The sequence below is a fragment of the Ochlerotatus camptorhynchus genome, unplaced genomic scaffold, assembly GCF_037179485.1.
Source record: "Ochlerotatus camptorhynchus isolate MF236.1 unplaced genomic scaffold, CSIRO-AGI_Acam_v1.1 ptg000002l, whole genome shotgun sequence".
NCBI classification, from domain to species: domain Eukaryota; kingdom Metazoa; phylum Arthropoda; class Insecta; order Diptera; family Culicidae; genus Ochlerotatus; species Ochlerotatus camptorhynchus.
The window spans coordinates 3,221,038-3,293,126 of NW_027040494.1; the positions used below are offsets into that span (position 1 = coordinate 3,221,038).

At 42.1% G+C, this 72,089-nt stretch overlaps 1 protein-coding gene across 1 annotated transcript; it reads right to left on the reverse strand.

Annotated features, from left to right (window-relative positions):
- Nucleotides 1-24,192: 24,192 nt before the first annotated feature.
- On the reverse strand, nt 24,193-32,157 carry LOC135697239 (protein quick-to-court-like). Its single transcript, XM_065216900.1, has 2 exons — nt 32,059-32,157; nt 24,193-24,774 (listed from the first exon to the last, which is right to left on the reverse strand). Exons 1-2 carry the CDS (start codon nt 32,155-32,157, stop codon nt 24,193-24,195), a joined length of 681 nt encoding a protein of 226 aa, XP_065072972.1.
- Between the last annotated feature and the right edge of the window lie 39,932 nt (nt 32,158-72,089).

The window sequence follows — 72,089 nt, forward strand, 5'->3', positions numbered from 1 at the left end:
TCTTTGTCGACTATACTGGGGTGTAATTCAAAAGATATGTTTGGTGAAATAGTGTTAGACTTTAAAAGCTTGTAACTTTGTCATTTATGTATGAAAATAAAATCCAAATACGCCAATCGATAGGATATTACTTTACAAATCTGTTGAGATAAACATTTTATCAAATTTTTCACAAAAACATTGGAAAAATATACAAATGATAAATGAATCTCTGTTTTCACGAAATAAACGATTTTCCCTAACCCAGTCGTCATAATCTAGAACCATTTGGTTGTACATCGCCGTTCTGCTTGAACCTGAAAATATATAAACAGTGCTGCTGTCATGCCTCTGCTCATCATGAGCTCACTCTTTGCTCGACTGTTGAGCTGTTTAGTTTGTTTTCTTTTTCGCTCGAGTTCTCGCTTCGATTCGGTTTGTGCTGTCGCGTTGCGCCGTGGAAGCGTCGTCACCTTCGCGCGTTCTGGCAAGTTTACTGCAACTTGCCAACACGAAACAAATGGTGCGTAAACGTACCAATGATTCAGCAGCGGGCCCTTCAAAGAAGGTGGTAATCCAGCACAGCGCGTCGCAGGATGACGTCGGAAAACGGGTACTGCAAGCCAACCAGTTTGCGGTGCTCCCTGAAGAAAATGGCGATGGTGACGTCGTTCCCATCGCTGCAAGAGAGCGGAAAATTTTCACGCCGGAGAAGGATGTTGCCAAGCTGCGTGCCGAACTGGGAAAACACAAGCTGCTGCCTCGCTTCAAGCTTTGCAGCATCGGCACCAAAATCATGTGCTCGAGCCTGGAGGAGTACAATCAAACAGGATGTTTCCTAAAGGAAAACAACGTTGACTTCTTCACGCACGATCTGCCATCGAGCAAGCCACTGAAGCTGGTATTGCGTGGATTACCGTCGTTCGAGGCGGCTGTGGTTAAATCCGAGCTGGAGCGGCTTGGGCTCAAACCTGAGGCGGTGTTCCAACCACAACACCAGCTTCCGTGACCAGTTGTTCCTGGTGCACTTCACGAAGAGATCCACCAGTCTAGCGGCTCTGAGATCCAAAATCCGGGGCCTGTTTCAGGTCATCATCAGTTGGGATCATTACAAATCCCAACATCGTGATGTAACGCAGTGTATGAACTGCCTCTCCTACGGCCATGGCACCAAAAACTGCCATATGAAGACTATCTGCGGCAAGTGTGCTGGAACTCACTCGACTGCGTCCTGTGAGCAAGATGATGACATCGAGCCAACGTGTGTCAACTGCGGTGGAAACCACCAAGCCTCCAATCGCGGATGTCCCAAGCGAGTGGAGTTCATCAATATCCGTCGGAAGGCTACGATCAATAATCAGCCCGGTCGCCTCCGTAATCATCGTTCGCCTCCTGCACGCACGGAAGTCCAGTACCCAGCTCTCCAGCCCCGTCGACATGTTCCGAACTTAGTCCCACTTCCGCTCAACAACCAACAAGTCAAGCATGTGAGTATTCCTAACAATCGAACAGTCCAGCATCGTCTCGCTGCTGCTGCTGCCCAACCAATGCCAGGTCCCTCCACCGCCCCTGGTTTATCATACGCTGGTGCTGTCTCATCGACGATTCTCCGTTCACCTCGGAGGAACTTGTGACGCTCGTGGCCGAGGTCATCATCATCTTGCGCACCTGCAAGACTCGATCTGAACAGCTACATGCTGCCCTGTCCCTTGTCACTAAGTATGGACCGTGAAGCCATCAATATCGTAAATTGGAACGCTTGCTCCTTTAAGAGCAAAAACATCGAGTTTGTTGAGTTTCTCAATGAACGAAACATCGACATTGCCATCATAACTGAAACCCACCTGAAGCCTGAAACAAACGTCTACCTTCCCGATTTCCGGCTCGTGAGGCTAGATCGAACCAACTCTGGAGGAGGAGGAGTGGCTATTGCACTAAGGAGAAACATCTGCTGTCGACTGATGCCCAGCTTTCAGCTGAAGATCATCGAAGCCGTAGGGGTGGAAGTTTCTACTCCTATCGGCCCCATCACCATCGTCGCGGCTTACTGCCCCAAACAAGTCAACATCAGGGACGGATCAGCAGCAGATCTGCGACGAGATATTATCAAGCTAACACGACGACGGGAAAACTTAATCATCGCTGGCGACCTGAACGCCAAACATCAAGCTTGGGGCAACAATCGGCGCAATCAAAACGGCACCATCCTGAACAACGACCTGCAGGAAGCGCAGTACAACATCTTGAGTCCGAAAACTCCCACCCGGTTGAGTCGGTCCGGTGTTCACGCTACCATCGATATCTTCATCAGCAACATGGGCAACAACATCGCTCAACCTATCACCTATCAGGAACTCAGCTCTGACCACTACCCGGTGGTGACTGAGGTGGGATCCTCCGTAAATCGATTTGAAGCTTTCCGGCGCAACTATCATCGTGTTGACTGGGATCAGTTCCAACATTGCGTCGACACCGCTGTAGACTACGATGTCCAACCGGAATCGTCCGAAGATGTTGACCGGTGTCTGCGCTCCATCGATCAAGCAATTTCCCGGGCCAGGGAGCTACATGTGCCAGTATCCAGACAGGTGAGTAATACTCTGAACCTTGACAGGCCTACTAAAGACCTCATTAGACTCCGCAACACGATTCGTATGCAGTACCAGCGTACTGGGCTGCCTAACCTGAAGACCAATTGCAACCGTTTGAACAAAATCATCCAAGCCAGGATGGTGGATCTCAGAAATATCGATTTTGCAAACAAGATTCGCTCTCTCCCAGATTGTGCTAAGCCATTCTGGAAAATGGCAAAGATTTTGAAAAATAAGCCGAGGCCCATTCCTCCCCTTTCCTCTCCTAACCAAAATTCGGACCCATCTTTACTAATAACCCCATTTGAAAAGGCCAATGCTCTTGGACAACACTTTGTAAATTCACATAACCTTGGCCACGCCATGGTGAGTCCCCACGAGCCTGCAGTATTACAGGCAATGTCTAGAGTCGCTGCCACCCCCGTAGTTGTCCCTGACGAAAATAGAATATCGGCTGATGAGGTGATAGCAGCGATTAAATCAACAAAGAACATGAAGGCCGCTGGTGTCGATGGAGTGGTCAACCTCGAGCTGAAAAATTTGAGTTTTGACTTCTTCAAGCATCTTGCGGTGGTCTTCAACAAGTGTTTAATGCTTGGCTACTTCCCTGCATGCTGGAAGTTAGCCAAAGTTATTCCAATTCACAAACCTGGCAAAGACCCTACCAGTGCCAAAAGCTATCGCCCCATCAACCTCTTGTCATCCATCTCGAAGCTATTCGAAAAACTGATACTCAGCCGTCTGCTGGTGTTTTCAAATGATAATAACATCTTTCTCAAAGAACAATTCGGATTTAGGAAAGGCCACTCTACCATCCACCAACTCGCACGGGTTAGTAACATCATCAAGCGGAACAAGTCCGTTTCCAATACATCTGCCATGGCATTGTTGGACGTCGAGAAGGCGTTCGACAATGTCTGGCATGATGGCCTAGTGTACAAGCTGCATCGATACAACTTCCCGATCTTCCTCGTGAAGATCATCAAAAACTACTTGTTGGGCAGATCATTCCAGGTCTTCTTGAACAATTCTCCTTCTGATACGTTCAACGCTGATGCTGGGGTTCCCCAGGGTAGCCTCCTTGGTCCTATCCTCTTTAACATCTTCACGTCAGATGTTCCTCCCCTTCCGGGTGGTGGTATTTTGTCAATGTTTGCGGATGACACTGCCATCATCTATAAGGGTCGAGTGATCCGTGCTCTGACAAGAAAACTCCAATCAGGCCTGGATGTTCTGTCCGACTATTTTAAAAGCTGGAAGATTTGTATCAATGCAGCTAAAACACAGACCATCCTGTTTCCACACTCCAATTCACCCCGGCTTGTTCCGTCTGCTAACTTAAAAGTCCACCTTGATAACACTCCCATTGAATGGTCGAGTGAAGTCGTCTACCTTGGTCTCACCCTTGACAGCAAGTTGCTATTCCGGACCCATGTGGACAAAACATCCACCAAGTGCAACATCTTGATTAGGTCGCTCTACCCACTTATCAACAGGAAGTCCACCCTTTCCCTTAAAAACAAGCTTGCCATCCACAAGCAAATCATCCTCCCCACCATTGAGTACGGAACGCCAATCTGGGAGAGTTGTGCTATGTGCCATCACCTCAAACTCCAAAGGATCCAGAACAAGATCCTTAGGATGATCCTAAACAGTCCTCCACGGACCCGCAATTCTGAGGTCCACCGCCTGGCTGGCCTTCAGCATCTCGAAGAGCGACGAACGGTCTCCATGGAAAGGTTCAGAGACACCTGTCTGAGATCAGATCATCAGATCATACGTGATCTGGCACGTTAGGTTAAGTTAGAGTCGTAGTTAGGTAGGTTATCAAATTTTTCAATTAAAACAAAACACACTCCCAATGGGGTATTCTGCTAACTAGATGAAATACGCAAATAGTAAATTATCCAATTATCCAAATATCCAATGAACAAAGATGACGAGCCAGATAGGCTAATCAATTAACCTGTAAAATCAATGTATAAATCATAATGTTATACATTACCCAGATCTCCAGTCCTCTGAAACTGGCGTCTACGAAGATTTTCTCAACCGTATCAGTAATTGGGTGTGGGAATCAATAGCAACAAACTTACCCCTCACAGGAACTTGTCGAACGCATGTCTCGTCATCCTCGGATATGGCTTGTTGGAGTCCTTCCAACGCCCGGTTGATGTCATCTACAGTGTCGAGCAGTGGATTTTTATCGATGTTGCTGTCCACCATTCGTCCGTACTGCACCCAGTTGACATGGTGGTAGTCTTTACGCAGGCAGCTTCTAGCAGGAACCACGTTGACACCGACTTCAGTCACCACCGGTTGGTGGTCGGAGCTGAGATCGTTGTGTGCCTCTGGCTTGGATAGTCCAATGTTTGACAGGAAAAAGTCCTGCGTGGAGGGATTTCCCGCCGGAGAGATGAAAGTTGGTTCGTCCGGAGATTGCACAGCGTACAGTCCATGTCCTGGTAGTTCCGCCAAGCTTCATGGCGGGCGTTAAGGTCGCCCCCAACGATGAATCGGGAGCTAGTACGGGTGATGGCGGTCAGGTCCTTCTTGAATTGGATTCCTAATTCGTTGCTAGCGGTACACTGGCGTGGGCAGTAAACAATGATGAACCGGACGTTTCCAGTTGGCGATTCCACCTCCACACTAATGGCCTCGATGACAGAAGTGCGGATGTGGGGTAGAGTGCAAAACTTGATTCCCTTTCTGACGATGACCGCTACACCACCCTCCTTGGAGCTGGTGCGATCAAGCCGGATAATGTTGTGGTCAGGCAACCAGAATCTGTCACCGGATTTAAGGTGGGTCTCGGTTAGAAGAACCACGTCGATGCTATGCTTGCAGAGGAAGTCGGCAAGCTCAATCTGTTTTGCTCTTACAGAGCAAGCGTTCCAGGTAGCGATGGTTTAGACACCATACTGGATGATGAACCTACCGAGCACTTGGATCTGTTCGGGCTTATTGCGGCACTTAGGTAGAGCACCGGTTGACGAAAATGTCCATCAGTTCATCCGCTGAAAACAGATCGGGGTTGTTGTTTTGCGCTGGTGTTTGTCTCCAGAATCCAGGGGGGATGGAGAGCTATAACCAGCAGAATCACGAGAAGTTGCTTGAGCGGATTGCTCCCGCGAATTCGCTTGCCTATTCTGAGGAGCACGAAGAGGCGGGAAATCCTCCGTCCGAAATGCCGAGACTTTGTCCTTCTTGCGTCCTGGTTGGTTGTTAGTTGCTGCCTGTTTTCGGATGCGTTTGAAGTCCTCGCGTTTGGAGCACTTTCTGTCGGAACCTTGGTGAGCACCACCACAGTTGGCGCATTTTAACGCCACGGCTTCATCCGCAGGGCAGTCGGAAGTGGCGTGGTCTTGAGCGCAATTGCCGCAGCGTGGCTTTATGTTGCAGTTGCGGGTGCCGTGTCCAAAGTTCAGACACCGTTGGCACTGAGTCATATTGCGATGGCCGCCACGGTATGGCTCCCAGCGGACGATGATGCAATTGATGGAGCGGATGGCAATCGTTCTGCTTGAACCAGAAAAGATATAAAACACCGCTGCTGTCGTGCTTTTGCTCATTACCGCTTAGGACGGCGTGGCACTTGGTCCTGTAACAAGCAGGACCAAGTAAGCGGCTAAAAGTGGACGGCTTGATCACCTTTAACAATTAGGAATGAGCCTTGGGTCCAGTTTCACTAAACCGAAACGCGGAAAATTTATATGTGCCAAACCGGTTCATGAGTTGATGGGTCGATAGGTAGGGTCCAAGTGAGGGAGCTGCCTCCCTGGCGTCGGTAGCATTGGTGCTCAGCACGAAAAACAAATCAAAGAAAAAAAAACCATAACCGAAACATTGAAATACTTGAAAAATTTAAGATAATGTGTAATAGTCAAAAATGCATCACAAACATCAATTTTGCGTGGTTCTACGTCATACTGCGGTCGTGTATAGGACACAACCCTTTGATTTTTTTATCTTGGCTGGTGGTTAAACAGATGTTTATTGATTTTTCGCTAAAGTTTTGGACTTTATTGGAAGAACCTGTATGAAGTTAGATTTATTTGAGTAAACCGCTCGATTTCAACTTTTTACCAATTGGACAAATTTAAAAAAAAAAAAATATTGGGATATTAATGATCTTTTATATGACTTAAAATGAGAAAAATCTATTTTTTCAAGATATTAAGGTTTTTTAGGAAAAAAGCGTTTTTTTTTTCTCAAATAGCTCTTACTTTTAATAAACGCAATCAAATAATCCCAATACTGCACCAATGATTGAGAAATGTATGATGATTCAGAAACGTGCCTCTTTAAATTGGGCTTTTAAAGCTGTTTTTCAAAAAAATATGGACATCTGCACGCTCAATTTTGAGATACACTGTAAATAGTTTCATAGCTATTTGTCTGATAGAACTCAACGGACTGTTTTTAATTATTCTGTTTATAGTATCATGGAAAATAATCTTGGAATGCCCCAGAAATGTGTATTAGGGCCCCTCTGATTTAGTATGTATATTAATGACATGCGACTTCAGCAGGCCTGGGTTCAATCCCAGTCGGCGTCGCCGGGATGTTCTGAGGCATAACATATCTGATCACGCCTTCCTTCGGAAGGGAAGTAAAACCGTTGGTCCCCGGTTCATGAGTTGCTGGGTCGATAGGTAGGGTGCAGGTGTGGGAGCTGCCTCTCTGGCGTCGGTATCATTGGTGATCAGCACGGAAAACAAGATCGACGGAAAACAAATCAAGAACAAAAAACTATTGGTAGTAAAATACAGTTAAGGTTTGAGTCCACATTAATCCGGACACCTTCAAATCACTGTTACTTTTGAAATATTGTACGTCGGAGTGATTAATTTTGCTGAGGCATAGCTGGGAGTCATTGACGAAAAAGACTATGGTAGGTGTTTTCATTCCATGTTTAGTGTTCAAGATGGCGATGATTAAAAAACACGTGCTCGAGCGAATTTTGAAAGGACGTAAAGCAAATCCTGACTTGTTAATACGGGAACTTGCAAAAAAAATTGATTTACCAAAATCCACTGTTCACGGTGTGCTCAAATCATTTTCGAACCGTTTGACGGTCGAGAGGAAACCGAGAAGTGATAAAAACATTGGACGTACTGATCCTGTCATGAACCGAAAGGTGAAGGAAAACCCGAATCTCGCTGTTCGAACGGTGGCTCGTAAAATAAAAATATCCCCTGGTTTTGTCCAAAAATCAAAACAGCGTATGGGAAGTCGTAAAGTAAAGTAAAAAAAGCAAACTTGTGGACTCGACGTTTGTACTGCGAATATTTGACAAAGTTTTCATGTGTTGTTATGGACGATGAAATGTATGTCCAGGAGGATTTCATGCAGCGTCCAGGCCTAGCTTTCTATTCTGCTATGGCCAAAAATGCTACAGCTGAATCGAAATTTCCCAAAAAATACCTTATTTGGCAAGCAATTTACACATCTAAGCGAAAGAGTAAATCTATCGTCACTACAGGCACAATCAACAAATAGATTTACCAGAAAAAATGCCTGCAGAGGCCATTGCTACCCTTCATCAAAAGCCTCAAAGAAAACCCAAGTAACATTCCAAGTTTTATAGAGGTTTTATAGCATTCTACAAGTCTGAATCGTGGTCTACAGAACCCTCATAAAACCAAAATTGTTACTTGGGAACGCTTTGTTCTGACCCTATTTGACATCATGCCATTATGCTTAAACTGTGATGGAGTGGTACGAAGCAAATCAAGTGAATATTGTACCAAAAACCGATAATCCGCCAAATTTTCTAGAGATCCAGAGATTGGACGTAGAATCGAGAGATATTGGGCTCTGATGAAGCGGAATCTTTCTAGAAAGAAACAAGGAATCAAAGATATTAAACACTTCTAACAAATTTGGACAAAGATGGCCACCACGATATCTGAGGAGTCTGTACAAACTGAACTGGCATTCGAAGGTAATAACACTCTGACTTGCGATTGTAGAATAATGTATATTTCAGTTTCAGTTAGTTTTATTAATTAACCAATTGCGCAGATAGAATTCAATATTGTTTATGCTGAATCTTTCCCAAGTCCGATGTTGATATGTTGCTTCCTGTTGTTTACGAATCGACCCTATACCATGTGGCAAAAGTCACACGCAATCGATTATGCTTATTGTAAGTATGCTAAGCTATGCAAACAATCATTTCATTCATTGCGCCGTCTGTGTGCGTTGTTGATCGCCTTGCGCTTGACCTAGTAAACTTCTTATTGCATTTGGGATTTCTTAGGAATGTTTATTTGAGACCCGGTGGAAATGCTTTGAATACATTAATGTCATTTTGAGTTACAAGTTTGTTTTTCGTTTATGTTGCGCATCGACACTTTTAACGGAAATGATTGAGTCTTAATCAAACTGTTTTTCAGTTGGTTTGCGCATCCACCACAAAACCCTTATGGATAGAGTAAAGAACAAAGTTCGAAAATTTTATGCAAATACCTAATAACTATGTTTTGACTTCGTGAATTTTTAAATCATATCCCATGAATCTGAAATAAACAATTACAATTGAAATATAATGCAAAATTTGTATTTTATTTAAGTTTTGATGTGTCCGGATTATTGTGGATATAGTTCTTATTTAATTTTTTTTTCAAACAGAAATTGGATCATTTTTATGTCATACCACTTAAAATAATTTATAACATAAAACTTATTTTCTAGAAATTCTGCTATAAAATCATTAACACTTTGAAGGCAAAATTAATCTAATATTTTTTTTTTATTTTTTATTTTATGGAATATAAATAAAGATCACAGACTCTCTTGAAACCGAATAAGTTTTATAAAGAGAGAGAAGGATTAGTAATTTCCATTTAAGTCGACTACCTTCTTTGCTTATCCTTGACAGATACGCGTATTTCATCTACAATGTGCAGACTTCTACAGTGTCTTGAACTAATACTCGGAGGACATCACGATTTTACGAACCGTATCTACACCAGAAATTGGATGTTGCAGAGAGCCTCGAGATCAACAAATAACGGAATTCAACTAAACGGAACAGGGATCAAGGAAACGGACACACATGTTTTTTTCAAGTTACTAACTTGGACACATCAACGAGTAAGCAGCGGAGTACCTGCTCCTACAGGAAATTAAATTTTAGTTTACCTAGCTTCTAAGTGAAAATATACCTGTGTTAATATATATTCGGTAAAATGTGACGTTTTTCTTCAGTTGAGTATTAGTACAAGTCACTGACGAAGTCTGCACATTGTAGACGTAATACGTGTATCTGTCAAGAATAAGCAAATATGGTAGTGGAATTAAATAGAAATTTCTAATCCTCTTCTCTCTCTCTCTTTATACAGGTATTCCACTAAAACGCCCACATTTATCAGGATTTATAAGTTTTGTTTAAATGTTTACATTTATTGTGGGTGCATCTTTTTTGTGCCAGACACTGTACGAAGAAAAGGTAGGTTATTCAATCGATCAGAAGAAGAAAAATAAGCATCCAGAACAACTAAATTTAAAGCCTCTGGGTTCATTACACCAAACGAACCTGTCAAATGCAATAAGGTTTCGTAAAACAACATCTTCCATCAAGATATCGACAACAGCATGAATCGTTACTTCTCAAAATCCAATAAATCTCCAATTTGGCATCCTTATCCGACTCCAACAAGGCATTTACACACTGACTATTAGATAACTAGCAATTTGCTGCTAGAGAGAGAGCCAAGGGCTGACTAAACACTTGAAACTCTCAACCAATCGTTATTCGCATGCACGGGAATGAGGGATCAAATTCGCCCCTGCCTGTAATGCAGCGTATAATCCACCCCTTGGAGAGGGTTGTAAAACCAATATCGTCTCCAAGCTTGCTTTCTCAATTCGCATTACCCACCGCCTTTTGCCTCACACACTGTATCGTCGCCGTCAGGTAGGAAGTAGGAGACGGTGCTCGAATCGTCAGCGTCAATCCCGGTTTTGTCCTTCAGCATTAGACCATGATGCTCGGAAGCCCCTCGGCATGGCCCATAGAAGCAGGAACGCATCGTAATTGAGTTTTGGACATTTTAAAAGGGGGCAAATTCCTAGCCTATCCAGATTGGAAAGAAGGGCGATGGAGTGTGTTTCATGTGTATGCAAGAGTGGCACTGGGAAATATGTTGAGTAATCCCATGTTTTCGTTTCCTTCTATAGAGGCAGAGGCAGAGGCAAGTGACTGGTTTTCAGTCGAGGAAAGGCAGGAGGGCCAGTAGCTGTGTTGCAGAATGCCACATATTTTTCGCCTGAGGCTGTACCGTCTAGAGTTGCTCATGCGGAGCAAACATGGATCTATGTGTGTATGTTTTGGCAAAAAATACCACTGATGAAGACTGGGACCAAGGGGGACCAGAGAGTAGCCGGGAATCATCGACACTTGAATAAATAAGGATTTAATTGACAGTCGGTTGAGAGGGAATTTAAATGAGCGATATTTTAGCGAATGGCAAATTAATGGAGCTGGGTCAGATTTCGGTCCCCGGGGAGGGTATATCTGGAATGTTTGTTGAAATCGTCTGCTGCTCAAGTTCTACACATAGTCACCACCATTGTTATCACTGTGATGTAATAGTATATGAAAATTCCCGTAAGTCTTCCTGCATCTAAATTCATGCTCAGACAAGTACTTGAAATAAGTACTTTCACTTATCGAAAAGATAACTGCGAACATAACTACGACAGTGAAGAAAACTTTGTCCTAAACTATCGCCATATTGATAAAACTTTTACATCACTTCATCGGTGCCCTTTGCTGCTCCGGGAGACTCTTCTAGCGCTATTCATCCGGAACGATTTCCAACTTTCCATCCCACTACATACCAGGCTATGCCAATCTCCAAACTTCGTATGGGCTGGGAGGGGAAGTCAAGCACTTCAAAACCGGGAAGAAAATTAAATTGAATTGAAGGTGCTTCCGGTGCGATATATAGGTTGAACCCCCAGTTCTTCTCTTCGCTACAGGAGGATAGTATCGGAGAGAGTTTTTTTTACTGAATGGAAAATGGTTTCGTCACCGTCATGGGCTAAATGCCAAATCGGATGCATAAGTGCATGCAAGTCTTTCCAACACATTTGCACAGTGTATATTTCACATGGGAAGTTAATAATACAAAAGGTTTACTATAGTTTTAAAACGACAAGGCTATTCAATGCTCGCTAGCTGCCAGAGGTGGGCACAGCTAACGGAAAACTTAGCTTCGAAACCAGATATTCTCCATAGCTGATAGCCACTAAACGATAAAATGATGGCGAGATTATCGGAAGTTAAGCAAACCGCTAACAGATAACTTTTGATGTAGACTACGTCTTACGGGAAGGTACTGGGGGTAAATCTAAAATCTAAAATTGCAACCGTCATGAAAAGGTGTAAGGTTTTTGAACGCTTATAACTTTGTCAGTTGTAGTTGAAATTAAAATCCAAATACACCAGTCGATAGGAAATAACTCTCGTAAGTTGTTACAATAAACGCTTTTTCAATTTTTCATAAAAAAGCTGTTTTAAAAATGTACAAATAAAAAGTGATAGTTGTATCACTGTTTTCATGAAATAAACGTTCTCCCCAAACCCAGTCGTGATAATCGAGTACTATTTGCACATCGTGCTGCTTGAATCTGAAAAGTTATAAAACAGCGCTGCTAATGTGCCTCAGCTCAACATCAGATTCTCTGCTTGGACGTTAAGCAGTACAGTTCGGTCTTTCCTCGCTCTGTCGATTTGTTCGATTAACCTATAGTTTGTTACAAACGTTCGCAGATATACTGCACGTCGCGTCGTCAGAAGTGTCAGTCGCATCGCGTGATGGGAAGACAGCGCTCCCGGAGCAGACTTCGTGACCAAGCGGAGAAGAAGAACAGTGGTGAGGGTAGCTCGGTACCTACCTCAAATAGGTACGCTACTCTTCCCACCGATGTTGGGAATACCAACCCAGTCCCGGTGAAGCGGACGAAAAAGAGGAAGAAGAATCAAGGACAGTCCGATGGTACGAGCGGACGCGATGATGCTACCGCGATGAACGCCAGCGACATCGGTGATTTCGGCGACGCCGTCGAAACCGAGAATTCGGCCGGCCCGAGTGCGGCGAAAGTCAAGCTTCCTCCACTGTGTAGTAGGTATAAGTCTCATGTTAAATAAATAACTTAACAATATCAAAACATCTAAAATTCTCAGTGTATAACTTTCAGCTACAGTCTTTATTTCACTGGTAGCGAAATGCCGGATGATTGCTTTTCGGTTCCGTCGAAAAAGAGCGTAAAAGAAAAGAAAGATCGGGTGCATGATTGGAAAAGAATTGAGAAGCGGGACTCGTCGTTGCAACCATAGGGTAAACTCAGCGAAATCAAATACGAGAGAGGGAGAGAATTGGTTCGGATTGCTGGTGTACCAAAGATGAAGGTCCCAAGTAACAATCTAAATGCTTGGAAGATTTATTCTTATTTTATCATTGTTTTATCATAGCATCCCTTCCAGCCTGTGGTTGTATTACGGCTTTAAACCTTGTATTGAAAAAGCTTTTAGTGGATCCAATAAGCATTTCTTACATCTTGATTACAAGCGAAAATAGGAGCATCGCTTGGAATGATGACTTTTTGACAGGTGGTCATGGTTTTTGTTTTGTTTTGATTCGCTGTACCGAATAAAACCAGCAAGCTAGTTATATAGCTTAAATATAACTTAACGCTCTCAATTTGGACTACGAAATGCTAAGATACAACCATTAGGTTTATGTTATGCTATAGAATTCCAATCTAGGAGAATATGTTATATTGAGGTATTTTTAAGGAGTAGCAAGTTATAACGAAAAAAAATGTCGCCGTATGAACAAATTTCACACAGCATGAATAATTACGCTTTAATTGATAGGCAATAAAACACTTTCATACATCTATGTATAATTAAACAATATGTGACTGGTTATTGCTCAACAGTAGTAACAGTTTTGTACTAAATAGATAATCTTTGAATGACTCTTTAATGCATGGTGCTAATGCAGACAAATTAAAAATATCCCTATATTTTAGTATTCATATGGCGCACTAAATTTATGCTCCTATTTGGTATAATAATCACCATAAATATTGCACGGCATGCTGTGAAGCATATACAGATTGGTTTAAAATTATAATAAAGTCGTCTTATTTTCAATGTACAATAATATCAGCCATTATTACCAACTGACAAGGATCACGATTTCACATCAAACATCGAAAGAATAAAACCACAATAAAATATTTCTCAATATTAACTATCATCCAAAAAGCCCAACTTAAAACCTTCAAAGTTGTAAAAATGTTTTGCGTATCATGTTTTATCAACTTCTTCAGGAGCGATTTATGCGGTTGTAATATAGTTTTATGGTAGTCATTAGAAGGCTGTTAAAACTTTCTGAACTGGAGGAGGTTTTATGTTTTCATTTTTAACAATCACGTCTAGAGTGTGATAAAACTGACATAAATCCTATGCTCCTAAAGTAGTTCGCATATCAAGTTTTAATGACTGCATTAAAACTGGGCCAATTGGCCATGACATGGCTGTATTGCGGTTCTCAGGAGATTGTTAAAGCAATGTGGTCGTCAGTGAAGGTTTTATAATTTGGTTATATCAACTGCTATAAAACTTAAATAAAACAAAAATTGTTGCTTGGGATGGCAGTTGCCTCTACTCAGCTGGATATCCGATCGTGCCAGAGGCAACGAACGATGCCATTGAGCGGGAGAAAATCGATTCGGCTTTGTCGAGAGAATACATCAGATACCGATTGCTTACAATGGTTCACCGACATATAGAAAGAGAAAGAACTGGTAAACTGAGAGAACATATCGCCGAACGAGCAACGAAGAATGTTCCCTTCGACCAGTCAGATCTTTTGCTACCTCGCTTCTGCTCGCTACCTGCTCCTACGATGTCTCATTTTGAGATGGGACGAAAGCAAACGAGAGAGAGAGACGATTCGGTTTTGAGAGCATCGACTGAGGGTTGCTGCTGCGGAGACTGTAGCTCGTCAGAGATTCTGTTGGCTAAATTTAACGCAATCGCACGCGTTTTAAATTAGTGAAAAAAAGGAATTTTTCGGTACACAGCAATGGCTACGAAGCGTCACGACACACTGGTGGTGAAGCAAGTACCACTCAACACGCTGATTGGCGATCTCTCATCGCTGGGCGTTGCAGCTGAGTTTAAGCTCGGCAGGATCGGCACCAAGGTGATGCTCCGTTCGAAAGCGGAGTACGAGGTGGCCGTGAAATATCTGAAGGATTCCAAGGCGGAATTCTTCACGCACGACATCCCCGGTGAGAAGCCCTTCAAGGTAGTCATCAGGGGTCTACCAAACTTCGACCCCTAGATGGTCGTAGCTGAAATCAACCGGTAAAAGCTAGCCCCAATCGCTGTCTTCCGAATGACAAGGAGAGACGAAAACGTGAAGATGTACCCGGATTGTCTTTTCCTGGTGCACTTCCAGAAAGGGACGGTGACGCTCAATGCACTGCAAGCCATCCGATCGATCTACTCCATCATCGTTCGGTGGGAGCCATATCGTGACGTAACGCAGTGCTAGCGGTGCCTGAACTTTGGAGCCACGCTGTAGCAACTGCGCTCAAGAACACGCCACTTCCAACTGCCATGCGGATGGAGTCGTGGCGTTAAAATGCGCCAACTGTGGTGGTGCACATCAAGGTTCCGACGGACAGTGCTCCAAACGCGAGGACTTCAAACGCATCCGAAAGCAGGCGGCAACTAGCAACCAACCAGGATGCAAGAAGGACAAAGTCCCGGCATTTCGGACGGAGGATTTCCCGCCTCTTCGTGCTCCTCATCAAAGGCAAGAAAATTCACGGGTGCATCCCGCTCAAGCAACTTCCGGTTATTCTTCTGGCCAAATTTCTTCACCCCCCCCCCCCCCCCCGGATTCTGGAGACAACCAACAGCGCAAAACAACAACCCCGATCTATTCTCAGCAGATGAACTGGTGCAAATTTTCGTCAACGTGTCCGGTGCTCTTCGTAAGTGCCGCAATAAACCCGAACAGATCCAAGTGCTCGGTAAGTTCATCATCCAATATGGCGTCTAAGCCGCTAACTATCGTCACCTGGAATGCTTGCTCTGTAAGACGACTTCCAACTTCCTCCGCAAGCACAGCATCGACGTGGGCCTTCTAACCGAGACCCATCTAAAGTCCGGCGACAGCTTCTGGTTCCCTGACCACAACATTATTCGGCATGATTGCACCAGCTCCAAGGGGGGGGGGGGTGTTGTTGCGGTCGTCGTCAAGAAAGAAATAAAATACCACACTCTGTCCCATATCCGCACCTCTGTCATCGAGGCCCTTGGTGTGGAGGTAGAGTCGTCGACTGGATACGTCCAGTTCATCGCCGTTTACTGCCCTCGACAGTGTGCCGCCAGCAGTGAACTAGCCGCTAAATTTAAGAAGGACCTGTCCACCATCACCCATAGCGGTTCCCGCTTTGTAGTTGGAGGAGATCTAAACGCTCGCCATGAGGCCTTGCGGAACTACCAGCAGAACCAGAACGGTCGTCTGCTGTTCGACCACTCACAGCATGGGCTGTACTCCGTTTGGTTTTTAGATGAACCAACATTTATCTCAACGGCGGGCAACTTATCGACGCTAGACCTGTTCCTGACAAACCGGTAGTGGCTGAACTGGGCTGCAACGTGGCTCCTGCTTCAAGCCTGCGCAAGGACTACCATCGTGTAAACTGGGCCCAGTTTGGACGCGTGGTAGACTGGCACATCATCGACAACCCACCATAACCGTGGCTGACGAGGCGTGCGTCCAACGAGTTCCTGTGAGGGGTAAATTTATTACCATTGATTCTTAACCTCAACGTAATGCGATGCATGTCATTCTTATATGCGATGTTGACTTAAACTGTAGTAATTTACGATACTTACTGTACATTGTTATACGACTTCTGGTTGTCTGAGAAGAAACTCAGCTAAACACATTCCCACGTTTGGTAATTTGAGGTACACGTACGCGAAACAACGACGGAGGAAGAAGAGCGCTATTCATCCTCCCGGGCTCTAAGCAGTAGTCGTAGACGGGTATGGCCAACTCGTTCAATGGTCTCAGCTATATAGCAGTCCAATCAAGGTCATCGTAGTTCGTCAGCAAATTCCTACGGATTATCAGGTCAGGTGTATCGTCGTCGTCAATGGGGCGTTCGCGGAGGCCAGAAGGCGTCCATTCCAGGCAATTCTCAGTTTAGTTCAAAAATTCAGTTTAAAAAGCACCCGTTCATTTGTTTCATAGACTCATACACACATACACACGCATACTTAAGCAAGTGAAATCGTCCTGAAATACAAACTCGGTTAGTCAAGAAGCAGCACAAATCAACACCACAGCAGCGAAGAAAGAATCCAGCATTGAAACGAAACACCGAACGACATCAGCAGCAATGCTTACAACCGTAAATGGGTCAAGGTCGAACAACGGTCATCGAAGCAACAGCAGCAGGCAATATATCAATATCAGTGGCAGCAGTAAACAGAAGATGTTTGTCGGTCAACTTGGAGACCGACAGTGATAATTGTAAAAAGAAGAAAATACGCAAATGCTAAAGCATTCGCCACATTAGGTTTCTTGAAACGAAACACAAACGCATTCCAGGACATCTACGCGCTGAAATCACTATATACTGTGCTCTCGTCCGCAGTCTTCTAGAGTACGCTGTTGTTGTGTGGGCACCCTTTCACGCTATTCAAGCTAACAGAATCGAAGCCATTCAGCGAAACTTCGTAAGATACGCTTTACGTGTTCTGCCCTGGAACGATTCGGTAAATTTGCCGCCTTACGAAGAACGGTGCAGGTTGATTGACCTGGACACGTTGGCAGCAAGGAGGAAACTACTTCAGCGACTCTTCGTGTTTGGATTGCTTAACGGTGACGTGGATTGCAACTCTCTTGTGAGCCAAATCTACATCAATGCTCCTCAAAAAGTTCTACGTAGTTACACGCTTCTGTGGCAAGGACGGACAGGAACAAAGTCGCGCCAACGAAAAAGAAATTCGGATTGTAAAGGAGCTAAAAAGTAAAGCAGTATACTACGTGAAGGCAGACAAGGGAAACGCGGTCGTTATCATGGACAAGGATGATTACGATAATCAGATGACATCGAAGATTAACAACGGACCGTATAGACAGCTTACAGAACATAGTGAAACGCGTGGAGAAAGCACTGAAGGAGTGCAAATCGATATTAGGAGATGGAGCAGGTCGTTTACGGGAACCAAATGTTAGGAGAAGGCTTTTCTTCAGTGGCATGTTTCGGTTGAAAATAAATTTTACAACCATTCCGTTTGAATGGGTAATGACGAATGTTAACTTTATTTCAGTTTTGGTTTTATATCAGTTACATCGAATAACTTAAAACTATGTATTGAGGAACGTGGATTAGCGTTCGGTAAAATAATAACCAATCAGGAGTTAGCATTCTGATTGGTACATAAATGGTTCTAGTATGTAGGTGACTTTTGCATAGAAGGGATGACAAAAGATAGAGAATGAAAATAGAGAGAGTGAGTGCCCTAGCACGAGTGACTTACTCAAGTCGCTTGCGCTATGCATTTCTCGAGTACGGAACTGGGTTAGCGGTGTGGTAATAGGATACCTTTTTGCATGTTCTTCAGTTCTGGCTTCAAGCGGTGTTGTACCACTTGAGGTTTATTGCTTTGTATGGATGATTGGAATTGTCCGTGGGTACGGGCTAATATGTTACAACGATTTCAAGTGTTGCTGTGATTTCTCACTTCACACTTGATGACGAATCTAGGATGGGAAACTTGGACTTGATGCCTTGATGGGAAATGTTTGGGTTTAAGGAATGTGTTAGGAAATTTATGATGTGTTGTGAAATGTGGATTTTATGAGAATGGTCATACTGTGGGAAAGTTTGCTTACACAAATCCCATTCTACCCAGGATCAAAGGTCTCCCCAAAGTCCACAAACCAGGAAATGAAATGCGAGAGATCGTGCCTGCAGTTGGTTCCCCCACCCACAAACTAGCGAAGTGGCTAGTCAAAGAGTTCCAGAGTATGCCGAATCAGTTCCAGAGTAAAGCAGTTAGTAACACCCAGGAGTTCACCCAGCAACTACAATCTTCAGGAGACATCAACGAGGACGAGATTATGGTATCTTTCGACGTTACAGCTCTTTTTCCCAGCGTACCGGTCAAGCGATCAACCATTTGGAGGACTGGCTATTAACACAACGAGAGGATGCAGCATGGAGAAACAAGGTTCGGACGTACCTTAAGCTGACCCGCCTTTGTATGGAAGAGAACTACTTCTCCTTCCGAGGTAACTTCTACAAGCAGACTGTGAACTTTTCATGGCCAACTTGGAGACAATCCTGAAGGAGAAAGGACTATTACCAAACCGTTGGTGGAGGTTTGTTGACGATATCTTCAGCGTAGTTAAACAGGAAGCCCTTCCACAAATTTTAGATGAGAGCAACAGAATTCACAAGGATATCGTATTCACTCACGAGGTAGAAAAAAAACGCGAAACTCGCATTTCTCGATCTTCTAGTCATCAGGGAATCGTCATCATCTTCCTCGCTTGAATACGAAATTTACAGGAAACCAACAAGCACCAAAAGAGTTATCCCCTATACTTCCAACCATTCGTTCCAGCAGAAAATGGCCGCCTTTCACCACATGATTCATCAAATGCAGACTCTTCCACTCAGCGATACAGGAAAGGTTAAGGAATTACAGTACATCTTCGAAACAGCAAGACTCAACGGATACAAGGAGACCACAATCCAGGCAATCATCGATAAAAGGCGAGAATTATACAAAGGAGATTATTTACAACCCTCACCGCAGCACCTGAACCATTGAAACGAGTGTCCGTTCCATTTGATCAAAATATTACTTGTAAGCTAAGACCACAGTTAAAACAATTCGGATTAGATTTAGTTTTCACCAGTAGACATAACCAGTTGAAATCATTGTTAGGATCCACTAAAGACCCAGTTAATGTTTTAGGTAAAGCAGGTGTATATAAAATAAGCTGCAATCATTGTAACAAAGTATATGTAGGACAACCCAAGAGAACTTTAGCAACTAGATTTAAAGAACATATAGCGGAGGTTAATAAGGCTAAAAAGCAAGAGGAAAAAGGCCTAACATATGATTTCAAATCAAAGGTTGCAGAACACATCTTCACAGAGGACCACCAACTATCGACGGAGGACATCACGATTTTACGAACCGTATCTACACCATGGAAATTGGATGTTGCAGAAAGCCTCGAGATCAACAAACAACGTAATTCAACTTTACTCAACAGGGATCAAGCAAACGGACACACATGGCTTTTCAAGTTACTACCTAGGACACATCAACGAGTAAGCAGCGGAGTACCTGTTCCTATAGAAAATTAAATTTAAGTTTACCTAGTTTCTAAGTGAAAATGTACCTGTGTTAATATATATTCGGTAAATGCGATGTTTTTCTTCAGTCGAGTATTAGTACAAGACACTGAAGAAGTCTGCACATTGTAGACGAAATACGCGTATCTGTCAAGGATAAGCAAATAAAGTAGTGGAATTAAATGGAAAATACTAATCCCTCTCTCTCTTATTATAATTATGTATAACTATAGTTGTCTTTGTTCATCGCATTGCATTTGTAAATCTGTTTCGATCAGTTGATAAGAGATTAGAGATATGTGCTATTGAGGGTCTCTCATCAGCCAGCTGAATGTAGGTTGAATAATAAAATCAGTTAACATCATACCGGCCGGGGAATAAACTTGTCCTTGTCCGCAATAAAATCAGTTTTTGTGAAGCTAAGTGTTTTATTTTTAGATGCCAGATAAAAGCTTCTTTTATCGATCAGTGTACTGAAAATACCTTCTTCTTCTTCTCATTTGCATTTCAAGCTTATTAATTGGTGCATATAAGCTTATTGCGTGCTCTTAACTTAGTATTCTAAAAAAATAGAGCTAAATTATTTCCGATATATATACATACATACATACTAATAAATTAACTCTAGGATCCTCAGTACTTGTTTTAAAAATTAAAATTTGAAAAACATTCATTGCCGTAAAAAATATTTAGAATATACTTTAAAAAACTATCAATGTCACCCCGTTTTACGGTACATCAATTAAAGTGACATCAACCAAACGCACTATTGGTGAAAAGCTGTTTATAAATAATATATTCTAGACTTCTAGGCAAGCTTTTCGGTGTTACCAAACATCCCGTTTTCAACAAAACCTTCCAAAATTTTTATTATCGATCATTCCTCCCCGTTGGTAATCCACCCCCGGCCATAATATCTCCCATGTCCGGACAATTTATTACAAGTGTCGAGACCCGTGCAGTAAAAAGGGTTCACAGGAAAGTTCCTGTTCCTGTTCTCTCCGCTTTCGCACCCGCACAATACGATGCCGATGTTAGAAGCAGCACTTCCCACTCGCTACTGCTGGATAGACTTGTACAAAAGTCACTAAGGAAGTCACATAAAAAGGAATGAAATTAAGGATCCAACTCCCATAGACGGTAAACCGCCGGCATACACGCAAAAAAAGGAAAACATTATAAAAGGGAATGCGTAACTGTGGCATAAAATAGAAAATGTGAGGTGAGAGTTCAATCCCTTGTACTATTAATGTACTTTTGATACCCCTTTTCATACCCGGTGGGATGCCATTCATTTACCTTGTACCGATTGGGCAAACAATGGCATTATCGTGATGGTTTCGGGAATAGGAAAAGGGGGAGAATGATGCGGGGGAGGGAAGTTAATGCCTTCTTACAAATTGTACGGAATTTATGGTCGTTTGACAATCTTACCTCAGTTGTGGTCTTTCACACCTCCTATTCACTAGCTCGGTGTTCGATCATGCGGGTGTGCCATAGGTACGGTACGGTAGCTGGTTACCTTTATGTGTTTCATGTTTTGCAATTTATTGGGTAATACTGCTCGAATGAAAGCCGAAACGACTACGGAGAGGATTATTCACCCATTTTTCTGCGTTATGTGTTCCACAGGACGACGGTGAGGAAATGGGAGAGGCATGATGACCGATGAAAATGAAGTGCTGACTATTTGTCAAGGAAATTGGAGACCATCAAACGAAGATATACGTTCATGGCTCTCGGCACTGCTGGAAGCTGGAACGGCCGATCAGCTTTCCTTCAATTTCGAAAGCGCTACACTCATTTAAACGCTTCAAATGGACAACCTTCAATGTGCCCAATATTCAATGTTTTTGCAAGCAGGCGGCATCGTCCCGCAGTCCGATATTCGATCTCCAAAGAATCCCATATCGGACCAGTGTAGTAAGCGTTCGCTTCTACCCGGAACCCGAAAAATTTCGACAGCAACCGTTTCGAAATTGAAAAGTTTTAATGAAAGTGTCACGTCAATCTCGGCTCTCGTGTTGTCGTTGGTGCTTTCACGGAATGGGTGTCACCATACAGCTCTCGACCACCTCTTCTGGTTGCTCCCTTCTGGTTCGGTTCATGCATTGGCATTTAGCAAGGGTGCCGATTTCAGTGGCAATCGTGAGGGGCAAACGTTCTTGATGAAGATATGGAGCTTTGGGTTGACTGTTCTAAAAACTAAAATCTAAAGAGCGAAAACCCTATCAAACGTGTTGAATGGTAGGATCTAGAATATTCTTATATTACACTCTAATAACAGAAGCCAATTTCGTACTATAATATTTTTTTAGTTTTCTCATTTACTTGCAAATATTTATTCTAAACTTAATCGTCAGTCAATTCTTTAAAATAAGTAAAATAATCGTTTTGCAACGGACCGCAAGCCGATTCAAATGAAACGAGCTGTAGTTTACATATTGTATGAAAACCAGTTGGCTGTTCGGGACCTAACACTACTGCGACCAGTAATTTGATCTATTGTAGTATATCCCGTGTCCTTAGTTTAGTGCATGTCGTATTACTACATCACTATTGATAAATCATGAAGTATTTGATTTTTTTAGAGTTGGCATTCTTACCTTCATCGCAAGGAATAGATTCTAATTGAAAGGTCCCGCTCTTTATACTCTTCGGAGTGTTGAAACACCCTCCAAAGGCGCGCCCCTTTGTCAGTCAAAATTGGAATCCTTAGCAACAAAATTAAGGAATGACATTGATAATGACCATGCATCAGAAACCACTTAACCACTGCAAACTAGGAAACAACGAATGGAAGATTAGGAATCACATAGATGAAGACTAACTAGCTTATTTTTTTTTCTTGTTTCAAGATCATTCTCGGTGGGCATAGCCGAGTTTTGTCACTATCAACAAGGCATAAAAAGTAACAAGGACTAATATGTGTTCCTTGTATTACTGAGTTTCTCTAGTTTGAAGTAGTCAGGACTAGGAATCGGTGGTAACGTACCACGATAAGGTGATCTACCCACGTTACGGGGTATGTATTGCTTACTTACGTAGCTATCTCCGAAGGGTTTTACTATTCGTGTTTTCGTTTCTCGTATAGAGAAAACCGAATGAGCAAACTCTGGATTTAGTAGTAGAAAGAACAAGATGAGCAGACTGCGATTGACTGAAGAGGGAAGGAGATACTTTCATTTGATATCTCACGACCATGACTAATAAATTCCATTGGACTTCCATTTCCGGGAATAATGCCTTGGGCCTTTTCTTAGGAGAATCAGCAATCGCCTCTTTGACTTTGATCCTAACTGTGGTAGAAGAAGGACACGTTTGTATAAATTTATTCCGCGTTGTAATTTGACTCTAGCAAAATAGTTAGTTTTGATGTGCGGCAATTGTTGTGCGAGTTCCGTGAACGCTTTCCAGATACATCGAAGTGTCCAACAGTGAAGTGAACGTACAACAATAATGTTGTTTCGATCAGCCACGCACCGCCCGTTTTCATCTCTGGTCGTCAACCCTTGCCACGTTTTGGATTCAAAGCATTCCGGCATCGGAAGGGCTAGCATCCACCAAGTCATCATCCACTAACCGAGTTGGCCACTCGTCACCAGGATCGGCTCACCACCTTTGCATCGACCGGGCGGAAGCCCGCAAAAGTACAACGTTAGTGTGAAAATCCACCGATATTAATTATAGGCAAATCACCCACGACGCAGCTTATAAATGATCAACTTACCCATGCAGCAGCTTGAATCCAAATGACCTTTCACCAACTGTCAGGAAATGTGCATGAAATATCATGACCTACCTAGTTATTATCCATCCCTCTCCTTCGGTATAAAAGTTATTCAAGGTTTTTTTATGAACAATAATGAAGGACAATGAATTACTGAATGCTGTTAGTTTTAATTTTACTAACATGATGGCGCCACCCACCTTTCTATTGGCATAATGTTATGCATGGAGAATTGATTTTATTTCCATATAATTTTTTTACCGTTATCAGGGAAAACAATATTTTGTAGTTCTATTCCGCAAAAATTTGCTGAACCACCAGCGTAAATTTTTACAATAAAACCAGAAATTCCTATTTTTTCACATAAACAAAAACAAATAGCTGTTTCTTTTTCCAGCGACATCGGCGGCATCGGCTGCGTCTAGAATTAAAACTCACTTTGACAACGTTACTCGACTGGTGATTTTAACAGTATTCTGGAACCAGATCACATTTATTCGAATCGGAAAATTTCTGCAGCAAAGCCTCAACGCGATCATTATTGGACATGCGATTCTGCTGTTCGTCTGCCTGGTGCTGATTAACTAGCTCCTCAATGCGAGCTTCGTACATCTCGACAAGCCGCTGCTTCTCGGCATCAATGTCATTGTAGCTTTTGCAAACACGATCCTGCGTATGTACGTACGAATCCTTGTAATGGATCGACGAAGTCGTAATGTCCTCGAAATGTCTCGAATCGGTAAACGAGCTCTGCATCTCGGAGGTAGACATCTTGTCCATGAACTGCACCTGGTGGATGCCATGATTGTGCAGATGATGCCGGGGACTGGCTTTGCTACACTCGTCCGTTTGATCCACAATCGGTGAAATGCCCTGAGAGCTGGGCGTGTTTGGATCGTTGGTGGTGTTCCCCCGCACCGTTACGGCGTCACTGGGGTTTGAACGTTCCTCCGGGGAACTGAGCGATGCCTTGAAGAGCCGCAGCTTAAAAACCTCTTCGGTAAGTCTTAGAATTTCAGTATCACCCTGCTCTAGGTCTATGCGAGCCTACGAGAGCAGCTCATTCAGTCGTCTGATCTGGCACTGAGCCCACTGGGTTGGGGTAAGGTAGTCCTCACCCGTCTGTCCGGCAGGACTCGAGCAATGTGCTACGTATTTCATCTTACGGCCACTCAACGTGGTGCCATTGTGGGCCACGTACGGATGGTCGCGTTCTATTTCTGTGGCCTTACCAATGAGAGGAGACGATTTTTTTGCAAATCCGTCTGCACTCGTTTTCGCAGAATGGTCGTCCCCGTCGCGTTCTTATCCTGTGGCCGTGCCACCACGAGGAGACGATTTTTATATTGCAAATCCGTCCTCACTCGTTTTCTCAGAACGGCCGTCCCGGTCACGTTCTCTCCAGTGGCTTTGCCACGGCGAGAAGACGATTTTTGCAAATCCGTCCTCACTCGCATTCAGAACGGCCGTCCCGGTCGCGTTCTTATCCTGTGGCCGTACCACCACGAGGAGACGATTTTTTCTGCAAATCCGTCATCACTCGTTACTCAGAACGGCCGTCCCGGTCACATTCAAAATTCCAATTTTCCTTGCAATTTGGTGATTTGCCTTTAATACCCATCGGGGGTCTCCAAGATTCCAGGTTTGTCTCTTGGCAGGATTGCCAGAAATGTGAAAATTCACCGATATTAATTATAGGCAGATCACCCACGACGCAGCTTATAAATGATCAACTTACGCGTGCAGCAGCTTGAATCCAAATAACCTTTCACCAACTGTCAGGAAATGTGCATGAAATGTCATGACCTACCTAGTTATTATCCATCTCATAGTAAGCTTCGAAGCAAACTGTAAGTAGCGAACATCACTTGCGTGCAAGACCGTTAGCACGGATACACTTCATACAGGCGCAATAGGCGAATAGTAGTATCGATCGTACAAGATAGGAAGCTAGAGGAAAACAGAGGTGGGCCGGCCAAGCTCAAAACCATGTATGCACATGTGTAATAAAACCAAGGTTATCAAATTTACTGAATAAAAGTAGTTACTAAACTTTCCCGTCCCCAAAGTTAACCGTGTTCAGTGTTAGAAAATTTGATTGATAGTGTGTTTATTCGTCAATTCATTGGTTTGGTTGTGATAATGCAGATTTGTTGTTATTCCAATATATTCATATTAACAAAAAAAAAGAAGCGATTAACGAATCTTGAATGTGGACAGGCTTGCGATTAAACTCATGATGTTCTACTCAGTAGGAAAACATTTTCACTTTAAGCCCCTCATATTACATTATACAAGCTACGATCGCGTTTCTATTGCAACCATTCAAAACCGGGCCCGACGGTGACGATGTTAAGTTTCACAAAATACACGATGATCAAGCGATGTTACTATAAGTTACTACTCCTTAATATGTTAGAACCTGAGATTTATTCAAACTCAAACTCGACGGCGGTGCTCTTTATACAACGATCGATGATCTTTTAAACCTTTTTACGTTGTTTCTATTTGGTCCTTACGTAAGACGGGAACCGACTCCATCAATCCATTACCAGCGTAAATATATTTCACATCTTTTAAGCTATTTTGACCGAACTCTATTGCATTTAAAAACGACTGTTTTCTCCTTCATATTACTGCATCAAAACCGCTAAACCACACAATGAAACACTACCCGCCGTGACTACCGTCAGTCTTCAACCACGGCCCTCATGACCGTGCTAAGGACACACCTAACAATACATCAAAAACTAATCGGTCAAGTGCCAAGCTTGCATATTCGATCGCGACATTTATTTTCTTTGCAAAACATGCTTCAACATAAAAAAAAAAAGAAATACAAAATGCATTATTCGTTGGCAACTAACCGTAAAAACCCAGTAACATGCCTCACGCAATCTAGGTCATCCCATCGGGAAATGCAAAATGATGATAATAAATCTCAAAGGGACGCATCTGCTCCCGTAAACAATGCATTCGAACCCAATCCGGCGCAACCGACATCTCGCCCACGCATTCCAACAACATCATAAGATAAGGGAAATTTTCGCCTACCTGATAGCCACCAGCCACATCAAACCGACCAGCACTGCCCACAAAGGCAGACACGTCCCCTCGAAAATGCAATCGAGAAATGTTTAAAACAATCTTCAACCAGAACGTACTCACCAAATTAATATATCCAGCAGCGCATTCCTGATGCTTACACGCATGTTTTCCTCCAGTCAGTTTTAAACAATTCCTCCTCCAGCGATTCCAACCACACAATAACTAGATATCATTTTTCTTTTTCAAATCACTCTGTGCACAAAAGCAATGCACATCACAAAATAGTGCGGTCGAGTCACACCGGCAACAAAGGGAAGCGAGAGCACACCAAGAACCTAAGCAACAGGGAGGAAAACATTAGCACAAACCTTTCCAAATCAAATTATCGCGCCCGGGACACAAAACTAATCAAATGCGAGCACCGAAAAACTCCACGTGTGTGTGTGTGTGTGTCATCCTCTATCCCTCAACCAGCCGGGGGCGTTGGACAAGTAGAACTGCGAATAATTTGATCAAATCTCATGCTCCGTAATGGTGCCCTTTATGTTGTGAAGACTAGTACTTCAAAAAGGGTAACTTTTGAGGCAAGACAGGGTGTCCTCAACAAGTTAAGGGAACAGGATGCACTAAATGTTTACAACAGGTACAGCAAAACATCACATAGACGCCCTTATTCACACTAACTACTCAGGGGGTAGAAGGTCAAGAAGAGCCACCGCCGCCAACTAAAGCTTGAACCGGGTACCTGGGACTCCCACGATATACCCGCGGCAATGGTCAGCAGACGATGCCCTGTGCGTATTTAGTATGTAATGTTTTATTTGGATACACAAAATGTTTGAAGCCATGCGTCATCTAAACCATAATTTGCATCACCACAAATACACTTGTGAACAATCTTCAACTGGAACGTTCTTACCAAATCACTTAACCCGGGAGCGCAATCCCGATGCTTCCACGCATATTTTTTTTCCCTCCACTCCAACCACACAACAACCAAATATCACTTTTCTTCACTTTTCTTTTTCAAGTCACTCCGTGCACAAAAGCAATGCACATCTCAAAACCCTGACAATAGATCAGCGCACTTCTCATCACCGCGTAAATAAACAGAAATTAAAATTTTCACTCGCGATGCCACAAATTTCTGGTCCGGGAGAAACAATCAAACCACGCCAATTTTGCAAACATGATGAATCATGTTTTCTTTCTCGATTCTAAAACTTCTCGGAAAGCGAGAAACCAACACTCACACATGTATAACCGTCCGGGAGGCAGAGTGCCAGCGCTGATCCGGCAAATGCAGCCGAAAACTATGAAAGCGAATGCACGCACAAAACAGAGAACGAACTTAACACACAACCGTATCCAAAGGCGTTAGAAACTTGACTCCCTCGAGCACCGAAAAACTCCACGGCAGCACAAAGACAGCCCGAACTCAAAAAAATAAAAGAAAATAAAAGGCGGCAACGGAGCAAAAACACAACCGTCCTCGAACGATTTTCAAAGCGAACTCTTGATCAGCGAATCCAAACACATCTTTTTCGCATATCAAGCTTATTGCTTATCGCATATTAGCTTATTGCTTGCTCTCAACTTAGTGTTCTAAAAGCACTTCCGCAGTTATTAATTGAGAGCTTTCGATGTCAATACCTAGAGATGAACTAGCCTAAGGCTAAAAATCTCTTAAATAAAGAAAAAAAAAAAAAAAAAAAAAAAAAACGATGTCAATACCAATGCAGCGATTTGTATATTGCGTGGCAAGCACAATGATACTCTATGCCCAGGGAAGTCGAAAACATTTCCAAACCAAAAGATTCCCTTGACCGGACCGGGAATCGATATCGCCGCCTCCGGCAACATAAAACAACCAACGATACAGACAAAACGTTGCTACGACAACCATGCCAAACTCGCTCTGTAACATAGCTCGATCGAAGTGGTAGAAGGATAATGATATATTGCTTACCTGCTTTGTTGCAATATACATGGTTGAGGACACAGCTTAATCGGAATCGAGAAAAGACATAACAAAAAAAAAAATCCCATTGACACACGTGTATCATCTTCAGATTCACTTCGTGAAGCAGCTTGCCAATAATTTTGTCGTTTTCTTCTACCGAGCGATCTGTCGTTTGTCATGAATAAAAAGGAAGAAGATTATATCATTATTGCTTTCCATTTCTGACAAAGCGTTAACGTTCACCTCGTTGATCGCTTTGTCATTTTGTCGTTTTGAGATATTTTTGATTCCTTCGTCCTAATTAATCCAAAAAAAAACTTCACTAAAGATGTCAACTCAATGGGATGCAATCCCAGAGCGTTATTGTTTGTTTACTGCTTGATTTCGTTCCTGGTCCACTGTTGAAAAACTGCTTGACAACCACAGAGGTCAGTGTTCACTTGGCTGTCGACAGAAGCAGGCCACTCTCGATGTGTTTACTCGGCAGCAATCATTGTGTGGTCCTCCTCCATGCTTGGCATACACAGTTGTACACACCAACTGCTCATTTGTTAATAACTTTTCACTAAGGTGTTGAAATTTGATTTTTTTCTAAAGTAATTGATAGATTAGGATCATAGTTTACTATAGATATGCAAAGAGTAGGGAAATCTTAACATTTGAAACAACGCCAATAATTTTTTTACACTTAAAGTACGAGATGCGCAGCGAGCATTTCTCACTTCATTTTTACAACGCAAAAACAAATACAGTTTATTACTAGAATTAAAATCTACTTATTTTTACATATCTATAATAAGCTTAAACTCTATTCTATCTACTGCTTCAAAAAGAACTATGTTACGTCAACTGTGTGCGAAGTTATTAGCAAATGAGCAGTTGGTGTGTAAAACTGTGTATGCCAAGCATGTCCTCCTCATTGTTCTTCATCAGCAGTTCTTTCGGTCGATGCGTCATCGAATCTGGAAAGCAACTGTTTCGTGATGAGTGTGTGCTTCCATTGCTGCAATGGAAGCGCTCTGCCCCCCGTTGGCGAAACTGCCATACAATGAAACCACTGAAAGCGGCTCCCGTTATTATGGAGGAGGCTTATTGGATAGCGGAAGATTAAGTATTTATTGTGTTGTACCTTTTGACTATAGTTTTGAGATGTATTGTATAATGTCCAAGAATCCTCGGCTCTGCAAAGTTAATTCGATAGAGCCTTATCAAATAAATTAACAAACAACAATACCGCGGAGGCGGTTGCCATCTGTGAGAAAAATGCTAGAACCAGCAGTTTTGGAAATAAGTCATTAAAATAACAATTCCTAGGGATTTTCTGACAACTATAAAAAAAATCTGACACAAGCTCTGAAGAACTCATGCCATTATGAGCGGTATTCGTGCTACGTTGGATTTAGACAAATTGTCCATACAAACCGGAACATGTTCCGGCCATATATTCGAAATCAGATGAACGATTCTTAAACTATTAATAAGCGTTTTATGGTTGTTGAATGCAATTCGGTTCGTTGGTTGCCCAGAAACACGACTTTGTATCTCCGGAATCCGTTGACCGATTTCAAAAATATTAAAAATCGATGAAAGGTTCCATGGTCATCTAGGCCTTTCATTTGGTGATTGTTGCGTCCAATTCGGTTCAGTGATAGCAAAAAAAAACACATCTTAAATAACAAATTCACACACGTACATTCCCGATCCCGTTGAGTCGGTTTTCCAAGCGGTATGTATATCCTTCTTTGTAAGAAGGGTAAAAAGCTACAACCCCTTCTAATGAGACGCTTATGGCATCGTCGGTTAATAAACCGAAGACCGATTTTCGACGCTCAGCTTTCGAAGGTATTTCACACCGATGATCCGATGTGGAGCGGCACGGTGGCGAACTTCACTGCGAACGGAGCACCGACCGACTTGGCCCGGGTTCGCGTTTGGTACAATGACATCAAGCTTTGATGGATGAAGTGCTACACGAAAGCGTGACGGTGATGATACTGATTGCGAACGAAAACTAACCATGCATTTGTCAGGTGTGTAATTGGAATGATAGAACAGGGCAAGGAACTCAGCACATCCAAGTGCATTGGCTTCGGCCCTGTTGATGCGTTCATACATACATGCATGTCCCCATGATAGGCATTTTGCAAAAGCCACCATCTGGAATTGAAACCTCGGTAACGATGTTCTATTGCAAATCCAGCGGCCAACATGTGACCAGGCGTCGATTGTGGCTGTCTATTCTACACGGTGGAGCACGAGTGCAACGAACTCGAGCTATATTTCTCTAACTCACAGGGACGAATCAGAGCAGCGACGGCGTAACCAATAAAATAACAGCTATTTTGGCTCCGGCTTTCAACTTCCTGTTGCGCAAAGCTGTCAATCAAAGTTGTATGGTTCATTTTTCCCCCCTCTCAGGCTCTCAGGACCAGAACACTCAACAACTTGATGGGTTGTTCTGTTTGCGCTTTGAATGCCATTGGTGCATCATCGTATTCTCTGTGTACAGTAGTAGTTATGTATTCGGAATGGGATACATTCAAGCTCCAGTGAAGTGCCATCGATTACAGCGGATACAACATGAAACTGGAACGGAATGGCTGCTATCATGCTGGACTCTTTTCAAAGGGAACATTTCCGGTGGAGGACTTTTAAAGTGTAGAGATTCGATTTCATTTGAAATCGAAAACTGTTCAGAACAAATTCAATTTAAAATTCATCACTCTTTTAAGCGACAATTAAATAGGAACGGTGATAGCCACTCTTGGCATTGGAAGGAGGCCAGGAAAATTAATTTAATTTAAAGTTTGCTAGCACACCAACTGATTTGAAAATGTCAATAAGAAGAAACTGGAGGAACATTGATTTGATGCTTGCCATCGATAATTTCAAATTGAAATAATTTTCAAGGGTGGCCGCTGGACCTTTTTTTTCTGATTTGTTGTTATGGTTTTTAGAACCAGCAAATCAGGGACATTTGTGGATTCACAAGATGATATTGGCTTTCCATGAATTAGACGCAATAACATTGTACGAAGAAGTAAGCGTATCAGAAGCGATCGAAGCATGTGGAAGTTAGACTTTTATTAGAATTCATTACGGATTTGCTGAAGCAGAAGATCATCAAAGTTGTCTACTACTGTCCAACCGAAACGATGAATAAACTATTATGATGAGCCTTACTACTAGAGGTTGAACATGAAAAAATCCGAACACGAAAATCTTGTTGGTGTTTAAAAATGCGTTTTATTTTTCATAGTTCAATGGAACAGCTATACAATAGTGTGTAATATGCTTATTGTAAGAGCATTGTTTCTTACCATACGCCATTGCTTGAACTTTCGTATCCATCGTATAACGTCCGTCCAGCACGAGCCCTGTTCCCACTTGTTAAGCTGCAGTTGACGATCATTTCTCATTGCGAGAAGACGCTTTTGTACAATCGCCGCGCTGAAAGTCATATAATTAGCTACCGTTCGTGTGTGTTTCCTTGTCAGCCCTAACCGGCTACCTTTGTAAGGAAAAGGAAAACAAAAAGATGTCCAGTGGAATCGTCAAGAACACACTGAATTTCCAGTTCCCGGATGGAGCCCCTGAACCAACCGTTGTAGAAATTGGTCGATTTGTCAAAGGGTTTGATGCGGACAAAGCAGACATGGAAACAGGCTACAAACTTTCCGATGAAAGGGTTGTTTGCATCAAATTCAGATCTGAAAGAGCAATGAAGGAGGCTCTCCTGCACAACCCGGAGGTTCATACGTTCCACTACTCCAATGGTCAATCCGTGGAAGTTCGTATGACGATCGCTGGAGGGTGTATCCGCTACGTGAGGATCTTCGATCTCACCCCGGAGATATCGGATATTGACGTATCGTTGGTACTCGGAAAGTATGGAACCGTGAAACGCATGATCCGCGAGAAGTTCCCGGCGGAATTGGAGCTAGATCTCTTTACCGGTGTCCGTGGGGTGTATATGGACATCAAAAAGGACATCCCATCAACCATCCATTTCCCCAACCGCCGAGGGAGAATCTACTACGAGGGACTGAGACAGAAGTGTTTTTTGTGTAAGCAGGAAGGGCATCTGAAAGTGAAATGTCCACAGAACAACGCACAGCAAGAATCAAGAAAGGATATGGAAGCAAAGCAGGAAGCGGAAAAAATGAAGAAGACGGCAGCTAAAGCGAGCCAAAAGGAAGAGGTGGACGTACCTTGCAATGACACCTATGCTGGAGCCGTTCAGGGAGCGGCATCATCGTCTAAAAACAGTAGCAATTTGGAGCTGTCAATGGTCAGGTTAGTTTCGTTGACAAACGGGACCTCAGCCGGGGAGTCCAGCCCGAAGCAGATTCAGGATTCAGAGGTTTCCATCGTTGAGGTGTTGGAGGAACAAGAAGCAAGTGTCGTGGACAAGCCCGCTGAAGCTGAAAAAGTACCGGAACAGGAATCGAGCGATGAGGAGATGACCGACGGACAAGAGCGGTCGAACAAGCGACCCCTTGTTTCAAGCGGCAAATCGGAATCGGAGGAAAACGGCCAGGATTTTGTCACGGTTGATAGCAAGAGCAGGAAATCTCGTAAGCAGAAGCGCGGTGGTGGTTTGCCAACGGAGCAGAACCCGCTGGAAGTGATAGCTGCAGGGTCCAGTAGCGAAGCTAGATCTAAAAGTTCCAAATCACATCGAAGTATGACGAATCGATCACGCTCTCGAAGTGGTGTGAAGGTAAGCAAGGCTGATCTTCGGAAGTGTTAGTGACAATCGAGATCAGCTGACTTTGACATATGACGACATTGGCAAGCAACGTCAAACGGACCTTCTTTATCGAAATACGTAACACCCGTTACTGAATACTCGATACTTTGTAAACAAAGAGATGAATTACGTAAGGAAAATCTGTACTGTGAATATTAATGCTATAGCGATAGACTCTAAAAAACATTTGCTCAAGGAATTCATCATACGCCACGATTTGGATGCTGTTTTCCTGCAAGAAGTGTCGTTCAATGATTTTAGCTTTCTGCCTTCACATCACGCAATTGTCAACCGTAGTGAGCAGAACGTTGGTACGGCAATACTTATAAGGAAAACTATTCCTTTCGAGCAGATCATGATGGACCCATCTGGACGTATCATCTCCGTTGTTGTCGACGGAGTGAACTTAGTGAATATTTATGGTCACTCTGGGACGCAATACAATGTCGAAAGGGATGATCTTTTTCAAAATCTGATATCCCCGCACTTAAGCAAAGGAAATTTGATGATCTTGGGAGGGGACTTTAACTGCATCCTGGATACGTTAGACAGCAAAAGTAAAAACAAGAGCTGCTGCAAAGGGCTGCGCACTCTAGTAAACCTGTTTAAGCTAGAGGATTTGGGATCCGCAGGCCGCCAATACACCTTCTTGAGGCATAATTCTGGCTCCCGATTAGACAGATTTTACTGTGACAAAGATTTTGTTCATCGAGCTAAAAAGTACGAGACTCTTCCAGTGCCCTTCTCTGATCATCACGCGGTAGTGCTTACGTTTGAAATCAACCCACAGGATGCCACTCCCATCCTTGGAAGGAGCCATTGGAAGATAAACGATTTTCTACTCAAGGATGAAGGCACATCTGAAGGTTTCATTCGAGTCTTGGCAGAGCTAAGGCAACTTCGCAAACACGAGATGAACTTTTCGGAGTGGTGGTCGTACGATTTCAAATGCAAGGTAAAACATTACTTCAAGAACAAGTCTTATGAGTTCAATCAAACTAACGCAAGGAAGAAGGCAAAACACTACAATAAGCGAAACAAATTGATGGAACAGCAAGCAAAAGGTTTAAACGTGCTGGATAGGATGAACGCGGTCAAGTCTGCTATCGTCGATGTCGAAGAGCAACGTCTTTCCAGTTTCCGCGGAAAGGTGCAACCGTCAACAATGCTTGAAAGCGAAAAATTGAGCATATATCAAGTTTCGAAATTAGTAAAACGCGGTCACAACACACCAGTGATGAGTCTGCACTCACCAGATGGTCTAACTACAAAGCAATTAGAACATAATCACTTTGAGGAACAGTTCCGGAAGCCGCAAAACCAGCAAGCAGATTATGCTGCGCTTCAGCACGTTCGCAAATCGTTACCTCGAGATCTTGGAATCAACCTTGTGTCACCAATAGAAGAAGAGGAGCTTCGTGTAACTATTCAAAATGCAACAAAAAAGAAATCACCTGGGCCTGACGGTCTAACTTACAAATTTTACGAGAAACACTTTCATTCCCTCAAACAAGATCTGTTGCGTCTCTTCAATGGATTTTTGGATGGCTCCATTTCTATGCAAGAAAAGTTTGCGAAGGGAATAATCATTTTAATTCCGAAGTCGAAGGATCGAAATGACTTGCAGAACTATAGACCGGTCAGTTTGCTGAATACAGACTACAAGATTCTCACCAAAATTTGTGCAAGCAGACTCAAGGCTTGCATGAATTCACTAGTAGGTGAAGGTCAAACTGCAGGGCTGGAGGGGAAGTCTTGTGTGCAAAACCTGGATAAGATAAGAACGGTCATAGCAAGGACGCAGCAGAGTAAACGGGAACAGATCGCGCTACTCAGTGTAGATCTTCAGAAAGCTTTCGATTCGGTGGACCATGGTCGGCTTTGGGAAACACTGGAGAAACTCAAAATTCCAACGCAGTTTATAACATTCATCCGGAGACTGTATGCCGATGCGTCATCACAAGTTATGGTGAATGGGTTTCTCACTGCTTCCATAAAAATCGATCGTTCCGTGCGGCAGGGTTGCCCACTCTCGATGCTTTTGTTTTCGCTCTATGTGGAACCTCTCATCCGTCAACTTCATGATAGTACTTTAGGCTTAATGATTGATGGTAACTTGATAAAAATAATGGCATACGCAGACGATTTAACGTTGATCGTGAGGAGTGACAAGGAATTTGATCTTGTAATGTCTGTCATAAATGAGTTTGCACTACAGGCTGCTATATGTATAAACTTTGAGAAATCGGGTTATATTAGATTCAACAACTGCAAGCTGGGCCCCCAAATGATCCAAGAGAAACAACAAATGAAAATATTAGGAATAATAGTTAAAGACAAATGGAAAGATATGATAAAATGCAATTTTGATAAATTATTGAATTCAATTACTTTTGCTTGCCAGATACATAGTGCTAGAAAACTCAATTTATTAGAAAGGAATACAATTCTAAATACGTTTCTATTATCAAAGCTTTGGTATGTTTCTCAGGTCCTGCCACCTAATAATTATAATTTAGCTGAAATAAAGAAAAAATCAGGCTATTTTCTCTGGAATTCCCATTTTTTTTAAAGTTAATAGGAATCAGCTATATCTTGATTATAGCAAGGGTGGATTGAAATTGATTGACCCAGAAAGCCAATGTAAGGCGCTATATATCAGGAGTTTGTTGTTTAACTCAGGTAAAAGAATCAATCATTTTCTGTTGGAACAAGCTAATCAAAACATATTATCCTTAAACAGTAAAAAATGGATTGAAGAAGCAAAAAAACTTTCAAACAATAATTGTATAGAAAATAATAGGAGTTTATACAACTATTTCATAAGCGAAATGAAAACACAACCAATAATTCAGGAAAAGTATCCACATTTGTGGTGGGACTGCATATGGGAAAACATTAATCAAAGTTTCCTCAGTTCAAATGCTAGATCAATCTTTATCTTGTTTTCAATGATGTTATTCCAAACAAAGTTAAATTGTATAACTATACTGACAAAGTTAATAATAATCTCTGCGAAATTTGCAAAAAGCCTGATACAAACATTCATCGAATAAAAGAATGCAACCATTCCGGGTTAGTCTGGAAATGGATACAAAATGTCATAGCAAAAAATTTAAAAATCAAACTGCAATCACCAGAAGAAATTTTGTATTACGGTATATCGAAGAAAAGTCATAAAAAGAAAGCAGTATTATTTATAGTAGTTGAGGCAATGGCGTATTACGTTATACATTACAAAAATTCAAGTTTATATTCTTTTCAAAAAATAATAAGGGATTATAGATGGAATAACAGAAAAGCATTCAATATAAACTTTAAAACATACCTTAACATCTGTTAACTAAATAACCAATGTTAAGATTTTCAGTCATAATTATTACTATTTGTGTATATAGATGCTACATGAAACAGTTGTAATTTTTATATTTTTGTAATACTCAGATAATAAAGACAATTTGTTAAAAATAAAAAAAAATAAAAAAAAGCTGTTAAATTCTATTTCCGCTTGAAATCCTTCAGTTCCATCCTTTTTCTTCAGTATGTGCTTCACATACTGAGTATCAGTTCACGGTCACTTGTCACTCACGGTAAATGATTGCCGTATAAATCAAATGGGAATCACTTCACCGTGAGTGATAAGTTGTCACTTCACCGGTAATAACGATATAAAACCGGTATCTTTAATAACGATATAAAAAACCTCTTGGGAATTACTGTACAATGGGATTTTTTTTTAAACAAGACTTTTTTGACTAGAAACCGAATGCTTAGGTGGTTGTGCACGGCACGATTCATTTACAGGTAGTTTGAGGAAAAAAAATAATTTTACCCTATTTTTTAGTGCCTAAAATTGAGTTATAGTCGATTGCTCAGTGAAATGCCTTTGCTTACCACATGTTTGTAGGTGCGCGTGTCCTTCGACTGATCCTTCCTTATCATATCAAATTGATCAGAAATTCATCTGAAGATCTTCGGTTAGTTAGAATGTGTTTTCAAAACAAAAAGTTGACCAGGAATCATGTCGAAGCCCTTCAAATGATCGACAGTTGAAATTGAATCCTTTGAATATTATTGCACCACATCAGGCTGATCATGAATTCTTCTGAATTATCAGAAATTATATCGAAGACCTACGGTTGATTGAAAATTGGAACATAGTTCTCCATATATTTCCTTATCATAGCAAATGGATCAGAAATTCTTCTGATATTCTTCAGTCAGTTAGAATGTTTTTATTTTTGACGTAGGACTACGTCTTTAATTTCTATACTGGGGGTCACATTAAAAAAAATCAAAATTCAGACATGTAACGAAAAATACCAAACACGGACGTAACGATTGTAACCGTTGGTTTCTTAAATCAATTTGCATTAGCTTCGCCAAGTGCACCACCTCCTTTAAAAACACCTTGTCTTATGCAAAGTAGTGCTGCCACCTATGTGTCAGTAGACGGTGTTCATTCAGTAGTCGACCTAATTAGACTTTCATTATTCTTACACTGTAAATGCAGCATAAAAAAGGAACATGATTCACGAATGAATAATATTGGTTTTGTCAAAAAAAAGGAGGCCCCAAGAACCTTCTAGATACCGCCGTCCAACCAATTCTTTCTTTCTGGCTCAAGACTTCGAGATAGTTAGTAGTGCGCGGCGTGTTCCTAAAAATCGAGTTAGTTGTCCGAAGTGAAAAGTGTGATTTTTGAGTAATATTTAATTCTTTTATTTCAGGAAAGTTAGTAGTGTGTAGTAAGGGAGTTAGTGTTTCGTGTAGAAGTAGTGTTAGTAGTGTGTAATAAGGTAAAGAGTTAGTTATTTGTTAGTAGTGTATAAACTAATTGTTAGTGTTACCTTATTTAGGGTTCTGTGTAAAACAAAGCCAACGTGGTCCCTTTCCGTTAAGCGGGTCTTACACGTTGAAGATCGGAAAAAGGTAAAGTTTTGTATGATTAAGATTTCCAATTCGACGCGGAAATTATGGTGTATGTGTGTGGTTGGGACTAATGCCTGTTTTTCGATAGGCCTGACTAGGCCTTTTTCCATCCGTTGTGCACAAATCGGACATTTATTTCCAGTTCTACTCCCAACTTGGACACACGTGAACGCTATACGATTGCCGGAGCCAGAAATCAACCCTGCGTGTACTCCCTTGGAAACAACGGCAGAAGCGGGAAATTCTCGACGTCCAAGTTGTGGATCCACGTTCGTTATCAAAATGGCGATGCAATAGACAATAAGTCCATTGTAGTCAGATCGACGCATGGTCAGGGAAACCATTGCTGTGGTCATTGTTAGTCGCCATTCAAGGACGCCATCACTGTAAGCCACTATCACCGTAAGCCACCATCACCGAAAGCCACCATCACCATCACCACCGAAACCGTAAGCCACCGTCACCGATAGTCGGTACCACCACCGTAAGTCACCATCATCAACTACCACCACAGTCCCACCACCAAAACCGTAAGTCGCGCTGGTCCAATTATTAAAACACAAATGAGCATGCAAGAACAGAATAGTACGAAGACAAAACACATAAGTTAGTTGACATGTATAGTAAAAAGGAAACAGATAAAACACGTGATCACGTAGGATTTTGTATTTTGTAAACCATCAAAATAAATGTTCAAGTATCGAGGCATGATTTCTAAATTACACATTACAGCTTTGTTGATTTATTAAGAAGTAGATATTTCTAGAATTTCACACATTTCTGAGTTATTCGTGTTTCGACTATGAAAATTCACCCAATGCTGGAATTTCCCACCCCTCGCTTTCTGAAATCTTTCCGAGGTTAGATTTGGTGAAACTAATGTATCTAGTTGGATTCAACCCTGATGAACCTTTTAGCGTTCATGTTGTTCATGTTTCTTCTTTATGCTAGAAGGTGCAGTGTCAGAGAGAGTAAACATAAAACGACCCTGTGAGCTTTCCTTTATTCGTTTGAATTGAAGGAGGATATAGAAAGGAGTAACACGATAGAGCGCAAATCGAACAAACGATACACTGCGCATGCTCACATGAGCGACCTCAGAGGCAGTGTATCCGATGAATCGTCGACCCTGGCCGAATACCAGTTACCGGGATCAGTTATTCCTGGTCCATTTTATGAAGGGCTCTACCACACTTGCCGGGCTGAAGGACAACATCCGGGATCTGTTCCAGGTTATCATCTCTTGGCAGTAGTACAGACCTCAACATCGTGATGTAACGCAGTGCATTAACTGCCTCTTTTACGGCCATGGCACGAAAAATTGCCGTTTGACGCCACGCGGTGACAAGTGTGGAGGTACCCACGCGACAGCGTCCTGTGGTCAAGCTGATGACAACGAGCCCAAGTGTGCCAACTGCGGTGAAAGCCACCGTGTGTCCACTCGCGACTGCCCCAAGCGAACGGAATTCATCAATATTCGCCAAAAGGCGATAACAGGCACCCAGATCGGTCGCCACCGCAATAATCTTTGTCACCGCTCCTGATTCGTCCATTGGTTCTAGCGCTTTACCAACCATCAACTATGCATCGCCCGCCTGTCACCTGAACACTCTGGGACGCATTGAAGTTAGCACTGCGGAATCCCCTTCTTCTCCCGCCACAGTCGAGTTAATCGAGTCATCGTCCTGCAGTCGTCCTGGACCTGTGTGTGGGCTTGGAGAAGGGGTCTTCCAACCAGCAACTCAAGGCAAGTATGTTCGTGTCATCACCAGTTCCGCTCCTGATTCGTTCGTTGCTTCCAGCGCCTCACCGCCTCAAGAGCAACAACCGGCTGATTCGACTGAAACGTCATACTCCGATGGCTTCACATCCCACATCACCGATGGGACATACAGCACTGCACCGGATCTTGCTCGCCACGTTTTTGAACATCTCAGACCAGAACGCGCTGCCTGCTGCCTCAAGGAAGCCCCTGAGCCACTCAACCCAGTCGCGCTTGCTGATTTCTGTCATCGTAGTCGTTCTGGCCCTGTGGTTGAGAATGGTGAAGGGGTCTTCCAACCCTCAGGCAAGTATGCGTTTGTTGAAAACAGTTCTTCTCCTGATCCGCCCCTGTGTTCCAGAGTACCACCATGCTCGTTTCAGCTGATCGATCATTCTGCAGACCTCCAACCGACTTCGTTCCACCGCCTGTTGGTGTATTACCAGAACGTTCGTGGCCTGCGAACAAAGATTGATGATTTTTTCCTTACTGCCGTTGACTCTGACTACGATGTCATAGTTCTTACGGAAACTTGGCTCGATGACCGCATTAATTCATCTCAATTATTTGTCAGTCTATTCACGGTATTTCGAAACGACCACAAGCTTCTAAGCTCCTGCATCGATCCTACTCCAGTTTGCACTTCTCTAGAGCAGCTGTGGGTCAAAATAACGACGCCTCGTAGATCAATAAGTATTGGCGCTATGTATCTACCTCCAGACCGGAAATCTGATTCGAGCAGCATTGCAAACCACATCAGTTCGATTGGTACCGTGTTCTCTCGACTAGAACAAAACGACCTAGCTCTGGTATTTGGTGACTACAATCAGTCTGGGCTCTCATGGAACGTTCCTGCAAACGATCTTCCTAGCATTGATGTTCTTCGCTTGAACATGCCCGCATCCTGCTGTGCTCTCCTTGATGGTTTCAACCTGCATGGCTTAACGCAAATCAACTCGATACTGAATAGCAACTCTCGGCTGCTTGATCTAGTTCTGGTGAACGAAGCAGCAGGACTGGAATGTTCTATCCTAGAAGCCCCAGAGCCTTTGATTGGCATCGACACCAATCATCCTGCATTGAAAGTTTCCATCAACCTATCTGCTCCTGTTCGCTACGATAACCCCCATGTTGATGTACATGAGCTCGACTTTCGTAGAGCAGGTTTCGTCGCGCTGAGTCACTCGCTTGCCCAGGCAGATTGGCAGTTCATTGACACGTGTTTATCTATTGATGACGCCGTCAACTACTTCGCTGAGGGAGACGAACCAGCCCAGAGCTGAAAGTCTCCTTAATAAAGATAAAAAAAAAAATACTTCGCTGAGGTCGTTGACCTGGCAATAACTGATTCTGTCCCATTGAGGAGACCCTCTTCCAAACCCTCATGGTCCAATGCTCGACTACGGAATTTGAACCGTCTGAGATCGAAGCCTTGTCGTACTCGTAACCCATTCACCAAACGATTATTTTCAACAGCGAGCAACGAATATCGCACATATAACCGCATTCTTTACAAGAGCTATACAAGGCGTGTGCAGGCTAATTTACGGCTTAATCCAAAGCAGTTCTGATCATTCGTGGATACCAAACGAAACGAGGAGGGGCTACCCGTCGAAATTCACCTGGGTGATAGAATCGCCAGCAATTCCCTTGAGAAATGTAATCTTCTGGTAGAACATTTCAAAAGTATTTTCAATGACACTACGGCTTCGTTGTCCCAAGTTGCTAAAGCGGTGAGGGACACTCCCAGTGATGCTTTTAATTTTTCGATTACCTCGGTTACAGTAGACCTCGTTGAATCCGCCATCAAGAAGCTGAAATGTTTTAATGCTGCTGGCCCTGCCGGGATCCCCTCAAGCATCCTGAAGCGATGCTGTTCAGAGCTTACAACACCGCTTTCGAAGCTGTTCAATATTTCATTACAGCAGGGGAAGTTCCCTACGCGTTGGAAATCGTCATTCATGTTCCCGATCTACAAGAAAGGAGACAAGAGAAACGTCGAAAATTACCGAGGGATCACATCACTCATTGCCTGCTCTAAAGTTTTCGAAATCATCATCAACGACGCATTATTCTCTAGCTGCAGAAATTACATTTCTCATGACCAAAACGGTTTTTATCCCAAGAGATCAGTTTCAACAAATCTAGCTCCGTTCATTTCTTTATGTCTTTGGAGTATGGAAGCTGGAGCGCAGGTGGACGTTGTATATACAGATCTTAAAGCTGCATTCGACCGGGTTGACCACTCCATACTGCTAGCTAAACTTGAAAAACTCGGTGTATCCTCGGGTTAACTCGTTGGTTCAAGTCCTATCTGACCAATCGAGAACTTTGTGTTAGAATCGAATCACAGCAATCGGACTATTTTACAAACAGCTCCGGTGTTCCTCAAGGTAGCAACTTGGGACCATTGCTATTCTCGATTTTTGTGATTGAGGTCGGACTGATCCTCCCAACTGGTTGCCGATCGTTCTACGCGGATGATGTGAAGATCTATGTGATTGTTCGTATCTTCGCCGATTGCTTGCGGCTTCAGCACCTAATCGATACTTTCGAAGAGTGGTGCTCAAGAAACTATCTCACGTTGAATGTACGAATGTAATAATATCTCATTTCATCGCAAGCTGAAACCAGTGGCATTCAACTATACGACAAATCACCAACTTCTGCAACGTGTGGACAATTTTCGTGACCTAGGAATCACGCTGAACTGCGCCTTAACATTCAAGCTTCATTACTCGGGCATCGTTGCGAAAGCTAACTGAACTCGGGTTCATTTTCAAGATCGCTGACGAGTTTCATGATCCTGCCTGTCTAAAAGCTCTATACTGCTCTCTAGTGCGATCGATCTTGGAATTCAGCTCGGTAGCATGGTGCCCGTATCAAGCAGTTTCGATAGCGAGGATTGAATCTGTTCAAAGGAAATTTGTTCGGTATGCCTTTCGTCACCTTCCTTGGAATGACCCTGTGAACCTTCCGCCGTACGAAGATCGTTGTCAACTCCTGGGTCTTCGAGTTCTTCGGTCGGGGAGTTTCCTGCATCTTGGACCTCGTGCTGCGAGCTACAGCTTGCATGACCCAATACGGTTCATGTCTGGGCGTTTCAACGAGTTTTACGAGTTTTTCGACTGTAACTGTGCAGCGGAAACCTTTCGTCACCGTATTCAACGCAGACTCCTGAGAAGGTGAGTAGCTGTCCATTTAATGTACACGTGAAGGACTGTGCTACCTGTTTATTTTTTGTTTCCGGTTCAACTGCATGACGAGGACTTCTACCTGATTCACGGACAACTCTATGCCATAGGAGGATAACTTTTTTTATGCTATAGACTTGATTAATGTTCGTTGTAATTGTATTGTATTATTGTGATTCATGTATTTCGAAAAGATATGGGGTTTTTACGCCTTTTCTAGGCTTTTCCCCATCAGGCTTCATTTAGACACGTTAAGTCCGATGAAGAAAAACAAAATAAATAAAAACCAAAATAAAACGTGCGCTCCCGCCAAACTCTGATGCGCAGTACCCTGAAATCCAGCCGCGTTGACTGGTCCCGAACCTAGCACCACTTCCCCTCAACAATCAACGAGCCCTTATCACCCCCGTTGGGTATTCTCCAACAGAACCCAGCATCGCCTCACTGCTGCAGCGAACCAGCCGAACCAAGGTCAGGTGAGTCCGTAGACGATTCCCCATTTACCTCCGAGGAATTTGTGACACTCGTGGCAGAGGTCAACATCATCCTGCGCATCTACAAGACCCGATCTGAACAGCTTCATGCTGCCCTGTCCCTTGTTACTAAGTATGGACCGTGAAGTTATAAAGATTGCAAATTGGATCGCTTGTTCACTGAAGAACAAGCATATCGAACTGCTTGACTTCCTTAACGCCAAGGAAACCGACATTTCCATCATCACCGAAACCTATCTAAAGCCGGAAGTCAACATCTACCTATCGGACTTTCGGCCTTTGAGACTCGAAACATCAACTGCCACCTGCTGCCGAACTTCCAACTCAAAATTATCACCATCATTGCGGCTTACTGCCCCAAACAAGTCAACAACAGGGATGGGTCGGCAGCGGACCTTCGACGAGATATCATCAAGCTGACTAGGCAGCTGGAAAAATATAAAATTGCTGGCGACCTCTACGCCAAACATAAAGCCTGGGGCAACACCCGGTTGAGTAAGTCCGGTGCTCACGCCACCATCGATATCTACATCAGCAACATGGACAACATCTCGCAACCTATCGTGTATCAGCTCGGACCACTATCCGGAGGTGACTGAAGTGGGTTTCTCGGTCAACAAGTTCCAAGCATCGCGATGAAACTACCATCGGGTAGATTGGTCGCAGTTCCAACACTGCGTTGAAACCAGTATCGACTACGACGTCCACCCGGAAACGACCGACGACATCGACCGGTGTCTGCGCTCCATCGATGAAGCGATTTCTTGGGCCAGGGAGCAACATGTTCCAGTATCCTGTCTAATCTGTAGTCTGTAGTCTGAAATTTTCCTGAAGTTACTTCCCTGAATATATCTAGACCTATCTTCAATGAGGTTCTTGGAACTTTTTTAAAGTTTACACAATTTTCTTCGAGTTCTCTGGACTCAGGATATCCCTAAAGTCAATAGATTTTCTTAACAGATCCTGCTGTTACCCTGAAGCGTCCCTGAAATTCCTGAAATGTTAAAGAAGTTCCCTTTTATCCCTCAGTTTGTTCACAGAACTTCCCCGGAATCAACGGTATTTCCTTTCATTCCTTGGAACTTCTTCCTACATTTTTTGTGAACCGCCTTGAAGTTCCCTAATCTTTCCTGAAGTTCATGTTACTCTTCTGATGGTTTGACCTGAAATTAATGAAGCTTAATTCAGGCGTAACATTTGATAACGGCACAAAAGCATTTGTAAACAAACTTTCTAAGGCCCTTTACATGCGAAGCTAAGTACGCCCACGCAAACCAATACCACTTTCGGAAAGGTGAGAGCTGCCCTTCCGATGATGTTGTTGGTTTGCGTGAGCGTACTTCGGTTCACGGGTAAAGGGCCTTAAAACAAACAAACTACAAAAGCTTTTGAGGCGTTATCAAATGTTATGCCTGAAATTATCAAAATGTTCCCACAATTTTTCAGATGTTTATGAAACTATCCTGAACTTCTCAGAACCTTCCCGAAGCTTTCTGACTTTAACTACTAAAGATCTTTGCAAGTACAGTACCCATTCAATTTCGGCAGCTCAAAATGCCCGAAAATGTAGTGTTGCCAAAATCAAATCATGCCAAAATCGAACGGTTTTGTTTGGAAATTCAAATTAATATTTCGTTGATTTTGAACCACATAAAGGGTTTTAAGATCAAAATTTGGTCCTACAATAATGCATGTAAATTGATTAATTTTTTAACGTAGGACAACGTCTGTGATTTCTATATGGGGGTACGCTTTGTGAAAATTGAAAATGGAACGTGTAACGAAATTATGGAAGATTTTGAACGTTAATAACTAAGCTTTCCCTGGACCAATTTCAATAATGTTATCACCAATCGATCAGAAATATTTCTACGCATCGATAGATATTTGACTATAGAAACTATTGGAAAAGTGGTAAATGTCAAGCATTGTCCAAAAGCGTTGAAATAACTAAAAAATCCACCAATTACGTACATGCATATACTGCTTCCCCAACACAGTCATCAGAGAATCGTTTCTAGACGAAACATGTCGATGAAGCATTGCTGCTTCCCCAACACTGTCATCAGAGAGTCATTAGTAGACAAAATAAGTCAAAGTGGCATTCTCCTCCGATCTTTGGGCGTGTGCTTCTGCTTCTAAGCCCCCTAATTCAGTCGTCGTCATAGCAATGAAAACTATAGCATCGCATCGCTTTGGTTCTTGGGTTACTCTTGCTGGTTGCAATTCTACTGTTCGACATTTTCCAGTGGCGTTTCCTTAACCTCAATCTACCTGTGCACTAACTCTCAAAACATAAACAATTATCAAAATATTGCTTGCAATGGACAGATATCGAGTAAACTAGAAGATTAAGTGTATTTTTCAACCGATTCGAGTATGTTTATGGCATTTAATCTGGTTTTGAAAGTTGGTTCACAGGTAAAAAGTGAGGTTACGAGACGCTACTGAGAAGGACCTCCAAAAAACATAAAATTACATTTTTTTTTTTTCTAGGGATGCCCAAAAGTCCAATTATTCTATTAACGGTTAATCGCAACGATTTTTCCAGCTATTCGATTAAATGTTTATCAAATTTTCAATTATACGAGCGCGTAACCGACATACCTTTTTATTCCTACTCGTTTGATTTAGCGCAGTAGAAAATTAAATAAAAGTACTAATTTATTTGAACAGGCATAGAGAAGAACTATGACGTAAAACCGGATCATAAATGCACCGAAAAAAGTATCAAGCGTCTTTCTGCTAAAGACTAAGTTTACCCAACTTGTTGAGAGAAGGAGTTTAACGAGAAAAATTAAAAAGGGGAGGAGCTTTAGCTGGGTGCCTGCAGCAGACGGGCCGAGAATCTTTCGAATGCCCAGAAGACTGATGTAAAATTTGAAATTGCCGCTCCACAGTGCTCAAACGGTTCCAAATTGGGCCCTGATTAGCCTCCCAATATTTGAACTCATTTTGTTAGAAACTGACTTGGCACAAACCATTTGAAGTTTGTATGGGAACTACTATGGAGAAACCATAATTTCGGTTCATATCTATGTCAAAATTTACCAGTTCACTCTACTTTAGAAAATGATAACTTTTCTTAGCTACAACTTTGTTGAAGACCACTTCTCGATCAAATGTAAGGAACAAAAATTATTAATGATTCAAGTCACTGATGTCTTATGATTATGCTCAATCAACTGTTCAGCAGGCAACATTGGTGTTTATGGCGTGTAGAATAGAGGACAAAAATCATGACTACTATGTCACACTGCAGAATACAGTGTTGCCCACAATACAGTTGCTTAATCTTGCCATTAGATTATCAATCTCTTAAACAATTAATAACAAATTAATTTGACTTTTGGCTGAAAAATGATTTTCTGCAAAGTTGTAGCTGATGAAAATTCCCATAAAAATAGCAATAGAATTTGTTAACAGTACAAAATGTAAAAAGACTAGAAGACAATGAACAAAAACTTCAAATGTTTTGTGCCAAGTCATTTTCTTATCAAATGAGTTTGAACTTTCCGAGGCTAAACAGGACCCGCTTTAAAACTGTTTGAACACTGTGGAGCGAAAACTTCAAATTTTGCATCAATCTAGTGCCCAATCATTGAACCGAAGAATATGGTATTGTCCGGTTAGATTTGCTGATCCAGCTGCCTACTCGTCACCATCATCTTCCAAATGCTTTAAGGGTGAACAACCATCGGCCCTTATCAGGGCCACCAAGATTTTCTAAAAGAGTTAAATTTCTGAACATGTCCCAACTAAAATTCATATCAAAAGGTTCTTTTCAGGGCAGTCATAGTCATACTAAAGAGTATAAAGAAAGAGAACCCTGCTCAAATTCCTATTCCCACACAAAACACAAGCTCCTGCTTCAGTTAACAAATATTTTTTTATATAAGACCACGTAGTCCTAAGTCACCATTGCGTACAACCTCATAGGGCTCAAATTAATTTTTCTCAATTCAATAAGTATAAAATACAGAAAAAAAATATGCAGATAAGCTTCCGGTTGACCAAATCCATATAGCAAGGCGTTTTTTTTTTAACTTTTGCCATCAATTCCTATATAACCACGTCATCCACTTTGTTCGCCGCAGAACACCAGGTTCCGCTTGATGATGGACCAATATTTTACGAATGGGCGGAGCTCAATGGCTTTTTGACGTAGGACTATGTCTTTGATTTCTTTATGGGGGAACACTTTGTGAAAACCGAAAATGGAACATGTAACAAATTAAGAAAGATTTTGAACGTTAATAACTCAGCTGCTCTTCGTCCAATTTCAATAATTTTATCACCAATCGATCAGAAATATGGCTACGCATCGATAACAATGCTTTCGAATGTTAATTTTCAACAAAAAAAACTATTGAAAAACTGGTAAATGTCCAGCATTGTCCAAAAGCGTCGAATTAACTAACAAACCCACCAATTACCTACATGCATATGCTGCTTCCCCAGCACAGTCGTCAGAGAGTAGTAAGTAGACGCAACAAGTCGAAGTGGCATTCGCCTCCTATCTTCGGGCGCGTGCGAATAGGGAGGATGGAATTGCGTAATATTTTGCACACTCATCGCCATATTCAGAACCAAACGCAAACAAATTCGCCGTGGCGGTGTCTGACGTATCTCCGGTCTGATTTACGAGGTGTGCTGAAAGTGTTCCTGAAAAATGAGATCCGTGATGCTGTCACCTACACTAAACACGCCAAGCGTAAGCGGCCATGGATGTCATCTACGTTTTGAAGTGACAGAGACGCACTCTGTTTGGTTTCGGAGGTTAAATCATCACCAACTTTGGTAACACTACTACTGAGCTCCAATGCTACCGACGCCAGGGAGGCAGCTCCCACACCTGGACCTTACCAATCGACCCATCAACTCAACCGGGGACCAACGGCTTTACTTCCTGAAGGAGGTAATCACGCTAACCACCGGCGCCGATATCTTTCAAATTTAGGTCGTTCTCATTCGTCGTGTACGCAAAAGGAAAAGAGTCAGTGTCGCTACTTGATAGCAAACTACTCATAATGGGAGGAGTCTTTGTAGCTTTTATACCACTTGGTTACACATCATTCTGCTTTAACCTGAAAAGATATAAAAGAGCGCTGCTGTATTGCATTAGCTCATTTTCGCTTCGGACGGCGTGGTGAACAGCAATAGCAGCAGTAGGAAGGTGGTGGCTAGTCCACTCCTTCACACCTAACAAGCAACAATTGACTGGTCGTGGCAAAGGAGGAAAAGGTCTGGTAAAGGAGGCGCCAAGCGTCATCGCAAAGTTTTTTGAGATGACCGATAGCGGTCGTCTGGCTCGTCGTGCTTGTGTCAAACGTATCTCCGGTCTGATCTACGAGGTGTTCCTGGAAAATGAGGTCCGTGATGCTGTCACCTATACTAAACACGCCAAGCGTAAGTGGCCATGGATGTCCTGTTCAATAAAACGGCCCTTTTCAGGGCCATCCAGCTTACATCAGTAAAGAGTTGGAATAGAACTGTTTGTCCATATTCAGAACCACAACCCGAGCAAAGTCCAGCATCAAAATGACAGCAAATTGAAATCAAGTTTTGATATCAACATCAAACTGAAATCATAATTTGATTTCAGTTAACAAATTGACAAATTTGATACCAAATTTTGATTTCATTTTGCTGTACATTTGCTCTTTAAAAATATGTTGTTACGGGTTTGTTTTCATTGCCTTAGCATAACATCAAATTGAATACTTGTTTTGTTATCAACAGGAAAAATGGATAGCAAATTTGGTTTTCGGTATGCTCTCACTGATAGCAGAAATAGTTTTCAATGTGATGTCACAATTTTGATATTTTAACCTTTAAAACGACCAAAACTACAACAACCTGATTATCAGCGAAATCACAACATCAAATTTATATTTCAATTTCATCTCAGACTTTGCTCGGGAAGCCCCCAACGACCACACAAAATGATCTCCAGAGTTGTAATCTTGTAACCAAACTTGGAAGCAGGGGTGCAAGTGATTTTGATTGATTCTCTTAATCTACTTTCTCTTTGGAAAAAAATACTACAAATTTGGTACGCCAACAATTCAAAAACGGAAAGAGTTGAGATAATAGATAATTGATCAATTAAAAGAACCAAATCCTCTTCACATATATTCCGTCCACTAGTGGTCCTACGTCAAGCTTCCGTTCGTGCCCCTAGGCACAGACCCTTCTACTTTTTTCATAATGGCAGGATGCAACATTCTAGCCAAAAAAGCACAGAACAATTGTGTTGCTTCAGAAATGGCAGCAGAAGTTTTTCACATAAATTTCCTGGATGATACTCCCGGATGCAACGAAAATGTCGCTTTTCTAGCCACATAGATAGAATACCAAACCAAATATTTCTAAGAGAACTTCGACAGTTTCATATGCTTTCGGTTGCCGTGTGAAACTCCTGCCCTGAAAGCTGTTTGAACGCCATTTTGATAAGTGAAGAGCAAATGTCTAAATCACAATAGAGGCTTATTCTGCACGCACACACTTATTCTGGTTTTTTAAATGCTCAATAAAAACCAGTCGGCGCCACCGGGACTTTAGGGAAGTAAAGCCGTTGGTCCCGGTCCATGAGTTGATGGGTCGATAGGTAGGGTCCAGGTATTGGAGCTGCCTTCCTGACATTGGTAGCATTGGTACTCAGTACGGAAAACAAGATCGACGAGAATCAAATCAAGGGAAACAAAAATGCTCGATTAAAAGAAATGTGTCAAGTTATATTTGACCAAATTTTGATCGTCACACCCTTTATTTATGGCATAACGATCACAAGGAGCAAAAATACATCATTTTCAAAATCCGTTCCATTTTTCCACAGCTTTTATAAGAGAGGCGCATGTTGATCGATAGTTCAGCGCCCAGTTAGTTTTGATTAATAATTTACAAATCGATTTTTGGAGCTTGTTGCTCATGGAGTAACCACGATAACAGGCCTGGTGTTAGCGGAACCAGAAATCCAAGATACCAAGTGTATAGCAACTCACTCTAAGAACCAGCTTTGTTTTTTTAAACAAATCAGTTTATTCCATACATCCAACCCTTCCATCTAAATTTTACTTAGCTCTGCATAAAAAACACTTGAAAAAGGTGAAAATGACCTAGCGGATGAATGAAAATTGTAAAAATAGTAATCTTGAGACATGATGATATTTCACCATGCGTCAAAGCTCTGGATCGAAACTTTTCCTGTTTCAAGCCACATTTTCCTCGCATAGAAGATTTTGATGTTAATGTTGGGAAGAATTTTAGTAATGCATGGTTTACTGAAATCAAAAATGTCTTTGCAGTACATACGATGACGTATATGTAGATCACATAAGAGTACATCACTTGCCCAGGAATTCAATCACCCATAAATCAAAACATTCCACAGCGAACGATTATTCCCATCCATTGTCATTCCCCGGTGATCACACCATTTGCTGGTAGCATGTCCTATTATAATCCAATTTCAAAGCACTTGTCTGCTAGATTGCAAACAACCTCTCCGTGTCATCCTCCTGCAGCTTTGACAGCGGCGTGACAATAACAAGACACGCATCGGGGTACAACAAGCGATCAAAATATGAAATTTGCATAAATTGATTATTACTCATTGCAGCGTTGGTTGTCAACTTCAGCTCGCCCAATTCATTCAATCACTGATTGAGTGAGCACTTTATCCCATCAGCACAATAGCTTGCTCGTGGATATGTGAGGTACCCCACCTAGATGTGGCGAGCTGGCAAACCGGACCGGGCGGGCGTTGGAGCATCGATAAATCCAAAAGTAACAAAGGCGTGAAATTAATTGAATGATGCCATAATTTATGAGCACTTCACCGCGTTTTGGATTTCGAACCGCACACATGTCGTTGATGAAATCTCGAGGTATGTCCAAAAACTAAAGCGGAATCTTTACTTTTCCCGGAGGGCTTTTCATTTGTTATTCAAATTGCTTCATTCTACAAATGAGCAACAAATTTCCATTGCCTTTATTTTAGTACCGACGCGTGCCAAATTTACTCATTTTCGCTGGTTATCTTCTCAAGCTTCCCCTTGTTCTTCCGATAGTTGGAGTCTGCACGGATTTACCCAGTCAGTCAACAATTTTCAACCCCCGGAGCAATGCGTCGACGACGGTGGGGACGGTTTTTATCGGACATGATCTACTCCATGTTGGCGGTGATGCCAAACAGGGGGACCAACTTTTCACTTGTCACAACAGAGGGAGCGTAGTCTTGGATTGCGGTATGAGTGGAAATGTTTGTCAAACAACATTAAAATGCAAATTTTCGATCGCAGTCGTTTCCTAGCTTGGCTGGTTTGGATGCTGGCTGGAACAAAAGTAAACAATAATGATAATTCAAACATAATGTAGTTCCTTTATTGGCGTCGGTGAAGTTAGTTGAATTGGAATATTGAAGAAGCAATGCATTATGGAAGAGTACGACTTGCGTTTGGGTTTATGCTTCTTGGATAGTATCTTAATTGTGCGAGGTAGTCAAAAATATCGCAATTTTTTTCAGAATCTTGAAAATATCAACAAGAAAACAACACTGAATAATCTCCTTGAAAGGCTGAAAGATGGTTTCCGACCAGGATCAAGCGTGTGTTACATTGCTGCACAAATATCGCTTATCTTTTATGCGGTTTTAACCGAACTCTATTGGAGCCTCAGAGACAGTCTTAGCTCAGTGGGTAGAGGCGCAGCTATAGAGAAAGACCAAACTGGAGGCGGCTGGGTTCGATGCCCGGTTCGGTCTAGGAATTTTTAGGGTTGAAATAATTCTGGACTTCCCGGGACACAGAGTTTAATAGTACTTTATCAAAAATAATTTCAAAGACCCTTCAGCTGATCAAAGATCTCCATAAAGTCCTTTGGATATTTTTTTCAAGACTACAGGTTGATCAGAAACTATGCTTAAGATCTCAAGCTGTCCAACAATTCAAAACAAGTCTCTCGGATTTTTTCTCAAGATTTTAAGTTCAGCAGAAATTATTCCACAGACCTTCAGTTGATCAAAGTTCTTCATAAAATCCTATGAATATTTTTTAAGATTTCAGGATGATCAGGCAGTGCTCTGAAGATCTCCAACTGTTCAATAATTAAAACCTTGGATTATTCCAAAATAATTAAATGGATCATAGATCTTCATAAAATCCTTAGGATATTTTTTTAAACTTCAGTTTGATCAGATGTTATGATGAAGATCTCCAGCTGTCAAATACAAAATACTATTATTTTAATTTTTGTCCAACGTTTCGGTCCGTAAAGGACCTTCTTCAGGGATCCTAAAATTGTTTATTAACAATTTAGTAGTTTGAAAATGTGTTTTATTAATTTAGCTATGTTTACCAATAATTACATTCTAAGTGGTTTTATGTTACTTCATACGCGAAGTTTAACGATTTTCAGAGTTGTTTGGAAATGCTATCTAACATGAATTTTTTGTCACACTAAAACTTCATGTTAGTATTTCCAACCAACTCCAATAATTACAGTTTTCTCGTCTAGTTTTTTTTTTTCTTCCTTTATTTAGGAGATTTTTAGCCGTAGGCTAGTTCATCTCCTTAAAGGGTGGGAAGCCTTAGAAAGAGGTCTCCAGCCACATTGCTTGAGTATCATGCTACTTTAACCTTTGATAATATACTTAGCTAAAACATTTAAACAGCTAGTACAATAACACAGTAAGCAGCATACGAAAAAGACAGGATACAAAAAAAAAGAAGAACAAAATATAAAATGAACAAAACAAAACCAATAACAAAATATAGGTCCACTGTAGGAGGTCCTTGGGGGCCCCATCCAGTGGAGGAATGTCCGGACGGCCGAAAGAATCGATGGTGCTAAATCCTGCAGTATAGTTTCGCCGCCTTCAAAAAGCGCAGTACAGCTGCTTAAGTTGAGGGCACGTCTGCTAGCGTGTCCCGTACGCTGGCAGGCAGACCGTGGAGACAACGAAGGTGCTCGAGTTGTGGACATACGCATAACACAAGCTCCACCGTCGAAGGAATATGGCAGAACTCACAGGTCCTCCGCTTAAATTCCGTGAGATTAGGGAGTGTCCTATTTATCCGGAATCTGGAAAAAAAATCCTCTGATCTCGCAGGTTTGCAAGGTCCGTCCACTTTCCGATGTCACATTTAATATTTCCAATAAACGGAAGTCTGGCCCTGGACCATTCCGTTGCCCACGCTGTCCGCACTGTGCAAGTGATCCATCTCTTCACGTCCTGCAACGGTACCTTGTGCGAGTACCGATGACCCAATGGGCCTGACCCGACTAGGTTGTCCGCCTCGATGTTCCCTGGGATCCCGCAGTGTCCGGGAATCCATGCGTATGTAGTTGGTGGGGTAAACTTCAAGATGCACAGGATCCAGGGGTGGACCGAGACCTCCGACGAAAGGGCTTGAATAACACTGTGGGAGTCCGACAGGATCAGGATTGGGCGATCCGCAGGAACCATAACGGCATGAAGAATAGCCACTGCTTCTGCCGAGAACACCGAACATTGTTTTGGCAGACTTCTACTTGTTGGGGAAATGTCACCGGCGAATCCCATTCCGACTCCAGCTCTAGATCTTGACCCGTCCGTGTACGATACATGTAGTTTGGGTACAATCCGGTCAGCTCTGCTACCAATCTCCTAAGGGCTACGGAATTGTCCTCCGCTCTGAACTTCTCCTTTATCCGGCTGTCGATGATTGGTGCGGGAGATTGCCAACTCTTATCTCCGTACCAGTGAATCTTGGCCACTGGGGGAGCTCTGCGTTGGCGATTGTACGGAGAACTCTGTCCCCTTCGCTGAGGAGGCAGATTCTGTTGTTTCCGGCGGTATTTGCTGAGAATGCAGCTGCTAGTCCACTTTCTCGTCTAGTGTGGTTCTGTGGAACTTGGAAATGTCCTGAGGTCAGAGCTTTAGTTTTTATAATTTTAATATGGTTACCATTTGGTTTCCACCAAATTATCCAGTGGATTTTATCGTGTACTTACTTCTGCTGAAACGCAAACGATTTATATTCATTTATCCATCGAAAACCCTATTCAATTTTCACACTCTGGAATTCAGTACACGGCACTAGAATGCTCACCATTGTTTTTCTCCCTCAATCCGTAATGTTTGTGTGATCACTCTTCAGCGGACCAATACGTGTGTGTGTGTGTGTGTGTGTTTTTATTATTATTATTTTTTATAGTAAGGTTCAGGAAAGCTTCAAGAAGCCTGACCTGTAGTGAAGTTGGCACGGTGTGGTGCCTAGTGCAGCTCCATTAAAACCCATTCCTTACTCTCTCCTCTGTCTGGATACACCGGGACCACTGTGAAGCAACTACTTCGGGGGGTGGCTGTGCTCATGCACTTGTCATACTCCTAGCGCTAGCTGGCGGTTCTAGATCGCTGCTTTTCTCTCCATTTACGCTGCAGCTCCGACGTAATCTGCGTGACTGCCCTGCTAACGGCATTTCAAGTGTCCTCCTCTTGACACATTTCAAAGACGACATTCTCCACGTTAAGGACGGGCATCTCCCTACCGCTTTACAGTTACTGGCCAATAGCGTTTTATGGTGGGCTATCTGCAGCTTCGCTCCTTGCATCCGGTTACCAATCATGTCGACCGCCTCGGTCGCCAACACTTCCACCTCTTCCAGTGTCTCGCCTGTTACCGTCAAAACGACGTCGTCCGCAAAGCCAACGATATCAACTCCTTTGGTCAGCTTCACTGTTAGCACGCCATTGTACATCCCGTTCCAGAGCATTGGACCAAGGACGGAGCCTTGTGGAACTCCCGCTGTGATCCTAATCGATCGCTGTCCCATGTCTGTCTCGTAGACAAGAACCCGGTTCTGGAAATAACTCCTCACGATTCTGCACCGGTAGTCAGGGACCCTCATTCTATGCAGCGCTTCAGCGATGGCCTCCCAGCTGGCGCTGTGGAACGCATTCTTGACGTCGATCGTTATCACGGCGCAATATCGATCTCCTCTCCGCTTCTGTTTGGACGCCTTCTCAGCTCTCTCGAATTGCATCCATCGTTGATCTCCCTTCCCGGAATCCGAACTACCCCTACGACAATCCGTGCTCACATTCCGTGTATGTTGTCAGCCTGTTTAGAATGATCCTCTCCAAGAGTTTTCCGAGTGTATCCAGGAGGCATATAGGCCTATACAATGCAAATTTTGCATCAGTCTAATTGCCCAGGGATGCCTGGATCAGCGCTTTCAACGCCACGTTGGGAATTCCATCCGGACCGGGAGCTTTCTTCACCTTCAATCCTTTCGCCACTGCTGCGAGTTCCTTTCAGCTTTCAGCTTCTCTTGGCACATTTCAGCGGGCATCGTTGGACCATCTTCACCATCACGACTCGGTATGCGTTACCCTGCTTTATCTCTCGTTTAAGTGCAGCCCTGGGCACTCGGAACACTCCTGTTTGTTCCTCTCTGTCTGCTTCTGTTCTTGCTCTCTGAACACGTCTTATGGCTCTGAGACAACTAGCGCGGAGGGTGCGAAGTTCCTCGTTCCACCAGTCTGCTTTCGCCGTCTGTTATTTGGCTGCAGTTTCCTCGGCATGGTCGTGTCACATGCTCTCACTAACGATTCTGTCAGCTCGTCCGCGTTCAGATCCGCGAGGCCCCTGTCCACACGGAGTGCTTCGACGAAAAGATACTTGTCGATAGCGTTCGTCTCTGTAATGTACTTACTCAATTAGGGTAGTTTCGATTTAGAGTATTCGTGTAGTTTTGCCGAGCAAGGCCCGAACTGTCAATAACATCTAATAAGAAAACATAAAACCTAAATATAGTCTGAGCCGTGAGCTCAGTTGAAACCAGTCTTCAAAAAGTAAACAAGTGGCTTAATATATTTCTAATAAGAATGATTGCACTTATAACAGTTGGCGACGACGAAAACGATTTTCTTACAAAAAAATTCGCGTGAAAAGTGAAACCTAAAGTGTAAGAACATTATTCAGTGCAAAGTGGTCGGACCGAGGATTGTTTCTGGCGCTTCTGGCCAGCTGTGGGACGAAAGCGGCACCATTGTTTAGCAGCTCAGACGAGGTGGAAGCCATTGCAGCAGAATCGGCAAACGGGATCCGGCGTTTAATTCCCTCCCTTCGGTAAACCTTAGGCAATTGTGCTAGTGACGACTGTGACGAGGTGATTGTACCGGGGAAATTCGGACAGCTAGAGGACATCCGGTTCCGTATCCGGATGGTAAGCGGTCGGCTAATCTGGGCACACATTTTCCGGACGACGATTGTCGAGTTGGCAAAGGTCAAAGCCGTTGGCGGTGAGTCGGACATTTTATATTACCTTCAATTATTTTCTTTTCACTGTTAGCAAAAAGAGTTTCTTTGTGGGAAATTCACCTAATTGTTTGGTATTCCATTTTGTTCTTGTTTCCTTTTATTCCAATTGGTGATTTTTTCCTTACTTTGGGTTTGGATACCATTTTTTTTTTTTGGTGAATTGATCGATAGTTAGGTAGTTTAGAGGGTAATACTAAAGCATAAAACATGAGCTCTTCTAGCATAGCATGTACCATAGAACCGTACCGTAGAGGTACCAGTTTTGATAATTGGTACACGAGGCTGAAGTACTTCTTCCTGGTCAACAAGGTAAAGGATGAAGACAAAATGGCATTTTTTGTAACACTCAGTGGGCCAGTTATGTTTGAGGAAATCAAACTGCTATACCCAGCCGGAAATTTCGGAGAAGCTGCTTTTGGGGATTTAATTAACAAGCTAAAGGGACGTTTGGATAAAATCGAGCCGGATTTGGTCCAAAGGTACAAGTTTAGTACGAGGGTACAAAATCCGGATGAAACTACTGAAGATTTTGTGCTTTCATTGAAATTACAAGCGGAATTTTGCGCATTCGCAAATTTTAAGGAAGTTGCCATTTTGGATACAATTATCGCTAGATTACGGTATAAGAATTTGAGGCAGCGACTTCTTAGTGAGGAGAAATTAACATTAGCCAACGCTGAGAAGATTATTGTGACCTGGGAGGTTGCAAGGGTGAATGCAGGTACGGGGGAAAATTGCCCAAACAGGTTCATCAATGCAGCATGGATCAGCAAACAAGAAGCTGGCAGATACCTTCGATCTGGCAAGGAAGTACCAGAAAGAGGACATAAACAGGGGTGCTGGTAGTAGCAGAGGCCCAGTCAAAAGCCGTCTGGGTTATAGGCCATATGAGGTTATGCAGCACACAAATAGAGGTGGAAGGACGAACCGGATAGGCAGAGAGAATAATTTTCATCGAAATCCAAGATACCAGCAGGGTCAGCGGCCTGACTACTCCCAGTTGATTTGTAACTTCTGTGGAGTAAAAGGACATATAAAAAAGAAGTGCTTCAAATTAAAAAACCTCCACCGTGATGCTGTGAATCTGGTAGATTCCTATCAGCCAGGGCCCTCAGCGGACAGGCATATCACCTGGAACGGATGAGGACGGATGATTCGGACGGCAATGACAGTGACACAGGTGATTTACAATGCATGTTGGTGTCGTCTATAAATAAAATAAGCAATCCTTGTTTATTGCAAATAAATATTGAAGGGAAAAGCATTGAAATGGAGGTTGACTGTGGGTCGTCGGTGTCGGTTATCAGTAAAAGACGTTTTTCATTAAATTTCGATAATCTTTTGCAGAGTTATGCCAAGCAGTTGATGGTTGTAAATGGGTCTAAATTGAAAATCGAGGGGGAGGCCACGGTTTTAGTAAAATGTAATGGCATGAAGAAGGTAATGCAATTATTGGTGCTTGATTGCGAAAACGACTTCTTCCCTTTGTTAGGTCGAACTTGGCTGGATGAATTTATCCCCAACTGGAGAGTTTTTTTACAGGATCCTTGGTAATCAACAACTTGAACCATGAGTCCAGCGAAAGTGCTGTAGCAAATCTAAGAATACGTTTTCCAAAAGTTTTTGAAAAGGACTTTTGTTGTCCGATCAAAAGTTTCCAAGCTGAATTGGTGGTAAGGGATGAGACTCCCATTTTTAAAAAAGCCTATGAGGTTCCGTACAGATTGAGAGATAAAGTTGCTGATTATTTGGACAAATTAGAAGAAGAAAAAGTGATCACTCCTATAGATACTAGTGAGTGGGCATCACCTATTATAATTGTAATGAAGAAAAATAACGATTTTTGACTAGTTATTGATTGCAAGGTATCAATAAATAAATCAATTGTACCCAACACTTACCCTCTGCCAACAGCACAGTTTATTTTTGCAAATTTGGCAGGATGTAAGTTTTTTTGTGCCCTTGATTTAGAGGGTGCTTACACTCAATTGGAGTTGACGGAAAGGTCCAAGAGATTTGTCGTTATTAAAACCATGAAAGGCTTGTATACTTATAATAGACTACCGCAAGGAGCTTCATCAAGTGCGTCTATTTTTCAACAGGTAATGGATACAGTTTTGGAAGAAATTGCGAATGTATCATGCTACTAGGATGACGTTTTGATTGCGGGGAAGACCCTAGAAGAATGTAATAGCAAACTTTTACTTGTTTTGGAGAGATTGGCAAATGCTAACATTAGGGTTAATTTTGAAAAATGTAAATTTTTTGTAACTGAGCTCACGTATTTGGGACACATTATAAGCGAAAAAGGTTTGATGCCTTGTCCGGACAAAGTTTCTACGATAGAAAAAGCAAATGCTCCGAAAAATAAAACTGAACTGAAATCTTTCCTGGGTTTGATCAATTACTATCATAAATTTATCCCACATTTGTCTTCTAAATTGTATCATTTGTACAATTTACTGAAGAATAATGTGAAGTATATTTGGGATGACAATTGTCAAAGGGCCTTTGAGGAAAGCAAGACCTTATTGATCAACGGAAATCTTTTAGAATTCTATGACCCAAGGAAACCGATGGTTGTAGTCACGGATGCTTCGAGTTATGGTCTCGGAGGGCTGATAGCACACGTTGTGAATGAAGTGGAGAAACCGATTTGTTTCACGTCCTTTTCGTTAAATCATGCACAAAGAAAATACCCCATTTTACATTTGGAAGCCTTAGCGCTAGTGTGTACTATAAAAAAGTTTCACAAGTACCTTTATGGGCAACCCTTTACCGTATACACGGACCATAAGCCATTAGTGGGAATTTTTGGGAAAGCGGGTAAAAACTCGATATACGTTACCAGACTCCAGCGATTTATTTTGGACTTAGCGATTTACGACTTTGAAATAATGTATAGACCATCACATTGGGAAATGCGGATATTTGTTCAAGATTCCCCCTACAGCAGGATGTTCCTGAGGAATTAGACGTAGAAATTGTTCAAAGCATAAATTTTAATAAAAAACCTCCCATTGGATTCAAAATTGATTGCTGATAACACTAAAAAGGACGAATTTCTAATGGAAATCATATTTTACATGCAAAGGGGTTGGCCTGAAAGAAGGGGCAAGTGGCTAAATGATGTTTACGCAAACCAGCAGGACTTTGAAATTGTGGACGATTGTCTATTTTACAAAGACAGAGTGGTGATACCTGGTTCAATGCAAAAGGAAATTTTAAAACTACTACATGGTAACCATGCTGGTATAGTCAAGATGAAACAATTTGCGAGACGCATGGTTTATTGGTTTGGAATAAACTCCGATATAGAAAAATATGTGACAAGTTGTCAAGCTTGCGGCAGCATGGCTATTTCCCATCAAACGAAAACAGAGTCAAAATGGACACCTACTATCAGGCCATTTAGCAGAGTCCACATAGATTTCTTTTACTTCAAACATAACATATTTTTGTTAATTGTGGATAGTTTCTCCAAATGGATAGAGATAGTATGGATGAAACATGGAACGGACTGCAATAAGGTTTTGAAAAAACTAGTCGAGTTTTTTGCTCGTTTTGGTTTACCTGACGTTTTGGTGTCGGACAATGGTCCTCCTTTTAGTTCTTATCCATTTATCAAATTTCTAGAGAGGCAGGGCATAAAAGTACTAAAAAGCCCACCCTATAACCCGTCTAGTAATGGACAAGCAGAAAGGCTAGTCAGGACAGTAAAGGAAGTGTTAAAGAGATTCCTAATGGAACCGGAAATGCTTGAGTTGGATCTGGAAGACCAGATAAATTTATTTTTAATCAATTACATAAATAATAACATGACAAAAGATGGACATTTTCCGTCAAGTAGAATATTCTCTTACGAACCAAAGATTTTGTTAGATCTAGTGAACCCAAAGAAACATTTTAAAAAACAGTTAACCATACCACAAACCAGTGACGAACATAGTACGCTAAATAGCGATGGAAAAATCCCAAAACAACACGTTGATGTACTTGATAATCTGATGGTTGGTGACGATGTGTGGTACAAAAACCACAATCCCCACCACCATGCAAGATGGTTAAAGGCTACATTCTTAAAGAAGTTCTCTAAAAATATCTTCCAGGTACAAGTTGGAAGCGCAAGAACAATGGCGCATAGAAAACAACTACGCATGCTCCTGGACCCTCAGTGGCAGCCATACGTTGTGCTGAACCGCTGTGAAGCCGACAGCACAGTTACGGAGGAAGCGGTTGGCCCAACGGGGACCATGCCTATTGACGATTTGGTTGGAAACGAAGTGGCACGAAACAGGAAGCGGAAACACGAGGGAGTCCACGGGGATGAAGAAACAGTGAGGAAGATACCGAGAAGATCGGAAAGAATGAAAAAGAAAAAAAAAGAACGATATGTTTATTTACACTTAAAAGTAAATTTTCGAATTATGAAGTCGAATGCGGCTTTTTGAATTCAAATTGTATTTTTTCTCTTAACTTTGAGGATTTCTGAATTTATAATGGAATAATTTTTACTGTCGGTAAATCCCGAATGCATTACATATTTAAAGTGAAGAGGAGTTGTAATGTACTTACTCAATTAGGGTAGTTTCGATTTAGAGTATTCGTGTAGTTTTGCCGAGGAAGGCCCAAACTGTCAATAACATCTAATAAGAAAACATAAAACCTAAATATAGTCTGAGCCGTGAGCTCAGTTGAAACCAGTCTTCAAACAGTAAACAAGTGGCTTAATATATTTCTAATAAGAAAGATTGCACTTATAACAGTCTCCACTTCCGGTCGCAAGTTCTCGTCCTCCGTACCGCCACGGTATTTCGTTGGCCTATGCCATATCGGATCGCCTGATGGTCACTATGGGTATATCTTTCGCACACTCTCCGTACACAACAAAAAAAAATATTTAAATATCACATCAAAGTGGAATCATCGTGTCGAAAATATGGTATACTTACCAAAAAGGACAACATTATCATTGACATTCCACTACTTTTACTGCATTTGTTTATTTTTGTGGCCATGAAAATTAAATGAGATTTTTGACATGATTGAAATGCATCCGCTTGGAAGGAATTTTAAAATTTATTTTTTATTGTGTATGACCCAGAATGCGTTCACAAAATAGATGCATCGACTATGACTCTGACCCGGAAAAACAACAGACCCAAATTATTTTGCTATATCTTTTCGGACTATGTTTGGAGTTTCGGTTGACTATGTTTGGAGACCAGTAATGTAACCTCCCATAGAGTAAATATCTAGTGTAGAGTTAGGCTTGTGTGAAGGTTACTAAAATTAAGATATTGAAATAAAGATCATTAATAACCATTACGTGAACCTGAAAAGGTTGTCTTCTCCAGATATCACAAGCTCTCGAAGGTTTGGACATTATAAACGTCTTTACCTGCAGAAGAACTTTATCAAGAACGAAAATTTTCTGGGTGGACAAAATTTTCATGCACACTTCTTAGTACCACGAATTACGAAATAACGCGGTTAGTTTTACACGATTTTTTTTTATATAACGTGATTTTTTTACGACGATTTTCGGAATAACGTGGTTCTTCATACACGGTTTTTTTTTACATGGTACGTATCCCCCGTGTAAAAAGTCGAGTGCATCGATGGTTTGATATATTAGGTAAACATTGAGATTAAGATTAAGATTCTGAAAAATGATACATCTTACGTGAAATGCATTGAATATTGATCATTTCATACGTTGAAGTTGTAAGAAAATAGAAGAAGACATCACCGCAATGCAGCTAACGCCTAAAAACTGAAACAACAAGCAGTCAAATCTCATTCCCAAGAAATGTACACACGAATGACTTGATTGATTGCGTTCAAAACAAATACTTACCGTACTCAACCGGATTATACCAAGGAGCACAAAGCATCGAAAGAAAAACCCATTCCTTCGATTTCCGAGAGAAAAACACAAGGCGAATGCTGTTATGATAACAGCAGTCAAGAGCTACGTTTGCTTCGTCTTTCGATGAATATACGGCAGACGATACTAACGTGCGTGTCTTTGTGAGTAGGTATGTGTGTCCACGCTTCTTTGAAAGCTTGAAATAAAGAGATGAATGCAAATTAGCTTATTCAAGAGAATCGATTTCCAGCTCGAAACGAGTAGGACTCTTATCGGGTTGGATGGGAAGGAATGGGGGAAGTATTCGTTTGTTTCCTCTTCATTGGAATGCAAAGCGTTCATGCATAATCCATTTGCAATCGATGAATGTCGTTTGGAAAAAGCTGTAGGTACCTCTTCAGTCCTTAAAGCTACATATTTGCGGTCGGTTCCGAAGCAACTGACAAAAAGTTGTAAAATCACTCGATAAAAACCGCAATAAACATGTTTTAATTTTTTGAACATTCATTTCCGTAGTTTTTACGGAAAAGGAAGTTTTTCCATCGGTTTCATGTGAGGGTGCACAATAATCGGAATGAGGGGTTGTTTATCCGTTCCCGGGGAGCTTGTAGCAATTTCCCACCATTTCGATATGTGTCTCATTAAAATGAAACATTGTTAAAATTCATGACACCTCGGCGGAACTGATTGTGTAATATGTATTCAGACGCACAAATTGACACACACGCAAACGGGTTCACCCCGCTCGACGTTATCAAAGTAGATGAGTGACAAGAGAAAATTAAGCTTTCACCTCTGCTTCCGCCACGTCGCTCGTTGTGACAATCACGTGTTGTGTCTCCTCCCTAGAGGATGACGCGATGGTTGGGGGTCATAACTTGTCATCGCCGCCCGGGTGGAATCATAATGAAGCTGGTTGCGTTCGCTCCTGGACGCTGCTAGTGATGTTGATCAGATAATAACGAAATGGAACACTCGAACACCGCATGGATGAGAAACATTTCCAAAGTATCGATCCAAATCGGGTGTTTTCCGGGACGATACTTCCATTTGTAATCAGAAATCAGCAGTGTGGCTTTCAGAGGTCTACTTGTGAAATTGATTTTCATTCGAAACTGCGGGAAAGTTACGAATGATTTTGTTCAGGATTGAAAAAGGAACACGCAAGAACAAAGTCACGTTTTGGAACGAACGGATATACGCTAAAAGCAAAGGAAATGCGGGATTCTATGGTCCGTGAAATTGACCCATTGACTCCGATAGTTTCGAGGCACTGATTATAATCGACTTAAGATCAACTAGCGTGGAATATCAGAACAATATTTCTTATCTAGAGGTTTAGTGTGTACTAATTACCAGTTTGATTGAATCCAGTTTCACTAGCCTAACTAACCAAAAGCATTAATCCAGTATCTTTAACCAGGTTCATTCCAGCACTACAAGTGTTAATTCTAATAACCATTTAAGGTTCTGCAGAAATGCCGCGAAAACAACGTGCTCACACATCATATGTTCATCGATTTCAAATCCGAATACGATACAATCGATCGAGATCAGCTATTGCAGATTATGTACGAGTGCGGATTTCCGGATGAACTGCCGCGATTGGTCAAGTGGTGTGCGTTGTTCGAGTATCGCGGACACTCTCGAGTCCCTTTGAATCTCGAAGGGGGCTACGGCAAGGTGATGGACTTTCGTGTCTGCTATTTAACATCGCGTTAGAAGGTGTGAGAAGAACAGGAATAGACACAAGTGGCACGATCTTCAGGAAGTCCAGCTTATTGGCTTCTCCGATGACATCTACATCACGGCACTGAACTTTTAGACGATGGCGGAAACGTACATCAGACTGAAGGCTGAAGCTAGGTGGATTTAACTTGCCATTAACGCAGAGGTTCTAGGGAAGATAATGTTAGCCTCCCACCCCGAGTTCAGATTGACGGTGATGAAAACTAGGTGGTTTCCGGGTCGCTCACTGGTGACCGCCGAAAATGATACCAGCAGAGAAACTCGAAGACGCATTATGGCAGGGAATCGTGCCTACTTTGGACTCCAGTCGAATAAAATTCACCGCCGCACAAAGTTGACTATCTACAAGACGTTGATTAGACCGGTGGTCCTTTACGGACACGAGACCTGTAATATGCTCGTGGAGGACCAACACCAAGGGCGCTTTCGAACGGAAGGTGCTGCGTACCATCTACAGTGCAGTACAGATGGATGACGGAACGTGGAGGAGGCGAATGAACCACGAATTGCACCAACTGATGGGAGAGACATCCATCGTCCACAGTAGATTTTGATTGTACATTGATTAAACATATTAATTGATTAACCTACCTGGTTTTTCATCTTTGTTTCATTGGATATTCTTATTTAATGTTTGCGGTTTTCAACTATTTTACAGAATACCCTTTTGGGGTGTGTTTTGTTTGAATTGAAAAAAAACCTAACAACGAGTATAACTTAAGCTAACGTACTAGATCACGTATGATCTGATGATCTGATCTCAGACAGATGTCTCTGAACCTTTCCAGGATGAATACTCTCCGTTCTTCTAATGTCTGAATTCCAGCCAGGATCTCAGAATGTCAAGTCCGCGGGGGACTGTTTAGGATCATCCTAAGGATCTTGTTCTGGATCCTTTGCAGTTTAAGGTGATGACATTTGAAACGCAACTCTCCCTAATTGGCATACCATACTCAATAACAGGAAGAATTAGTTGTCTGTTGACAACATGCTTATTTTTCAGGGATATGGTGGACTTCCTGTTTATGAGCGGATACAATGATCTTATCAAGATGTTGCACTTGATGTTAGTTTTGTCATTGTGCTGGAAATATGATGACCTGGGTCTTAGCCGCGTTGATACGGATCTTCCAGTTGAAATATTCAGGCAGGACATCCAAGCATCTCTGAAGTTTGGCAGTAAGAGCCCCGATGCTGCTGAAATTTAATTGACTTGGTTTTGAAATTAATAATAAATTACACCTGAAATATTGTGAGTAAATCTAAATTTTAACACAAGCAGTGAGGGCATAATCCTCACTCAAATGATTTTGTTTCGCTCTCAAGGGCTCCCAATATCACGCATGATATTGGAATAAAATATCAAGCATGATATTGTTTTTACAAGCTCCTTTGATATTGCGAGACTATTCAGAACATGTAAAATTGCAGCCACGAGTTGACTAACCACAAAAATCTTTGCACATCGTTTTCTTAGAAAGAGAAAGCATAGTTTGCTATTTTTCTTTAAGCTTCACAGATGGCAGACACGAAGTTACTGCTGCCAGCAGTGATGGAAGTTTCGTTTCGTGTTCGGATGTACAGCAAAAATCTTGAAGCTCAAACTCAACACAGTTTGGTGAGAATTGTAGCCGGGGAGTTTTGTTAGCATGATATCATAGCAACCGTATCACAGCTTGCAATATCATCTGCTGTTGTTTGCGTGTTGAGTTTTTGGTCTACGATACTCAAATGAGATTATGCACATTGGTGAGATTAGATCTTTTGATATTTTCACAACACTTAACACAAGAGAATGATTGAATTATATGAACTTTAATTATTCAAATGAATTGAAATCAAATTTCGCCTTTTGATTTTAAAAATATTAATTTTCTGGCAGCCGGTGTTGAGTTGGGTTGTCACGCATATTTCAAAAAAAAAATATAAATCGGAAAACTTGCAGCACGGCAAAAAGTGTCGATGTGTCGTCAAATGAGACCCCTCTCAAACCGGTTGGCCAATCAGGAGCTAGAGTAGCGTAGGTAGACTTCGAAATTCTAACATAGCTAGCGTAGGGATTGTAGGGGGATTTCAATGCTCGCATCTTTACGAAATTGGTCTAGGTAGCCAAGACCAATACTATTACAGCGGTTACTCTACTACAAAAGGCGCAATTCACCCTGAACGTGATCCGGTATATGTGACCTGGGACCAGGAATGCTATATAAGATCGTCCGGCCCACAGGGACGTTCTCTTATACCTGGAATAGCGAGAAGATCAAGTCGGCGAATATTTGGCAAACGTGAATTAAGTGAAATTGTGCTGACAAAGTCTAAACTTCGTATTCAAATTCACGTGCTTAAAGCTAATAAGATTTGCTTTAGCAAAGAGTGGTTTGGTTCACAAACAATTATTACGATTCGCGGAAAGTGATTTCGGTGTAACTTGTAAGGCCACCACGTGGCCCTGGTCCTCCTTATCGCCAACGTTGAGACCAGTAGTGGAGTGAGAGGTCGCAAACCGGTCGAGACGTTAGAAGCCGGCACATAGACTATCCGTGAAGTTAGCCGACCGGAATTGCAAGGTGTCGCGAGTGTGAACTAAGCCGAAAATAATTCCTTTTGAAGAAAGTGTGCACACGAACGCTATCCACATTTGCATAAGGTCATCCGTCAACATACGGCCATATACCGTGAGTCGGAAAGTCGGATCCGGAAGCAGTTCCCCCAGGCCGGTTGGGACCCGGTGAAGCTCAGCACAGCACACGTTGACCGGTGGAGAACCGGTGCGGTGCAGCCTCCGACGTAACGCGCCAGGGAGGCAGCTCCCACACCTGGACCCTACCTATCGACCCAACAAACTCATGAACCGGTGACCAACGGCTTTACTTCCCATCCGAAGGAAAGCGTGATCAGAGATGCCTCAGAACATCCCGGCGGCGCCGACTGGGATTGAACCCAGGCCTGCTGGGGTGAGAGGTAATCACGCTTACCACTACACCACCGGCGCCGCTGATTTATGAGATTATGACGAAGGTTTTTTTGAGGATCAAGTCTATCACTGACTATGTGAAAAACAATTTTGTCAATATTGAGTTTAGTTCAGCCATAAGCCAAAAATGCAGGAATTTAGCGATGAGCACATTTGCTTCATGGTTTCCTGTCGAAAACCTCAAAAATCTGCCCGAAAATAAGGAAAATTAACGAAAATTTCACTCAATCAAGGAGTCTAGGAGTAACAATAGACTGAGTGAATCCAATCTTAACCTTTTTCATATGGGCGAAGTTTTTCCAGGACAAACCATGAAAAACAAGAGACAAATTTACTCACCGCTGACTTCCTGCACTTTATGAGATTTATGAGTTTATAACTAAACTCAAAATTGAGGTCGTTCTCATTCGCCGTGTAGCTGTGTCGGGATTTTGCCCCACGAAGTTCCACGCCAAAGAGATTTTACTCAAATTGAGTGTTTGAATTCTCGTTTTAAATCTCAAGTATTTTGTTTATACCTACAAATAAAGTTGTTATTGTTTTATCATTATTATTCTTAGCTATATACCCCACTTTTGGGTCACAATTTTAGTTATTTTAGACACTTAAGTCATTATTCTGCCAAACATCAATTCGTACAAACGTCCATTCGACCAAACGTTTTTAAATTATAAATCAACTCGACTAGCTCCGATTTCGCTCATTTCCGATAAAACTGCACTGCACTTCTGAAGGCGAGTCAAGTTAAGTTAATCCATAATTTTCTTCATTTGTTTCAAGTCTAAGATTAGATTGTGTTGCACTATGCGCTATTCTGGCCCAGTGCAAAGTCATAAGCATAATTCCATTATTCGAACAACAATCAGAGTATAAACCGTGACATTTATTAATGAAATCAGCGCCCGCTTCTCCACAGCACTCCCGTGATCATGTGAATACATTACCGTACCGTACCAGCTGCTCCTCTGATTGCCTTCTTCTCCGGGAATGCTCTATTATTTCATTTCAGCGACTTCCTTACAGTAGGATGCAGTGCCGCACATTCGCTTTCTTTCTCTCTCTCTATCTCTCTCTCTCTGGAAAAGACGATGTTGACGCTCGGTGATGAGGATGATGAAATTTATGAATAATGTTTCTAAAATGAAGCTTTTTTCTGCACCCATCAGCTGGTGCATTTGAGCTGGAAGACGTGATACCGTTGCATGCCATTAATTAATATGGGAACGACGAGCGTAGAGAATGGAGTGCACTTTAATCTAATTTTTCCACCGAGTTTCAGCAGTTGGTGGGTTGGTTTGAATTTCAATTTCCACATTAAGTGTGCCTAATTTAATCATGACATTAAACTTCTCGATCGTAATGATGCAAATTTGCAGTTAAGTTTCAACATTTTTCATTTCCGAATCTTCAAGACGATTTTTTTTTAATTTTAGATCTAGAAACTCAAATTGCCGCTGGCAGTCGTCCCAGTAAACAGAGGTACCGGAAGAAATCCTAGGCAAACTTCACCCAGAATATCAAAATCAACATGGAAGAAAATGAGAAATTTAGATCTTTTGCTTACTCAATTCCCTCTGAAGAAATAACAAGTCAGGTTTTTTTTTCACTGCAAGGCATCCCCCAGTCGCCAAATTTCCTATTTTGATTTTTCCATGCTCCTTCCGGATAATCCCATTGAGTTTTTCAATTCCTGATTCTCCCCCTTTAGCCAAACATAAAAACCCCCGCTACGACACGATCCTATTGAAACAGACAAGATACGAAGGGGAAGAGGATTTGTGGAAAACGTTACGCGTTTCTTATGCAGTGGGGGGAGGGGGCAAATCTTCGCATTCTCCGATAGAAGTCGATGTTTGTCATGCTTCCCTGCCAATAATTACCCTTATAATACGCGTGGAGCGCCTCGGCTGCCTGGGTTTGGGATAGGCAATGGAAGAAGAGGTTGGGATGTGATAAATTTCCTATTGCCTTAAATTTCCTTAAAGCGATTTCCGCCCGGGACGGATCCTTGCAACGTATAATGAGCAGGGAAATTGAATGCAATGTATGTTCGGGGGAGGAAATTTGAAAGCTCATTGTGAGATCGATTATAAACGCTTCTGTGGAGTGAATGGAATGCCTTCAGTATTGGCACTTGTCAAGTATTTTAAGTGGAGGAGTGCTTGAAAGGAATCCAGAAATGATTCAAATTTAGCATCACTGGTTGTTGCTTCCACGAAAATTAAAAAAATCTGTTTATGACTTGTAGCTACGTTTTTTTTTCACCGCAAAGACTAAGCTGCTTATTTTGAATATAGAACATCCTCAGACACTGCTTTCCGTCCTGTTATTGGGCCTGAATTAGCATAATCACCATGAAATCGTAAACATTTGCGAACTCCCCAGCACACCATTTTCTCTATGTGTGTTCAATATAAATCTCCGGATATTAACTTCTCAATTTGTGCAAAGAAAACCAAACACTTCCCGGTATAATCCATTAAGAACACATATACTAACTCTCCTCTCGGTGGCAAACCCAACCCAGCAAAGGACCGGAACTGCTTGAGAAAGTAGGTATGGAGCCAAAACTTGCTGCAACAGCTACTGTTTAACTTTTTCGCATACGCTCCGGGTAGTAGTCACTCATATAAATCCTCTGAGCAGCAGTCTTGGCTATGCTTCATTTCCTTTCGTCTTTGGAAAATATGCTTCCTTCGTGTGTTGTTGGATCGTATGAAAGATGCCGGGGATTTCATTCCTTTTCATTTTTTTTCCACGTTTGTAGAGAATCTTATCCAATTTTCGGAATAACCACCACCAAGGCACAGATCCTCTGCACAGTCGTGGCGGTGGCCCAGAAATGAGCCTTCTTTTGCAGACTTTCCTCCATATATACATATTCATACAGTTGGGAAAAGTTTCCTCTTATCGCTGAACGTACCACACCAACGTTTCTCTTAATCCAAATTTTATTGTTTGTTGTGCGTAATGTTTACGAAAATTGATAACTTCCGCCGATCCGGGTGAGTCTGGTCTTGTGGAAGATTACGCAGCGGGTTTGGGAGCTCACTGAAAGTTATGGGAGTATGTTTAGAAAATTGAAGCTTAAGTAATATGTTTACTAGGGTTGGTCAACTTAGCAACCCGGTACTCCCGACAGATATTTCCATTTGTATTATAAATTTGCCTAATTTGAACGAATTTGGTTATGATCTGGATTTGCGACAGAGCTTTAAAATTTGTATGGAAAACGGATCAAAACTGTTCAATTGCTTGTAAAAAAATCAAAAATCGCTCAACTTTTACCAAACCTGGGACTTAGATTGGGAAAACTACACGCAAACCAAAAATTTATTACAATGAATGTTAGTTCCATTTCCTATCATCCTCTGTTCATGAACATCGCAGCGAATGTTAGAAGTTGACCTTGCAGAAGATGTAATGGTTTTTGCCTTTTTTATTTCGTGTTCTGTCTGTGCTTTCACCTACACAAGCAAGCATTTGATTTTTATGTATAACATGATAGAACGACGCACACACTTGCCTCGAATCTCTCCAGCAGAAAAAGCATACGAAGTCGAGTGTGAGAGGAAATGAGCGCTTCTTGTTTGCTTTAAGGCTATCCTTATTCAGAGGCATGGAGAGAGCAGTGGGGAAAGCACAAGTCTGATAATCGCAACGTTCGTTGTTCGAGTCCAGTCGGAAACCTTTTTCCTATTTTTTTTTTAATAATAATACACTCTTCATTTTTCGGTCTCCAATTTTCTTGCATTGGACCGCAGCTAGGTATATCGCATCCTCGGTTCATGCGGTCTCCACTTACATCCTCTGATGATGAATCCCACATAATTGTAAGCGAATCTTACATCCACCGGTTGGGTGTATACAAAACAACTTCGGCCAAGACCACAAATCGATTTAACTTCTGTGCAAAAAAATAATATTTTTATGTATGGCCATGTGCTCCGCATACACTTACCGGCGTGCCTATAAGCTTGTAGGCATGCGCGGGCAACAGTAATTAAGTAATAAAATTTTGCCAAAAGTCGAATTGATATATGTATCTCTGTTCGACCGATTCCAGCCAACGGGTCGAAATCAAATAAAGTGGGACATGGCCATTTGCGACGAAACTATTGAGCGTAGTATTTTGATGTCCTGTAGAATGTTTCTTCAATTTTTAAGAGCTTTAAAGTAGTGATAAAAAGAACTTGTTTATGTCTTGTTAAATCGATGAATATCGTAGACGAAATCATTTTAAAAAACTTTTTTGAAGACGACAATTTTCTATCTTTCAAGTGGACGAAGTGATACGGTGAAAATTGAGTACAA

Coding starts and splice junctions, on each gene's coding strand:
- LOC135697239 (XM_065216900.1), bottom strand. CDS start 32,157: ATGAGAAATGATCGTCAACTGCAGCTTAACAAGTGGGAACAGGGCTCG. Junction 24,775..32,058: donor AGTTCAAGCAATGGCGTATG/GTAAGAAACAAT, acceptor CTGCTCTCGTAG/GCTCGCATAGACCTAGAGCA.